This window comes from Adiantum capillus-veneris, chromosome 22, assembly GCF_014529385.1.
Source record: "Adiantum capillus-veneris isolate H3 chromosome 22, ASM1452938v2, whole genome shotgun sequence".
NCBI lineage: Eukaryota > Viridiplantae > Streptophyta > Polypodiopsida > Polypodiales > Pteridaceae > Adiantum > Adiantum capillus-veneris.
The window spans coordinates 22196247-22268335 of NC_140952.1; the positions used below are offsets into that span (position 1 = coordinate 22196247).

Below are 72089 nucleotides of genomic sequence, written 5' to 3' on the forward strand. Positions count from 1 at the left end.
GAGTCAACATTGTATGGGGAATTGCACAAGTTATCTAAAGGCTTGAGAATCAACTTGCAACACACAAATATGACTTGGTGGCAATGTTGAAGTTTTTTACTATAAGGTTTGAAATTAGCTACGATCCTTCAAAAACGCAAGCCACTGAGACTAAGGGTGCTAGAGGGTGGTGCCTTCTATTGTATGTACGGGGACCCATTTCTTTGCACCCTCTAAAAAAGGAACCCTACTATGATATTTGACACGAGAAATGTTAGGTTGAAGGAAAATAATTTGGTATACCATTTACTCCTACGAACGGATTAGCCAAAAATCTAGATTGTATTGAACACGAAGAGATTAAAACCCTATCTTATTACTTATATTGAAGAGAAGCTCTTGGATTAGTCAGGAAAGACAAGCCCATTAATTTCTACTCCATGTTGTACTCATGTGAATGTAAGAAAAAAACATCTTTCTCTCTTTGATGTTGGGATTCTCTAGGGTAATACTCCTCAAGTTGCTATATGAACAAGGATTGTGGAATGAAAACTTTGGTGGCAAACCTGAAGTCAATTACATGGCCTCCCACAACGAAGGCAAGTCAATGCAGGGCTTGGAAAAATTAACTTCCTACTCGGTTTAAATTGAGAAGTTAATATCTATCCAAATTTGACATTATAACTATAATATATCTGACTCAGGTCAATGCAAAGCTTGGAAAAATTAGCTTCCTACTCAGTTTAAAATATTTCTCATTGTGATTTGAGAAGTTAATATCTATCCAAATTTAAAATTATAACTTTGATATGTAGAGTGATGTAGCTCTCTTTGAAACAATTGTATGCTATTTCAAAGGTAAAGTCCTCCAGAGGAGGAGAGCAAGGGACATATAACCCACATGTGAAGCATCCAAGCTAATATATGAGAGCCCTATTCCAATGCAAATTGTCTAAGTTTTTCCACATGAGTACAATGCTCCTGTTAACTTGTGACCATACACTAAGTCTTAAGATCGTGTTTGTGAGTCCAAGCTAATCTATTTTGGAACATAATTCGCTTGACCTACACCTCTCACACATATATACACTAGCACAAACATGCATGGCTACACATGGGTATCACACCCACCATAATCTATACGGTTAATTAGGGGAGGTAAATCCTAGATCCATATCCTTTCACATGGTATCGAGACAAGTTTTCTCCATTTGGATTTGTTATCTTAAAGTGTTCTGAGTAGGTAGAGAGTTGCGAGGTCCCTTCCTGTTAGTAGAGATTCTTGTTGTGTGTATCTACTAATTTTGTGTGCTTTATAGAGTGTTTATTCTTTGTTTGTGACTTGGATGTGTAAAAAGACTATTTGTTCATAAAAAGAGTCCTTCAAGATCTTAAGGAGTAGTCTACATGTGCAACTTAGGAAGAAGAAAAAACATTTTTATTAGCCTCTTCTAAAGTAGTAACTATTTGCAAGATCAAGCAAGGAGGATGCTCACAAGAAGTTTTGGACAGATTCTCACAAAAATTCCCACATTGTGACTTACCTCAACATCATGAAATTCTGTAAGGAGGCACAGCATACCTAGCTAGGTACGGCCACCGGCCCACTATTTGCAAGATTAAGCAAGGAGGATGCTAGTGGAGAAAAGGTTGTGGCAGAGAAAGTGAGCACAAAGCGACGTTGGGCTAAAAATTAAGAGTCAAGTAGCACACTGTGTTCATTTCCTTGCCATCTCTGCAGCCTCAAACCGTCCCTAATACCTGCCCATAATTGGCTCTGTCACCTTCATTGCGGATAACATCGCTCGCCCTTGCTGTTCAATAATGCCTACACTTACCTTCTACAAGCAGCATTGGATTCTAGCTGCCGACCGCATCGTTCGCCCATACTGCCTTAGTATCCTGCCACCGTCAGAGGCCGGCGAGAAAGGAATTAAGCCGTACACAACATCTTCTGCTACTGCTGAGTACGTAGAGTGGCATTCATATGCTCATGGCTACTGCTACAGCATATTCTTCTGCCATTGCACCTGCTACTGGTCGTGGTTGCTCCCAGCTCGTCTCTACCCGCCCGTTGCAGCAGCGCTATCGGTAACCGCCACAAGCTGCCCATCGATCGAGGCCACCTCAGCACTGTGGCACGTTAATATTGAAGTGTGCACGCACACCCTCAGGACTTAAGCTTTCAATAACTAAGGCCGGCTTCAGACGAGCCCGGCGGAAATGGAAGATGCTTTTTGCTGCCCCCGCGTGCCTTGTTCACACATGGTGGAGGTAGTACTCTTTTTTTTTTTAAATGACGCGAATGCACAGCCACTTACGAGCAGTAGATTGCTGGTTTCGCTATTGGCTGCACGGGCTGCGTTTGGAGCTCGAGCTTCGCTGCCCGCGTTTCTCGCTGCTAAAGGTAGCAGTAGTTTACCTCTTCCCGGGGGGGGTAGGGGGTCGCCCGACTTTGAAGTTTGGGTGTCCGAAAATGAATTATCTTTTTGTTGCCCAATGTGCGCACGCCAGCGGGGACCCTCGAACCTGCCCCTCTCTTTTCCACTGCCCCGTATGAATCCAACGTAACAAGGCCTACACTACCGCATAGAAGGCGGCCGCCGACACTGCCTATTGTGTGTGTGTGTGTGTGAGAGAGAGAGAGAGAGAGAGAGAGAGAGAGAGAGAGAGAGAGAGAGAGCTCTTGACTCCTTTGATATGCATAGAAGATGAGAGAGAGAGAGAGAGAGAGAGAGAAGAAGAAGAAGAAGAGGATTTTAAAGTCGTAGGAGACTATCCCAAGAGACCTTAAAGATCTATCAGACGAGAGTTGAACTCAAGACTTGTTATTCAAGAGGGAAATGGCATAACCAATCTACCACACTTGGGTAACAGAGAGCTCTTGACTGCTTTGAATAGCAACACAGAAGATAAGCAATTTTTATTACTAATGAAGGAGTACGAGCGGAAGTGCGACGCGAGAGAGAGTGCGAGAAGAAGAGCACGACGATATGGTGAACTCGCTCTACTGTAATGTGTAGAGCATAGTGAGTTCTTATTAGGTTTTTTACAAAAGAATATGTGTACATACCTGGCGGCCCGCCCACTTACCTGGGCGACCACATTGGGCTTTATACCCCTACGAGCGAAAGTGCGACGCGAGAGAGAGTGCGAGAAGAAGAGCATGACGATATGGTGAACTCGCTCTACTGTAATGTGTAGAGCATAGTGAGTTCTTATTAGGTTTTTACAAAAGAATATGTGTACATACCTGGCGGCCCGCCCACTTACCTGGGCGACCACATTGGGCTTTATACCCCAACAACCTTCCACTTAAAGTCCAATGTGGTACTTTAAGTGTGAGAGAAGCTACTATACAAGCCAATATACAAGAGATGTAGAGAAGTGATGTACTACCCTACACCTAACTGCTTGCGAAAATGCGCAAAGCTCTCTGAGGGAAGTCCTTTTGTAAGTAGATCAGCAGGATTTTCTGTGGTGTGAACTTTGACAAGCTGAAGTTGCTTATCCTCAAGCATTTCCCTGATGAAATGATACTTCACATCCACATGCTTTGTCTTTGAGTGATAAACTGGATTGCGAGCCAATTGTATAGCACTTTGACTATCACAATATAACACAGGCATCTCTTCTTTGATTCCCAAATCTGTTACTAGTCGATTAAGCCAAATTGATTCTTTGCATGCCTCTGATGCTGCAACATATTCAGCCTCTGTAGTAGACCGAGTAACACAATCTTGTAATCTAGAACACCATGATACTGCTCCACCAACCAATGTAAAGACATACCCTGACGTAGACCTTCGGTTGTCTAAGTCACCTGCATAATCTGAGTCTGTAAAACCCTTTACACTTAGCTCCTGACTCCCATAGCATATACGCATACTCTTTGTAGCTTTCAGGTATCTCAATATTCCTTTCACTGCCTTCCAATGTTTCTTGCCTGGGTTTGACATGTATCGACTTACTACTCCCACTGCAAATGCAATGTCTGGGCGAGTAGCAATCATTGCATACATTAAACTACCCACTGCAGACGCATATGGAATCTTATCCATTTCAGCCTGTTCTTCCTCAGACACAGGACAATCTTGTTTGCTAAGTTTCACATATGGTGGCAATGGAACACTCAATGCCTTTCCCTTCTCCATATTGAAACGTTGCAAAACCTTGTCAATATACTCTGTTTGAGATAACCAAATCAACTTCTTTGATCTGTCTCTCTCAATGCGCATACCAAGTATATGACTTGCCTTACCCATGTCTTTCATGTCAAACGATTTTGCCATCTTTGAATTCAAAGCTGAAATTTCTTCCAAGTGCTTGCCAGCAATCAACATGTCATCCACATACAAAATAAGGATCAACCAACTACCATCCTTAGCCTTCTTTGTATATAGACAGTGATCGAACTCACTACGTTTGTAGCCTTGAGAAAGCATAAACTTGTGGAATTTATGGTACCATGCCCTCTGTGATTGTTTTAAGCCATAAAGACTCTTTAACAACTGGCATACCCAATCTTCCTTGCCTTTCTCAACAAACCCTTCTGGCTGTTGCATGTAAATTTCCACATCTAAATCACCATGCAAGAACGCTGTCTTGACATCCATTTGGTGCAACACCAAATCTAATATGGCAACCAATGCAAGAAAACATCTCAATGTAGTCATCTTGACCACCGGAGAGAAGACTTCATCAAAGTCAATGCCTTGTTCTTGCTTAAAGCCCTTGGCAACAAGCCTTGCTTTGTACTTTGGCTGACTATCATGAGCGGTGATCTTATACCTGTAAACCCATTTACAAGGTAGAGCCTTTTTGCCCTGTGGTAATTTAACTAGCTTCCATGTCTTGTTTTTATGCAGAGCTGTCATCTCTGACTGCATGGCCAATTGCCAATTCCCGGAGTCCTTCATTTGCAATGCTTCCTTGTAACATGAAGGCTCATTGCAATCAGTCAACATGACATAGTTCATAGATGGAACAAACCTATCAGGAGGTCGCGTGACACGTCCAGATCTACGCACAATAGGTGGCTCAGGCTCAGCCACAACCTGTGGTTCCACTCTATCCTGTCCTTGCTCCTCTTGAGCCCTGACATTTTGTCTTGCACGTGCAGGTCCATCTTCTTGGAAGACAACTCTTCTAATCTCCTCAACCCTCTCTGGTTTAGAATGATATTTGGATTCATTAAAGTGAACATCATTGCTGCGGACAACCTTTCTGGATTCGGGATCCCAAAGTCTGTACCCCATCTCACCAGAATTACCATAGCCTAGAAAGATGCACTTTCTACTCTTTGGCTCAAGTTTGTTCCTAAATTCCTTTGGAACGTGAGTATATGCCTCACAGCCAAAGACTTTGAGATGCTTGTATGAGGGCATTTTGCCTGACCATACCATCTCTAGCACTGAATCCTTCTGCAAAACCTTGCTAGGAGATCTATTTACAAGATGAACAGTTGTTGATACAGCTTCAACCCAAAACCCATTTGGCAGCTGTGCATTAGACAACATACTTCTGACCTTCTCTTGTATGGTCCTATTCATCCTCTCAACAACACCATTTTGAGGAGGATTGTAAGGAGCAGTAAGTTCACGTTTTATACCTTTTGACTCACAAAAGTCCTGAAAGGCCTTTGAAACATACTCTCCACCATTGTCAGTGCGTAAGAATTTAAGCTTCTTGCCACTCTGATTCTCCACAAGTGTCACAAACGTTTTGAAAACACTAAACGCTTCATCCTTGTGCTTGAGAAAGTAAACCCATACTTTCCTCGAGTAATCATCTATAAATGTCATAAAGTAAGAAGCTCCCCCTAGAGATAGGTTAGGCATAGGTCCACACAAATCACTATGAACAAGTGCCAACTGTGTATCTCTTCTACTGCTTCTATGCTTATGTGGCTGCTGTGTTTGCTTACCATACAGACAATGTTCACAGAATTCAAAATCATTAAATGAAAAGCCAGGCAAATAACCAGAACGAGACAAGATTTCCATTCCCTTCTTGGACATATGTCCTAACCGGCTATGCCACAAAGAAACGTTCGGCTGCTCGGTTACATTGATTACTTTTTTAGAGACATTTGATACATAAATCATGTAAAGTCCTCCAGACTTTACTCCATGTGCTACTGTCATAGAACCCTTGGATATCTTCCACATGTTTTGTCCAAAAGTGGTGACGTAGCCAGCATCATCAAGTAAACCTGTGCTGATCAAGCTCTTTGTAATTGCGGGAACATGTCTCACATTCTTCAGCGTGAAAGAAGAGCCATTCTGAAACTTCAATTGAACATCTCCAACACCTAAGATCTCACATGTCTGCCCATTGCCTAGCCGAACATGATCTTTAGTGGTCACATAAGAGGTAAACCACTCCTTGTGTGGAGACACATGAAGTGATGCCCCTGAGTCTATAATCCAGTCACTCAGTGCATTTCCATCAGATGCTGTAAGAAGAGCTGAGTCCATTGTATTCTTCAAGAAGTAGATGTCTCCTGACACTAGACTGTCATCCTCTGCAACAGTGTTTGTCACATTTATTTCTTGAATCATCACTGAGGACTTGTTCTTCTCACCATGGTCTTCAGCTTTCTCTTTGCCTTTTTCTGCTTTCCATTCTCTGCAGTCTCTTTTCATGTGACCCTTCTTGCCACAATGGTAGCATTCTATGTCACTCCTGCCTTTAGCACTGCGGGACTTGCTACGAGACTGATTCCTCTTTCCACCTTTGTACTTTTCTTTGGTCCTTCCCATGACAACTAAGGCTGTTCCTTTGCCTTTGTCCATTGTCTTTCTATTGGTTTCTTCAGTAAGCAGACTTCCTTCTACACCTGCTATGTTCAAACCATCTGGAGGTGCAGAATTACTCAAAGCTGTGCGAAAAGTGTCCCAACTTTCCGGCAATGTGATCAACAGGAACATAGCTCTAACAGGTTCATCAAACTTGACACCTTGAGCTGACAACTGACTGTAGATGGTGTTGAATTCATTCAGATGATTGGACATAGGTGTCCCTTCTTTCATCTTCAAGTCAACAAGCTTCTTAAGCCAGTATACCTGTGAAGCTGCACTTTGCTTCTCATAAAGATCACTCAGCTTTAACCATGCTTGATAAGCCGACATCTCGTTTGCTACATTGAAGTAAACGCTTTTTGCCAAAGTCAGCATAATGGTAGAAAGTGCCAATTCATCCATTTCGCTCCATTCATCTTTATCCATATCTTCTGGTTTTATCCCCTTGAGCTTTATAGGTTTTATCTGCTTCTTTTGTACCAACACGTGCCAAATCTGCTTCTTCCACAATGGGAAATTGGTTCCATCCAGCTTCTTGATATTGTAAAGAGCAGTGTCCTGTGATCCAGCCATAGCTACGCTTCACAGTAGTTTACTTTCCTGGGAAAAATTCGGCAGAGTTTCCCCTGTAAACTGACCTCTGAACCAATATCAACCTGTCAAATGAACCAAGAAAGCTTCAGATTCTGTATAAATTTCGGTAGAGTTTCCTTTGTAAAATGGCTATGGTGTACTCAAAAACAGACCAAAAAACAACTCAAAAAACCACTGTCTCTCTAACACTATAAGCTGTGGGTAAACCTGTCCTGCACCTATACTGTCTCTCACTGTCCTATCACTGTCCTGTAAGCATAGACTGCGACAATGCCTCAACGGCAATAAAGCAAAGATGCAATCCCAACCGTCTAACTCACAGTCAATACATCCTAGCTGCCTATCTAAGGGTGCTCGAGGGATCGCTCCAAGATCTGTATCACTGAAAGGATCTCAACATTCGAGAATCCCCCAGCTCAATAAAACCTCACTCGACCCTCAACAAAGGCTGCAGTAAATCTGACAATACATAGACTTCCCACAAAGTCATACATCCACAAATTTCCCACTATATGCTGTAACCGCTGCGGCGGTTGTTTGCTGCGTGACTCACAGCCAGCAAACCCTCAACAGACATACATCATCTCTGACAATACATCCCATGTGGAAGTACCTGTAATGTCAGGATGAAATCTGGAATATCAAGCAGCAAACACAAGCTACCTGATGAACTAGTGGATGTCGCCTACAGTCTGTGTGTAGATGCGCCTGTGTCGCATGTGACATGCCTCCAAGAACTATGAGCCGTCCTTCGATGTGTAGACAGCCACAAATCAACACTCTGGGAGTGCCGATATCCTTAGCACCTGCAGTGGTAGGCCGAAACTCCAAATTTGCAGAGTCGAATCTGCACCCGCCGAGACCACGTAGTCGAAAATGGACTGCGCAGAACTTTGTCGAAGCCGAACGGTGGCCGAGATGACCTCAGAATGAAATTCTGAGAACACCGAGCCCTTCGGGCTCACCCACAGGATTTGGGGCCGTGTCTTCACCTGTCGAATTTCACTCCAATCTGAGCAGGTGACTCTGGCTACCTGCAAATGCTGCCCCGAGCTCGATCTGAGCTCTGATACCAGTTGAAGGAGTACGAGCGGAAGTGCGATGCGAGAGAGAGTGCGAGAAGAAGAGCACGACGATATGGTGAACTCGCTCTACTGTAATGTGTAGAGCATAGTGAGTTCTTATTAGGTTTTTACAAAAGAATATGTGTACATACCTGGCAGCCCGCCCACTTACCTGGGCAACCACATTGGGCTTTATACCCCAACAACTAAGCCTAAAAATAAATTATTCAAAAGTAAAACAATATAAATATGTTACTTTCCAGTTACCAATCATCAAGCTAACCCTCCAATTAAAATGTTGAAGCCAACACTTATGCATAGCAATTACAATCTGTCAACATGTTTTTCAAGTTTTCAGTGAGGTTCAATACTCATGTAGTGTAGACAAGATCCACGAAACAATTATTGCCCAGATCGGTTTTTCATAAGTATGCAGCAATAGGCCAATTTTCAAAAATTTGCCATTATCTGTTTGCATTTGCTACTTTTTGAAAAATCCCAGCATTTGCCATCTCTTCCGAGACCCTCATAGGAGGTAAATGGCATCAAAAAAAGAAACCCAATTAGCTTCAATTAATCTACATTATGTCAAAAAGTATAATGTACTTGTTGTTTTAATTTTTTACAATAAATAACCCTGCACTTGTTACCATTACCAATTCAACATTCCTCTGAGTAACTATTGAAATTTTTCTTGCCAAGAACAACCAGCAAAACCAATATGTCTAAGATTTAATATTCGAACCTGCAAAACCTGTGAAAGCCATCGTGTATATGTCTATGTACAAGGGTACATTATGCCAAAAAACCAAATCAAACACTAAGCAACCTTCATAGCCAAAGAAGTACTGAGTACGTGCAGTTGCACCTACTTGGAATGTGGTATTCTCCAATGTATCAGACGTGTGGGATGAATCGAAGATCCTTGTTTTCCACCATAGTATAGCTGCGTATTCCATCATTGCGCATGTGAAGTATGCGTACACAGTATTTCCCGCGAGAAGAGCCATAGAAGTTTGTGATTATGCTGGCAGTTGTGTTTGTGTGAGAGTGTGTGTGTGTGTGTGCGCACGTATGTGTGCTTTCTCCCACTTCGCCTTGCCATCCATTGACATGGCTTCCTTATAGTAGCAGGAAGGCTCTCTACAATCTGTTAACATAATGTAGTCCAATGAGGGAGTAAATCTGTCATAATAACTAATATCTAATTCTCCTAAATGATTTTATCATGTTATATTGATCATTTAATATGGGGAAGTGCCAGGGGAGAAAAAGCTAGAATATTGGTTAAGCTGGCAGACTGGCCACAATAGGGATCCAAAAGAGGGGCCAATTGCAAAAAATCTATGTGCAACAATGGGCTCCAAAGACCTTAGGGTTCAGACCATTAAGACTTCCAAAATTCAAAGGTTGTGTCCAATGGTCAAAAGCTTAGGAAATTGGATGCTTTGTGTGTGTCCCAAAAAGTCTTTGCAAAGTCCTACAAAGGAGGGGGCGAGCCCAAGAAGTAGGGGATGAGAGAGAAACTCTCTCTCTCTCTCTCTCTCTCTCTCACACACACACACGCACACACACACACACACAAGCTCCCTTTACACAAAGGGAATGAGGGACACATGTCAGCTCCCTAGGCCAGATGCCCACAAGGTGTACTCAAATCCTATTGGATGGCCATGGAGGTGGACCAATGAGAATTAGGATAGAGTAAATCTAGTTTAATTCATTTAAAAACACTTAATAAAAGAACCAATAAGAATTAAGCTCTCTAGAAGACTATTGGACAGTCTCCCAAGGGGTCCAATGAGCATTCAGTAGCCCAATGGCTTGCCTGATTCCTCTTGGCCAGAAGACAAAGGGGTCCAATGAGAGTTTAGTTACATTAATTAATTACCTAAAGCTCTCACAAAAGGGGAAAGGGGACACATGTCACAAGACTATGACTTATGCTTCTTAAATCCTATTGGCTAAGCCTGGAGGGGTCCAATGGGAAGCCAGCAAGAGGATTTAGCAAGAGACCAAGAGAGAGAGAGAGAGAGAGAGAGAGAGAGAGAGAGAGAGAGAGAGAGAGAGAGGGCTGATTTTTCAAAGGCATTATTCCACACACACTCACACAAGCTCATGTATGAAGCAAGAAGACTCTGTCTCTCCCTCTTCAAGCTTTAATGGAAAGCTTATCACCTACTCCAAGCTTGTGAGAAGGGAGGCCTACCACAACAACTCTTGGCTTTGTGATGCAAATCCAACCAAGAGCCAAGCTTCAGTGCATGCTCATTTCCTCTACCATGCTAATTACTATGCTAATATGAGTGATTATGTGAGGAAATGTACATCTTTCTTGTAAGACTACTCCTTCTTCCTCTCAATCTACTCTCATACCCCGCTAGCTCTCACCATCTTTGAAGGTGTGTGAGGTCTTGGGTCTGAGACCATGAGGGAATTGATGTTGTGTTTCATAAGTGTTTTGCTTAGTGCTTGAAGTTTCCATCTTCATTGCACTAGCTAGTATTGAAGGAGGACAAAGGATTGTATTGTAAAATGTCTCTCTTGATGGGAGAAACCATAATACAAAGCCTTTTGGAGTGGGGACTGGCTCCATGAAAATTCGGTCCTCAACTGTTGTCAATTGCTTAATTTCTCTCTCTTTTGAAGTATTGTTCATGCTATCTAACTAGGTGTTATACTTTTTGTTGCTCTCTCCACCCAAGCACTCTTGTTATTCTCATTAGGAATCTATTCTAATAAAATGCTCACTATGTTCATGCTATTTTCCACTACACACAAGTTACTAGACCATTAAATGTTACATTCGTATCAGAGCACAAGGTTTCTCATTTCTTGCTCAAGAAGGGAGGTCCTCAAGCTAGCTATAAATGGTTGGTATTATTAATTGCATGTGAGTAAGTAGGATATGGATTTTTCAGCCTTGCAGTGCACCTGCCTTTATGCAGTTAACGAGGCATCACCGTCGAGAGCTATGGTCTTAATAGTGGAGTCCTACGAGGCTTGCCTACGCTTAACCACTATTGAGCTATTAGAAGCTTGGCAGGGGCCGCTGCTATTTTGATGTTGAACGACCCTCTCTTCTATTCCTTGCAATTAATGATATTTGAGCCACGGGTACAGTAGCTTGAGTGCTTTTTCTAAAGGGGTAAAGAGGAGGAGCAACTAGGGCTTGAAGTGCCAAAGTACACCTAAAAAGTTGTTAGAATGGCTAACAATAGTAAAGAGAGTGAAATTAATATTGATAACTTTGATTTTGCTAATGAGCAGGCTACTAATGATGCTCTGATGCTTGTTAACTATCTTGTTTCTAGGCTTCAACAAGCCATGGGCAATCCATCCCTCCAAAGTGAAGTGCAACGGCAGCTTCGTGCTCATGGGATTGTCCAAGCTCCCCACCATGACGAGAGAGCACCTAGGAAGCCTCTTTGCGAGACTTCCAAAAGAGGTATCTCTCCGATTTGGGAAGAAGAAGAGGATCCATATGGAGGGCTCAAAAAATTGCTCCTTGATGGTGCATCTCCTTCTCAAAGGAGAATTCAAGAGCCCCACCGAAGGAACGAGAAAGAAGTGAGTCTCCTGCCACCTCGGCGTAGATGGCTCCACGAAGACGGCGGGCTAAACGCTCTCCATTACCTCCAAAACGGAGAAGACCATCGCATGCTTCTCCACACCATAATTCAAAGAGGGATGACAAAATCAAGAGAAGAAAAAGGCGAGAAAGAGGACACCCTCTTCTCCATCTTCTTCATCCTCTTCCTCTTATGAAAGTGATGGTGAAGACAAAGAAGATCAAGGCAAGAAAAAGGCGAGAAAGAGGTCACCCTCTTCTCCATCTTCCTCAAATTCTTCACCTTCTGAAGAAAGTGATGGTGCAACCTTTGAACCATCAAAAAGAAGAGGCCATAGGAAATTCTATGCCGCATGGAAGAGGTCGTTCAAACTCAAGAAGTTCAAAGAGGGAGGGAAGAGCACCTCTTCCACAAAGCTAAGGAGGAGGGAGTTTACAAAAGTAAAAACAAACTCTCTCCTGAAGAGCTTGAGCGTTATCGCAAGGATAACCGTTGTTTCAAATGCGGCGAGCAAGGGCATGCGTACCACGCTTGATCCTAAAAGAACACCCGCCAGGAGCCTCCTAGAGCTACCATCGTCGAAATCCCAGAGGAGGAAACTCACCACAAAGGATCTCCTCTATGCCATGCTTGGGGAAAGGTAAGAGAACGTGATGCTTTTATTCTCTTTGACCCTGGTTCTACTCACAATTTCATATCCACATAGCTGGCCACCAAGCTAGGCATACAAGCTTACGAGATGGGAGATGTCCTGCCCGCCGCAGACGATGCTTTCAAGGGGCAAGAAGCTTCAATCACTCCCTTAATCGGGAAATTGAGGGTCCTTGTCCAAAGCTATGTGGACAAAGAGGACTTCTTTATCTCTCCTCTCAAGCATGAGGATGTAATCCTAGGGGCACCATGGTTTGATCGCATGGCTGCCAATGTTAAATTCCCTGAAAGGAGAACCTCCTTTAGGTTCAGGGAGAAAGATATGTAAATAGATGCTAAGGAAATGGGTAACACCATACCCATTGTACATATGCAAGCTTTCAATAAGTCAATAAAGAGCTCTATTTCCGTGTACAGGATTTTTGTTAAAGACTCTCAAAATGAACTAATGTTTTGACAAAAGAAAATATACACAATCAAAAGGAATTAGAGTTATCCAATTTTGTCAAGGGGTTTCAAGATGTCTTTATTGACGACATCCCTTGTGAGCTACCTCCTAAACGAGGCAATGATGACCATGCAATTGAACTTCTTCCAGGAAGTTCACCGCCTAACAAAACTCCTTATAGAGTTTCTCAAGCTCAACAAGAGGAGATTATGCGGCAAGTGCATGAGTTAGTTGAGAAGGTCATGGTTAGGCCTAGCTCATCTCCATTTTGTTCTCCTTTGTGCTATTAGTGCAAAAGAAATATGGCACATATCGTATGTGTGTCGACTATAGAGCACTAAATAGGATCACTATCAAGAATAGGTTTCCCGTTCCACGGGTAGAAGACCTATTTGATAAGCTACAAGGGTCCACCTACTTCAGTAGGATTGACCTAAAAAGTGGCTATCATCAAATAAGGATAGTTGATCAAGACATTGTAAAGACCGCATTTCGCACTATGTTTGGTCTTTACGAATACATTGTCATGCCTTTGGGCTTGACCAATGCACCAACCACATTCAACCGCTTGATGGAGAAGCTATTCAGGCCTCACCGAACCTTTATTGGAGTGTTCTTTGATGATATCATCATCTACTCTAATTCATTAGACGAACACAAGCAACACCTCCATGTAATATTTCAAGGTTTAAGAGAGAATAAACTTTATGTTAATCGAAAGAAAAGTGAATTTTTCTTACAAGAGATTCAGTATTTAGGTCACATTATCTCTCAAGATGACATCCAAATGGATCCATCAAAGTTAGAGGTAATAAAAGGATGGCCTAAACCAAGGAATCTTCATGAACTAAGAAGCTTTATAGGTATGTGTGCATACTATAGAAGCTTCATAGAAAAGTTCTCACTACTAGCAGGACCATTACATGGCCTAACAAAGAAAAACGTTAGGTACACATGGTCTGCCAAGGAGAACAATGCTTTCCAAAAGCTTAAAGAAAAGCTTATCTCTCAACCTGTGCTTACACTACCGGATCTCTCAAAGCCATTTGAGGTCCAATGTGATGCTTGTGGTGATTGCCTTGGAGCTATTTTGCTCCAAGAAGGGCACGCCATAGGCTATGAAAGTTAAAGGCTCGACCTTGTTGAGAAAGATCTAGGCATATATGAAAAGGAACTCCTTGCAGTTCTACATGCCTTAGACTCATGGAAGCACTATTTATTGGGGACTCCTTTCATTTTGCGAACGGATCACCAAAGTCTTAAGTACTTCATGACGCAGACCAAGCTCTCTGACAAACAAAAGAGGTGGGAAAATTTCCTTTCACAATTTCATTTTCATATTGCTCACATTGCTGAGGGAACAAGCAAAATCAGGTAGCCGATGCACTCTCAAGACGGCCGAGAGTGAATGCGGTTTCCATAGCAACTCACAATTATCTATCTTCTATGATAGATGAGTATGCTATTGATCCCGATTTTAGAGATGTGATTTCAACCCTTGCACTAGGGAAGAAAGAGGAACCATTTACTTTACAAGATGGTTATCTTCTCTATGGCAATAGACTATGTGTTACTAACTCACTCGGTGAGAAAGTAATGTATGAATCTCATGCTCCTCCTTATGCGGGGCATAGAGGGATTCAGTCTACCCTAAAGGGGATTGAAACATATTTCTATTGGCCTACCATGAAAGCAAACATACAAGAGTATGTAACATACAAGAGTATGTTTCTAAATGTGTGGTATGCCAAAAGACGAAGTTTGATAGAGGGAAGCAACCTGGATTGCTTTAACCTTTAACAATCCCTAATTCACCATGGGAGAGCATATCCATGGATTTTATCTTTGGATTGCCTAAGTCTATCCATGGGAATACGGGAATATGGACGATAGTAGACAGGTTCAATAAACAAGCTCATTTTATACCTGTCAAAAAGACTATCAAATGGCAACCCTCTTCATTTCACAAATCTTCAAGTACCATGGCTTGCCAATGTCCATAGTGTCGGACAGAGATCTTAGAATGACCAGTAATTTCTGGAAGGGTCTCTTTGAGAATTTAAGAACAAGGGTAAACTTCTCTTCGGCCTATCACCCGCAAACAGATGACCAAAGTGAAATAGCTAACCTAACAATTCTCGATCTACTAAAAGCCTATGTAACGGAAGTAGATCAAAGATCCCAATAGGAGAAGTACTTACCCTTAGTGGAGTATGCCTACAATAACATTGTACATACTTCCAAGGGAAAAGCACCTTTCGAGCTAATTGAGGGAAGATAAAAAAGTCCCGTGCTACTTAAGGTACACGGGAAGATCTTGGCTACAGATGAGTATAGCCGAGACCTTCAAGAATCTTTCCAAAAGATTAAGGATGCTATCTCTATCTCACAACAAAGACAAAAGGCTGTTGTTGACAAGCACAGAAGAGCCCAAACCTTTAAAGAAAATGATTGGGTCTTACTCAAATTTTCCAAGGCTCGATTAAGGCACACGAAATGCAAGAATCCTACGGGACACCAAAAGTACTATGCTAAGTTAGCAACCCACCGGAGATTGAGGACCAAGAAGAGGTGTTGCAGCTCGAGTCCATCCTCCGACATGAAGACAAGGTACTAAGAGGCGGTAAGACTATCCGACGATATCTTATTAAGAATTATCCTTTTGAAGATGCTAGATGGATGCAAGGCATACAATCAAAGGATAACCTAAACCGTGTCAATGCTTACAATGGTTCTTAAGAGTAAGCAAAGGTACAAATGTTAAAAATGAACAAAGTTTTTGTCTTATAAGACTCTCTTTTTCTTTATTGTGCACAAATATGAAGTAGTATGCATGCTTAGATCAAGTTTGCAGAGACGACGTCTCCCAAACACCAAGTAGATCTTGTCACTCTACTATGGAAGATTGATAGGACTAATGTGCAGACATGCTTGCGGCAGCTTAGGCTCTCAAGCGCCACATGGACTAGTCATCCATTCTGGAACGATGTCGTAGGGTAACATAGGGATCCTCTACCCGCTAGAAAAAGGACTAATGAATATGCTTTATCTTCTCTACCCCATAGTCGAGGACGACTATGATTTCAAGAGAGAGGTAATGTTAACTAATATCTAATTCTCCTAAATGATTTTCTCATGTTAAACTGATCATTTAATATGGGAAAGTGCCAGGGGAGAAAAAGCTAGAATATTGGTTAAGCTAGCAGACCGGCCACAACAGGGATCCAAAAGAGGGGCCATCTACAAAAGAGCTATGTGCAACAATGGGCTCCAAAGACCTTAGGGTTCAGCCCATTAAGACTTTCAAAATTCAAAGGTTGTGTCCAATGGTCAAAAGCTTAGGAAATTGGATGCTTTGTGTGTGTCCCAAAAAGTCTTCCCAAAGTCCTACAAAGGAGGGGGTGAGCCCAAGAAGTAGGGGATGAGAGAGAAACTCACACACACACAAGCTCCCTTTACACAAAGGGAACGAGGGACACATGTCAGCTCCCTAGGTCAGATGACCACAAGGTGTACTCAAATCCTATTGGATGGCCATGGAGGTGGACCAATGAGAATTAGGCTAGAGTAAATCTAGTTTATTTAATAAAAACACTTAATAAAAGAACCAATAGGAATTAAGCTCTCTAGAAGACTATTGGATAGTCTCCCAAGGGGTCCAATGAGCATTCATCAGCCCAATGGCTTGCCTGATTCCTATTGGCCAGGAGGCAAAGAGGTCCAGTGAGAGTTTAGTTGAATTAATTAATTACTTAAAGCTCTCACAAAAGGGGAAAGGGGGACACATGTCAGAAGACTATCACTTATGTTACTTAACTTTCATTGGCTAAGCTGGGAGAGGTCCAATGAGGTGCTAGCAACAACAAATAGAAAGAGGGGTCGACCAAGAGAGAGAGGGGGCTGATTTTTCAAAGGCAATTATCCACACACACTCACACAAGCTCATGTGTAGAGTAAGAAGACTCTCTCTCTCTCTTCTCAAGCTTTAATGGAAAGCTTATCACCTACTCCAAGCTTGTGAGAAGGGAGGCCTACACCAACAACTCTTGGCTTTGTGATGCAAATCCAACCAAGAGCCAAGCTTTAATGCATACTCATATCCTCTACCATGCTAATTACTAAGCTAAGCTATGCTAATATGAGTGATTATGTGAGGAGATGTACATCTTTCTCGTAAGACTACTCCATCTTCCTCTCAATCTACTCTCATATCCCGCTAGCTCTCACCATCTTCAAAGGTGTGAGTGTTTTGCTTAATGCTTAAAGTTTCCATCTTCATTGCACTAGCTAGTATTGAAGGAACACAAAGAATTGTATTGTAAAATGTCTCTCTTGATGGGAGAAACCATAATACAAAGCCTTTTGGAGGGGGGACCGGCTCCATGCAAATCCGGTCCTCAAATGTTGTCAGTTGCTTAATTTCTCTCTCTTTTGAAGTATTGTTCATGCTATCTAACTAGGTGTCATACTTTTTGTTGCTCTCTCCACCCAATATTCTCATTAGGAATCTATTCTAATGAAATGCTCACTATGTTCATGCTATTTTCTGCTACACACAAGTTACTAGACCATTAAATGTTACAAAATCTATCAGGAGGCCTTGAAACTCTTATAGACCTTCTGATAACTGCTTGAGCCGGTTGTCCCTCAGCAACACCTTGTACTACAGGAGGATTCTGTCCTTGTTGTCTAACATTAGGCACTTCATCCCTATTGTGGACAATTGCATCTTCTTGGAAGATAATTGTCTTGACCTCCACTGTATGCACATGCTTCTTATGCATGTGCATCTTTTCTTCGTTGAAGTACGTCATTGCTGCGAACTATCTTTTTAGCTTCAGGATCCCATAATCGAAATCCCATCTCGCGAGGATTGCCATAGCCAAGAAATATGCATTTCTTTGACTTAGGAGCCAACTTGCTTCGAAACTCCTTTGGAACTTGGAAATACACTTTATAGCCAAAGACTCTAAGATGCTTGTAAGAAGGTGGCTTCCCAGACCCAAGCTCTTCAGGTACCTTCTCATCTAAATAAGATGGACAACAGTTGCTAACGCTTCCGCCCAAAATCCATTAGGCAACTCTGCATTAGACAACATGCTACGTAACTTCTCTTGTATGGTACGGTTCATCCTCTCAACAACACCATTTTGTGGAGGGTTATATGGAGCAGTCAACTCTCTTTTGATGCCTTTGGAATCACGAAAAGTCTGAAAGGCTTTAGTGACATACCCACCACCATTATCTGATCTTTCTTGCCAAACTGATTCTCCATTAATGCCACAAAATTCTGATTTTTTGAAAGAACTTCATCCTTCTTCCGGAGAGGATATACCCACACTTTTCTTGAGAAGTCGTCAATGAATGTAACAAAGTACAATGAACCTCCCATGGATACGTTAGGCATAGGTCCACACACATCACTATGCACTAACTCTAATGGCTCACTTTTTCGAGTGCTTCCTCTTTTGTGTGGTGACTGTGTTTGTTTACCATAAAGACAATGCTCACAAACTGAAAAGTCTAAGAAATTGAAGCCATGCACATAACCAAAACGAGACAAGATTTTCATTCCCTTTTGAGACATATGTCCTAACCAGCGATGCCACAAAGAAACACTTGGCTGCTCGATTACGTAAATTATATGGTTTTTAACATTGGATACATGTAGCATGTACAAAGTCCTAGACTTTGAACCATGTGCTATCACTAAAGAACCTTTGGTGATCTTCCACGAACTATCACCAAATGTGCAGTAATATCCTGCGTCATCCAATTGTCCTGTACTAATCAAGCTTTTGGTAAGCTTCGGCACATGTCTCACATTCTTGAGCATGAATGAAGAACCATTTTGAAATTTCAGCTACACATCGTCGACACCAACTATGTCGCAAGCAAAATCATTGCCAAGGCGAACACGACCTTTACGGGCTGCATCATATGTACTGAACCACTCTCTGTGAGGAGTCACATGAAACGATGCACTTGAGTCAATAACCCAATCCTGTAAAGCATAGTCATCCGTGGCAACCAAAAATGTTGAATCCATGGCAGATGTAAGATAAATATCTCCATCAGAATCTTCAACAAAAACATTGTTGATCTCTTCAATCTTTATACTGCCTTCCTTAGTCTTGCCTTCTTTTTGCTTCTTGTCTTTACTTGCATGTGTGTGTGTGCAGCAATGGAGAAGAGATGAAACACAGGTTTGGGTGGAATCCAAACACAATAGTGTTAGGGTTATGAGTCCTTATTCTTTTATGTAGAAATGGTTAGTGTTAGTTCCCGATTCTCCGGCCGCCCAACACTTAGGCGCGACACATTGGGCTTTACCACCCCAACAGGGGGTGGGTTGGTGGTGGTGGGGACATTACAGGCAAAGGTGCTAGTGCACCACATATTGTAGTCTTTTTGATGCACTCTGGCAACAACTGTAACTCCTTGCTTGAGAGCTTGAGCAACGGGGTGCCCATGCTAGGTCCTCTCTGCAATAGTGGACCAACTCAAGCACATTGTGTAAAATTGTAAGGTGGATCCACCTCTTCTCCCTCTGTTCGACCCCCATGTGTAAGCCTTTGTGAGGGCCACCATGAGGAGCAGCAAAGGCGACCTGCCACCATGTCATTGCTAGAAAAGCTATCACCCATATCGGGTGACACACGATAGGCAACATCACGGGGGCAATGACTATGATACCAAGGTGGCCTTTTCAAACATAAATATGTACAAAGTGTGACAAAAAAACATTAAAAATATCCTATGGGGTCTGAACAGCTAACATAATAGTAAAAAACCCCTCCCGATAAATTTCTTCCGATTGGGGAAAAACCAGGCTAAATCTGACTCGAGCATGATCGAGACCTAGGAGTGACCACCATGCACAGTAAATAGCGCGATGGGAATTTGAACAGACAATGGCGAGAAGGCTATTTCATGCCATATCTCACCAGTCCATCGGTTGGCTAGCTACTCGCGGGACGCAAGTGCCTTCTCCAGTCTCCCATCTCTGCGATCCTGTAAGCAAGCACCCATGGATGCTTACGACCGTTCAGCATTATGCGAAACGGCGCAGCAAGTTTGCCAAAGGTCGGTTCAGCTCTGGCATTTGTCATTTTTCTTGCCTCGAAGTCATCATAGACACAGATAGTGAGTGAGTTATGTTAACGTCCTGTTGAGGCCGAACTCGACCTATAGGTGTGATCAGATACATCATTGTTAGTACATTTAACTTTGAGAGAGAGAGAGAGAGAGAGAGAGAGAGAGAGAGAGAGAGAGAGAGAGAGAGAGAGAGAATCTCATTGCAGATTGGGAACTTCAATAATGTAGAGACATCTGGGGATTGGCAGTGTGTTGAAACCCCTGCTCTATCTTCTATTGCGAGATCAAAGCGTGATGCATGGGATCGATTATTGTTTACACTTTCTGCGGAGGATATGTGGCATGTTTCTTCCTTTGGCCGCACCTCCCAGTCCTTAAACTTTACTTGGGGTTTTCGGAGGCAGGTTGGTAGTTTCAGACATCGTCAGGGCCTCGCAAGGGAGCGCGTATTACCGATACTGTATTGCAAGATACTTCGCTGACCCACTCGCTATAGTTGATTTGGTTTGCAGATGTTCCTATTGCTTGTGGTCCGGCTCGGCAGCTTGCTTCTTGCGTTGCTGCATCATCTGATGTCTGTAGACATGTTGCAGGCGAGAGACGTAGAGATTTGTTTCGACGTGAGCGGCAGCTCCAGGAAAGGCTTGCTTGTATACGGTGTTTGCTTGAGATTATCCAGGCGATGCATTCCTGGGAGATAGAGAGACATACACTACAGAGACACTCACTCAGCTTCAGTTCGAAAAGCCTGACTTCACCTATCATGCCTCAGTATCCTTTTGGATTTTTAAAGTTGATAGGATGAACAAAGACTTTTTCGCATATTTTCGAGAGCGGCCGCTTGGGACATCCTTACGGGCATTGCGGGATACCCGGCTTACTCTACATATAGACCCAGATGTAGTGCTCGCTTTGGCTTCAGACTATTATGAGCATTTGTTTATCGCGGAGCCGATTACGCCTACCATCCTAGAGGCTAGAGAGGTGGTTGGTCTCATGTGCATCATGTAGTTACAACGGATATGAGCGTGATTCTATTAGCTCCATTCTCACTGGAGGAGATGCTTGATGTAGTGCGTGGCATTGATGGTGCCTCTTGTCTAGGGGATGAACGAGATTTATTGGATCAGGAGTACGCAGATGATACCTTGGTTTGCTCTCAATATGCACCTCATTTGTTGGATAGATTGTGGGATGCTTTTACTGTTTTTTGCGTTGCTAGTGGAGCTCTTATCAATTGGAATAAATCGTTTGGTTTTCTAATTGGTGTTGATGAAACTCCACAATGGGATGTGCAGAATGGGTTTACTTGGTTAGCTCTTGGACAATCATAGCGTTACTTAGGCTTTCAGGTTGGCATTGATGTATCGTCGAACAATTTGAGCCAGTTCTACAGTCAATTAGGAGGAAGCTTTGTCATTGATCGTCTATGCATCTCCCTCTTGCAGGCAGAGCCTTGATTGTGAACCAGGTTCTCCTGGCAACTGTTTGGTACACCGCTTCTTGCTCGACTATGCATTCTGGGGTATTCATTCGGCTTCGGCGTTTGGTGCGCAACTATTTGTGGGGAGGTTCGGATGGCATGCACGACACCCGTCCCAGAGTTAGCTGGCGTACCATTATATTGCCTCGCGACGAGGGAGTTGGGCATCATCGATCCAGAGATGCAGAGTGGTGCTATGCTGTCCAAACTTATAGTTCGAGGCTTATTTCTTGGGGTCGAGCCTTTGAAACAATTTTTGTATCATGCTTTGTCCCATGCAGTGCCACGTTTGGATCATTAGATGCAGAGGGGCCTTGGCACACGACTATCCGTTTCATCTTCATTGATGCTCCTTTGGATTATCTTCTTTTATGAGATCATTTTTACGAATTTGGCTGATTATACGTCATGGTTTGATTCGCCGAAGACCGCAATGCATTGAAAAGATTGAGAGACAAGCCCTTGGTTTGGAATGCATACGTTTGTGATCATGAGGGACGTCAGTTAGGGGAGCGGACTCATATTGTCTGGGCAGATGGGATGATGGGCCAACAACTTTTGTACGGATTTGGTTAGAGGCAGGTTTGCTTGATGCGGATTTCATTAGCATTGAGTTTGGTATACGTAGGGGAGTTGCCACCCGAATGCTAGAGTTTGAGGATGCTCTTCCTCCGGATTGGCGGGAGGCTATCCTGGGCGACTCGGATCTACCCATGCATGAGGGTTGGTGGGTTTTTTTTGATAATGACAGGCATCCACGCTTTATACGCAGAGGCACTCTTGTCTTCTCGCTTGCAGATCACGAACATAGTAGAGGGCACATGCGCCTGACATTTCAGGGCTCTTCTCCTTTGGATGAGAAGCCTAATTTGCATTATGAGCCAGTTCAAGTGGTAGGTGCATTTGGCAAGCGCTTATGTGTAGACCCTGTGCTTTCTTCAGAGGAGGCAACGTTATGGAGGTTGTGGGTTTGGGAAGGTTTACCACTGGCACAACTTGTTTTGAATCCGAGAGAGTGGATGTGGTCACGACATATTGCAGAGGAGACGGTTTCATTTTTTGAGTACAACGCGCGCATTGGCAGAGATATCATTCTTTGCCACCAGACTGTCCGTCATTAGCCACGCCAGCTACAACATTGGTTGGAGTAGAAGCTCTCTCATGCATTCATGTATCAGTATTGGTCCTGCATTTGGAGCCTTTATGTCAGCCGTCATATTTTGTATTTTCTCTTGATGCTAGCGCATGCAGGTCTCCCGGTTGGAACGTGGGTTGCTCGGGCAGGACATGATCCTGCTTGTCAGTGTTGTTCGACACAGGTGGACGAGATGCTTCACCATTGTTTCTGGATCTGCCCACATGCACATTATGTATGGTGTGTTGTTTGTTGCCTTTTTGGTAGACTTGGGATTCAAGAGGGTTTTGTGACGTGGGGGGCTGTCACCTAGCTTTTGCGACATCCGAGCTCACATACCATGTATGAGGGATCTTCCACAGATTCAGTATTTTTGTTGACAGCCTTGGGATACAGACGGGGCACACTGGACATGGTGCCTGCTTTAGTACATGAGTTTGACATACAACCTCGTGATATTCTATTTGCTACGATATGCAGCATAGTATTGTTGATTATATGGAAGGCTCGCTGTAGTCAGGTTCTGGGTGGCCGTCCTTCCCATGTGACCACTACTTTGGGTGCAGTTTGGTCTGAACTTTTGCATACCTTGCGCAGCCAATGGGATTAACATGCCTCTCTAGGGCAGGAGAGAGGAGACGACATCAGTTTCTTTGACTCTGGGCGCGTACTACAGTTCTTTTCAGTATGAATAGAGGCATGATCACGTGGCATTATGCCCCTCCACGGTGGTTTATTCATCATTCTTCTCAGAGGATTCACAATGCTTTTCATGTGAGTCTCCTGAAGCCTTTTAAAGGCGATGTGCCCAATCATGGGGAGCCTGATGAGCAACCTGAAGTGGAGGAAAACGAGGAGATACTCGTTCCAGAACAGATTTTGGCACATAAAGAAAGAAAGGTAAAAGGTAAAATGATAAGGCAGTTCTTGGTTAAATTCAAGGACTATCCCGCATTGGATGCGGAGTGGATGGAACAGGAGGACCTGGCAGATACTCCTCAGATTGTGAACCTTTACCTTGAAGCATTTGGTTTAGCATAGTCTATTCCAAATTGAACCCCGAACTCAGTTGGGCGGAATTTCGTGCAGTGGGTATGCACAAGAGGGGAGTGACTCCGCTCCTTTGTCAACAAATTGCCCCGATTTTTGATACTAAAGTCACTGATGTCTCTTTTGAGTTTCAAGGATACTGTGAGTTGATAGTATTCTGCTGTTTGACTTTATAAATTGGAATTCCCGATACTGATTTATACTTGACTTGTTTAAGTGCAGGAACTGATAGACGAAATGACTAGCATTTCTGTCTGAAAGATCTCGATAGACGTGATTGCAATATGGATTAGTTAATCGGGCATCTATGAGGTCCCGAGTGGATCTAGATGCGATCGCTAAATACGTTGCCGATTAATCATGGTCTGAGATCCGAATGAATTTTCAATGTGATTTGTCATGTGATGTCAAGTGATGTCTTGTGATGTCCTGTGATGTGACTGTCGATTGGTACATGTGCTTGATGTGTGTTCCTAGTGCGTCGGTACTAACAATCAGTGTCTGCTAAGACAGTTTATGGCCTCTGTCTCTTTTGCAGGTGTAATCGAGGGCGATTACAATGCTTTCAAGGGGGGGGTGGGGGAGGGGGTATGTCACAAACTGGTGATGTGGCAACACACTTCCAGAGCAGGGCAGCAGGAAAACAGGCCGGAAATTACACTGCAAGGTTGACGTGGCAGTGTACGGCAGATTACGAAAATTCCGCCGCAAAACACGTTGGATTGCTGACGTGGCTGAGCGTACGGAATTCCGCTTTTTGCACTGATCTTGTACGGAAAAGCATGGTAAATATTGCAAGTTTTTTGTGGAAGAGCTTTTGGGCTTCACTTTATTTTAAGCCTATTTTAAAAGAGAGCCTTTGATTTTGGCAGCCTTTGGGGCTTTGCTTTTGGCATCCCTTGTAATCAATAAATAGATTGGCAGGTCTCCCACTCTTTAGAGCATCTGGACGTAGAGTCTGAGAGAGAACCCTCCCACTCGTACTTTGAACACAGATTAATACAAAAAGAAATACCGAGAGGGGCGCTAGTCTTTGGGGCCAATATCTCTAGGCACGGAACTCTGTCGGGCCGTGTCGAATCAATTGTGAACTGTGAATTGTTTTGAAGTGAATCTCTGCTGTGTCGGTTGTAGAATCTTGACTTGGAGTGTCCAAGTTTGTTACACTCAATGTTTCTTTCAAGGTGTATAAAGCGAGTTGCCTCACGTCCCGAAGATCACATGATTGATTCCTGGTAGTACACCACCGAACCGGCCACCTTACTGAGTTAGCCGAGGCCAGAATAAAGAAACTACGAACCAAAATAGATTTTCACATTACGAGGATCGATGATATACTCGATAGACTTCAGAATTCTACTTGTCGAATTGATCTGAACAGTGATTATCATTAGATCTGTATTGCTCCTGGAGACGTCTACAAGACAGCTTTGAGGACGACTTTTTCGATTTTTAGAGAGTATCGATCTCTTGTGGGCACTTTCTTTGATGGTATTATAGTCTTCTCCAAGGATGAAGCAGAACATTGACACCATCTGCTACAGGTCTTTCAGGCATTGCGTGATCACAAATTGGTTATCAATGCCAAAAAGAGCTAGTTTTTCTTGCCGGAGATACACTTTTTGGGACACATCGTCTCAGCAGCAGCAGGAGTACAGATGGACCTGGCCAAGATTTAGACTATCTGCGATTGGCGAGACTTGAAGAATGTTCATGAAGTTATAAGCTTCTAAGGCTTGTGTTCTTACTACCGGCAGTTCATTCGAAAGTTTGCAGAGGTAGCTTCCCCTTTGCACATATTGACTCTAAAAGGAGTCCCTTTCTCGTGGGGACCGACAGAGGTGACTGCTTTTCAGCCACTTAAGGAAAACTTGACTACTAGACCAGTGTTGCACAAGCTAGACTTGCACAAGTCCCTTTCTCGTGGGGACCGACAGAGGTGACTGCTTTTCAGCCACTTAAGGAAAACTTGACTACTAGACCAGTGTTGGCTTTGCTAGACTTGCACAAGCCATTCGAAGTTTTTGCTTGTGGTCGTAGTCTGGGAGCGGTCTTGATGCAAGAAGGCCATGTGATTGCTCATGAAAGCAGAATGTTTTCAAGGCTAGAATTGGTAGCACAGATTTATGAGAGAGAGCTATGGACAGTGATCCATGCTCTTAGTCAGTGGCGACATTACCTACTTGGAGTTGATTTCATGGTCTTTATTGATCATCAGAGTTTACGCTACTTCTTGTCACAGAAGCAGCTTTCGGGGGGGGGGGGGGAGGGAGCAGATGCTGTGGGCTAACATCTTGTCACTGTTTCACTTCCAGATTGTCCATGTCTAGGGACAGAAAAACTTAGTGGCAGATGCATTATCTCGAAAGCCCCTAGTTTTGGCTATTTCCGCGGTTCATCATAGAAGCTTCGAGGATATGGTTGATCAATACGCCACCGATCCAGATAATTCCAATGTGTTTACTTGGATACAGAATGGGGAGATAGTAGCAGGGTATTCCATACGGGATGGCTACTTGATGAAGAAAACAATGTTGTGTTACACAGCCGTTGAGGGAAAAGGTTTTGGCTGAGTGCCATTGTCCACCTTTTACAGGTCACCGTGGCATTGATACCACCTTGAAAGGTGTGGAGTGTTATTTTCTTTAGACCGAGACTCAAGAAGAATGTGGACGACTTTGTTTGCAATTATTTCGTATGCCAGAAGGTTAACTTTGACATGCATAAGGCACAAGGATTACTACAGCCTTTACCCATTCCCACCCGCCCCTTGCGATGGATTTCATCTTTGATCTCCCCAAGACTCAAAGTGGACATGATGGCATATGGACGGTCATCGACAGATTCAGTAAACTGCTCTACTTGATTTCGGTAAAGAAGACAGTTAAGCCGATCATTTGGCCAAACTGTTTCTCACAGATTTTCCGAATATATGGCATGCCTGAGTCCATTGCTTTGAACAAAGATCCCCGGTTTACTAGGTTGTTTTGGAGGGCAATTAGGAAGAACATTGGCACGTGGTTGTAGTGCTCGTCCTCATTATAACAGACTTGGACACTCCAAGTCAAGAATCAATCACAACAACACCAAATAATCACTTCAAAACAATTCACAGTTCACAATAGATTTGCACTGGCCCGGCGGAGTTCCGTGCCTAGAGATATTGGCCCCAAAGACTGGCGCCCCTTTCGGTATTTCTTTATGTATTAATCAATGTCAAAGTACAAGAGAGCGGTTAGGGTTTCACTCTCAGACTCTGCGTCCAGATGCTCTGCAGAGTGAGCCCCTCACCGCTAATTTAAAGATTACAAGGGATGCCCAAAAGCAGAGCCCCAAAAAGCTTCAGATCAAAAGCAAACTTGTTCTCTCTCACAAGCTCTCTCTCTGGCTTTTGTAAAATAAAGCAGAGTATTCCCTCCCCTCCCCTCTCTCTCTCTCTCTCTCTCTCTCTCTCTCTCTCTCTCTCTCTCTCTCCAATGCGTAGAGAAAAGCATCAAATTTGCGTCGCTAGAAAGCTGATTTTCAGCTCCGTGAAATCCACCGCAATTTCCGGAAATCCGTATTGCTTGCCACGTGGCATTTCAGCCGCCAAAATTAGGGTTTCCACCACATTTAGGGTTTCAGCCAGCAGTTAGGGTTAGGGTTTCCAGAAATTAGGGTTTCTGCAAATTAGGGTTTCTGGCAGAAATTAGGGTTTGCAGGAATTAGGGTTTCTGGCAGTTTTTGCTCTCGGTAGCCACGTCATCACTTTGTGACATACCCCCCTCTTGAAAGCATTGTAATCGCCCTCGATTACATCTGCAAAACAGACAGAAGCCATAAACCGTCTTAGCAGACACTGACTGTTAGTACCTACATACTAGGAACACACATCTAGCACATGTACCAATCGACAGTCACATCACAAGACATCACAGGACATCACTCGACATCACAGGACATCTCTTTACATTCAACATTCATTCGGATCTTAGACCATGATTTATCGGCAATGTAGCTAGCAGTCGCATCTAGGTCCAATCGGGACCTCATCGATGTCCGATTGACTAACCCCTATTGCAACCATGTCTATTCGAGATCAATCAGACCAAAATGCTGCAGTCATTTCGTCTATCAGTTCCTGCACTCAAAAGAAGTCCAGAACAAATCAGTATCATAATCAGGAATTCCATTTCATAAAGTCATCCAGCAGAATACTGTCAACTCTCAGTATCCCTGAAGCTCAAAGAGACATCAATGACTTTAGTATCAATATCGAGGCATCTGTTGACAAAGGAGCGGAGTGACTCCCTTCTTGTGCATCCCACTTCACAAGATCCCCGGCCAAGCTGAATTCTGGGTTCCATTTGGAGTAGACTATGCTAAACCAAAAGCATCGAGGTAAAGTTTCACAATCGGAGGAGTATTTGCTAGGTCCTCCTCCTCCTCCATCCACTTCGCATCAAATGCAGGGTGGTTCTTGAACTTAACTAAGAACCGCCTTCGGACTTTACCTTTCTTCGTCGTATCCTTATGTGCCAAAATCTGTTCAGGAACAAGGATCTCCTCGTTTTCTTCCACTTCGGGTTGCTCATCAGGCTCCCCATCATCATGCACATCACCTTTAAAAGGTTTCAAGAGACTCACATGAAATACATTGTGAATCCTTCAAGTATCAGACAGTTTCAGTTGGAAGGAGACATCATTTATCTTTTCAGTGATCTAGAAAGGGCCGTAGTATCGCATACTAAGCTTTGAAAAAAGCCTCTCCTTTCCCTTTTTCTTTCTCAGGTGTGTCTTCTCAAAACGTAACAGCGCCCAATAATCCTCCTTCAATTTCAAGTCACGACGATGGCGATCCGCTACCTTTTTCTGTCGTTCTTGAGACTTCTGCAAAGTCTCGCGAACCTTGGCAAAAGCCGTATCTAAGTCTCGCGTATATTCATACGCTTCAAAAAATCTTATCTTTCGTGCTTAGGAAGGGTGGAACCTTTGCAGCACCTTCAACAATCTCAAATGGCGCCTTCCCCGTCGAAGAGTGTATCGTGTTATTGTAGGCAAATTCCACCAAAGGTAAGTACTTTTCCCATTGAGTCTTCTGATCCGAGATACAAGACTTCAATAAATCTAAAACCACTGAATTGGCAATCTCAGATTGCCCATCCGTCTGTTGCAGGTGGAACAATGACGAGAACTGCAACTGCGTGCCAATGTTCTCCCAACTTGCCTTCCAAAACAAACTCGTAAATCTGGGGTCTCTGTCGGAGACAATCGTCTCAGGCATGCCATGTGATATGAAAATCATCGTGACCATTCTGTGTTCTCGGGAGATCAAAAATGAAATCCATTGCAATACTTTCCCAGGGGCGGGTGGTATTGGTAAAGGCTGTAACAATCCCTGTGCCTTATGCCTGTCAAACTCGGCCTTCTGGCATACTAAGCAACTGCGCACAAACTCTTCCACATCCTTTTTGAGTCTCGGCCAAAAGAAGTATCTCTCTATCCCTTTCATGGTGGTAGCAATGCCGCCGTGACCCGTAAAAGGTGGACAGTGGCATTCAGTCATAACCTTTTCCCTCAACGGCTGTGTAATGCACAACATGGTTTTTCTCATCAAGTAGCCTTCCCGAATGGAGTATCCTGCTACTGTCTCCCCATCCCGTATCCGTGTGAAAACGTCTGCAAAATCTGTATCTGTGGCATATTGGTCGACCATATTCTCGAAGCTCCTATGATGTATCGCGAAAATAGTCAAAACCAACGGGTTCCGAGACAAAGCATCTGCCACCACATTCTTCTATCCCTGCACATGGACAATCTGGAAGTGAAACTGTGACTAGATGTTCGCCCACCGCATCGGCTTTTCCGAAAGCTGCTTCTGTGACAAGCAGTAGCGTAAACTCTAATGGTCTGTAAAGACAGTAAAATCCGCTCCGAGTAGGTAATGCTGCCACTGAGTAAGAGCATGGATAACTATCAAAAGCTCTTTCTCATAAATCTGTGCTGTCATCTCCGGCCTTGAGAACAATCGGCTCTCGTAAGCAATGACATGGCCTTCTTGCATTAAGACCGCACCTAGACTACGACCACAAGCATCACAATATACTTCAAATGACTTTTGCAAGTCCGGCAAAGTCAAAACTGGTCCCGTAGTCAATTTCTCTTTCAATGTCTGAAAGGCAGTCACCTCTGTGGATCCCACGAGAAAGGGACTCCTTTCTGGGTCAAGATATGCAAATGAGAAGCAACCTCTGCAAACTTTCGAATGAACCGCCTGTAGTACGAACACAGTCCCAAGAAGCTTCTAACTTCATGGACATTCTTCAAATCGGGCCAATCACGTATAGTCTCTATCTTGGCCGGATCCATTTGCACTCCTGGTGCTGAGACAATGTGTTGTCGCAGGAGCATTGGTTAAGCCAAAAGGCATCACCAAAAACTCAAATAACCCAAAAGTCGTCCGAAAAGCTGTCTTGTAGACGTCTCCCGACGCGATCCTGATCTGATGATATCCTCTCTTCAGATCAATCCTGCTAAAGCACGAGGATCCCTGTAATCTGTTGAGTATATCATCGATCCTAGGAATTGAAAATCTGTTCTTGATGGTGATTTTGTTGAGAGCTCTATAATCGATGCACATTCTCCAAGATCTGTCTTTCTTCAAAACCAACAACACTGGAGAGCAATACGGTGAAGTACTAGGCTGGACAAGACTCTTTTCCAAAAGGTCTTTCACTTGGTTCATAATCTCTTCATTCTGTGCTCGGCTCACACGGTAAGGTGGCTGGTTTGGGTGGCGTGCTTCCAGGTATTAGATCAATGGTATGATCTTCAGGCCCTCTAAAAAGCAATCGGCATGAGCGTGGAGAAAAATCTTGGCGTTGTTTTGTTCAGGTCAAAACATATTCGACGTTTATCCATCGTTCAGTTCTCTCCCAAAAGAATGAGTAAAGAAACTGAAGTTCATCAAGTACAATCTCTGAGCCTTTCATTTGTCAAAGTCGCTTTCTCGGCCCGGTAGTCAACCACGGTGTAGTTCTTGTGGTACCAAGGGATTCCGAGTAGAACGTCACTTGCGTGCCTGAACACCCCTGTCATTGCAAACGAAGTTTGCCAATGCTCGGTGTAGGGGCAACATCCCGTATCCGGGTGCCAGTCGAACTACCTCCTCCTGTGGCGTCAGTCTGTCGGGCGTAAATTCAAATCGAGCCGCCAATTCTAGGTGAAAAGAAGTTGGCCTTGGCTCCTTCAAAAGAGCTTCCTGATCCTTCACTTTGCCCTAAAAGCGGCAAAGTTTGTACTTTCATTCGTTTGATTCGGTTCAGGTCCCACGCCATGTGGTACCAATTCTGCTTTTTATCTGCCTTTTTTGCCACGTCTCTCAGCTGCTTTTGAACTTTCTGGCCTTTCTTCATCTTGTTCATTCGGTGCCTTGTTAGGACACTTCGCGGAGATATGTCCATGTTCCCCGCATCCGAAGCACTTCCCCTCCCTGATGAAGCGAGCTCTCTCCTCAGGAGTAAGCTTGGGTTGTGCATCCTTCTTTTCTGGGTTGCTCTTTCTCTTTCTACTTTCATTGTTGAAGTCTGTTCGGCTCGTTGTGTCATGGTCTCATCTGTGGGGTAGGTCAAACTGCCAGAGTGAATGGCAAAGCCCCGCTTCGCATGACTCATCAACTCCTGAATAGAAGCTGACTTCTATTCCAAGCAGTGATCTCGGATCTTTGTAGGTAGACCCAAGGTGAACCGCTCAATCTGTTCTCTGATCGAGATCTTCTTGAATGAAGAGGCGTGTAGAAAAGAGCTCCAAAATCTCTCACAGTAAGCATTTATTGTATCTTTCTTGGTCATCCGAAGATGGCTCTAAGCAGCTCGTATATCGCGTTCATACTCTTGCATCAACCAAGAAGAAATAAAAAGCTTCTTAAATTTCAGCCATTTAACTGGCGCAGTCTTGTTTAAAAGAAGCGTGGACCACCAAGTGCGAGCATTCCCCTTAAAGTAAGAGGCAGCTCTCTGAATCTTGGAGTGCTCTGAGTAGCGTCCTCCCGCGAAAGCGATGTCAAACTGCTGTATAGAAGACAAAGCCTTCGAAGCATTTGAGTATCCTGAAAAAGTGTCAAATTTGATCGACTGTCCACCTTCCTTAAACTCTCGGACTTTCTTGCTTTTATCTTCCAGAAAGTCATATTGGTTGGCTTTATAAAAATTCTTCTTGTTCGCATAAAAGTTTCCGTCATCAGAGTCTGAACTGTCTGTAGACGAGTCCTTTGTAGAACTGTCAGTCACTGGGCGAGATTTAGACCTCTTTGCCTTTTTCTTGCCCTTTTCGAAGCATTGTTTCTTGCTTCGCTTTTTGCCTTTTCTGTCTTCTTCGCTCGAATCTGAAGAGCTAGAAGAACTGTCAGAAGAAGAAGAACTGGGTACTCCTTCAAAGTGAACACGCTTCTTCTGTTTCTTTGCTTTGTCAAATGTCGACTGATGACCCAAATAACCCGGGAAGTCAGTGCCTTTCTTCTGCTTTTTGCCGTGCTTTTTAGCTTTCTTCTGCGCGTCAAAAAGCTGAGCAATCCGTGCATCAACCACCTCTTCTAGTTCCTTCTCTGAATATTGCTTGTGATCAGAAGGTTTCTTGAGAGCGGGTTTCGGGGGTGGTGTAGTGGTTTTTTGCTACTGTGCATGCACTTCTTGAAAAGAAGTCTCGCTCATATATTTTGCCAATTTCGGATCCTTCGCAAAACTGAGCATCATCTTTGTTGCATCGCTGATCAATTGACGACGCTTTATCTCTCTTTGCTCCGCCTGAGTAGGTCGAGGCGGGCCATACTCTCTGCTGGAATCTTCGTTGCGATCCCTGCCCGCATCTTCGGATGCAGAGGGAGTCGACCGATCCTTGCGTGAAGCCATAGGTGCCGTGGAAAAAAAAATTGGGGATTGAATTTCTTGTAGAAGAGAAATCGACCGTGCTCTGATACCACTGTAACAGACTTGGACACTCCAAGTCAAGAATCAATCACAACAGCACCAAATAACCACTTCAAAACAATTCACAGATCACAATAGATTTGCACTGGCCCGGCGGAGTTCCGTGCCTAGAGATATTGGCCCCAAAGATTGGCGCCCCTTTCGGTATTTCTTTATGTATTAATCAATGTCAAAGTACAAGAGAGCGGTTAGGGTTTCACTCTCAGCCTCTGCGTCCAGATGTTCTGCAGAGAGAGCCCCTCACCACTTATTTAAAGATTACAAGGGATGCCCAAAAGCAGAGCCCCAAAAAGCTTCAGATCAAAAGCAAACTTGTTCTCTCTCACAAGCTCTCTCTCTGGCTTTTGTAAAATAAAGCAGAGTATTCCCTCCCCCCCCCCCCCTCTCTCTCTCTCTCTCTCTCTCTCTCTCTCTCTTAATCCAATGCATAGAGAAAAGCATCAAATTTGCGTCGCTAGAAAGCTGATTTTAAGCTCCGTAAAATCCGCCGCAATTTCCGGAAATCCGTATTGCTTGCCACGTGGCATTTCAGCCGCCAAAATCAGGGTTTCCACCACATTTAGGGTTTCAGCAAGCAGTTAGGGTTAGGGTTTCCAGAAATTAGTGTTTCTGCAAATTAGGGTTTCTGGCAGAAATTAGGGTTTGCAGGAATTAGCGTTTCCGGCAGTTTCTGCTCTCGGTAGCCACGTCATCACTTTGTGACACTCGTTCCATCCGCAGACAGATGGGCAATGTGAGACAACCAATTAAATGGTTTTGGATTGGTTGGAGTCTTATATTTCGGATCAGAAGACTTAATGGAAAAAGTATTTACCCTTGGTGCAGTTTGCCTACTACAACACACGGAAGGCGCCATTTGAAGTGTTAGAAGGTGCTAATAAGGTTCCTAAATTTCTAAGCACCAAAGACAAGATTTGCTTGAAGCAGATTTTTGAAAAAGTCTAGAAGGCATGGAAGGCCATCCAGCAGTTCAGAGGAGGAGAGCTCGTCCTCTTTTTGACAATGACCAGATCAATTCAAAAACCAAGGAGTTCAAGGAAGGGAGTCGGGACGTCAGGTTTCAGACATTTTTTTTTTCAGGCTACCGAGCACCCATCGAGCCCTTGAGTTTGTACAACAGTTTGACGTCTTCTTCTCTGGAGAGCGATTCTCAAAACATTCTAGGGGTGACATGTGGCATCTTACTTGAACAGAATGGTGCAAGCATGGTGATCTACTCTGTTGTTACTCAGAGAAACACCTGTGAGGTGGTTAAAATTCTTTTTTTTCACGTCAACTTGGATATTAGATGAATATGCAAGAGATGTCATCACGCCTTGACATCACTTGAAAATGACTGAGAAAGATACATTGGATGACTACTGCCAGAGGTTTTTGGATACTTGTGGAAGATTCTTTTGAAAGACCAGATTGAGCGGTTTTGCTATGATTTGCTAAAGAGATTCAAGACTATGCTTTAAACCAGAAGTCTCACTCCATTCAGAGACTTATGGGACATGACTAAGCCTCAATTTGGAATGCATGTCGGCTCATTGACTTATGCGACAAGCAGGATAGTATCCACCTCAAAAAGGCAAGAGTCTGCCAGTGAATAGAATGCATCAAGGGAACCAGATGACAGCTCATCACAGGATTCTGGAGGGTTCCGACGAACTAAGGGAACCAGATGCAAGTTCATCAAAGGATTACAAAGAAAGAGGAATCAGATGATAGTGCGTCTTAGGGTTCCGATGATTGACACTACGGAACCGGCCCGTAGGGCGGTAGACTTTGGCTTTCACCCGAAACTTTACCTTAAGTTGTAACACACAGAGAAACCTTGCAGAAGGAACCTGTAACAGGAATTAACACTTCAAAGCACACACAACTCGGAAGCTACAATGCTCTGAGCAGACGCCGACAACATGTAGGCCCCAAAAACTGGCGCCCCTTTCGGTATTTCTTTATTCCTTTAGAGGGTAAAGTTACAAAACTAGAGTTCTAGGGATCTTCACCTGTATCCAACTAGATCACACCTGTTCTGGCAAAATTTTGGTAGCATAACGGCCCCAAAACTCGCCATGAACAAATCCCCCTGCTGGAACTCACTTCCAAGGACATAAACCCTCTGTTCTCAGCCCAAAAACAGCAATTACAGCTCACTGTATTTATTGGTTTTTACCCTGTTCTCAGCCCTAAACAGTTCGGAACTGTCCTCTAATAGTGGGGCACTGTTCCCGATGCTTCTGGCATTCATACGGCTGCAAAACAGTCCAAAAACAGCGCATAACCATCGCTAAAAATGCACCTGTAAGGTGAGGTTATCACCCTCACCGGTGCCTGCTTTTGGAGTAGCAGTTAGCTACTCCTGTTCCTGCTCAAAGAGGCTCTTGCCTTGGCTCAGAAGCATAAGACCACACAACTGTACATAGGTCAAATGAAGAGCCCTCTTGTGGGGCATCACATAACTGCACGGAGGGGGAGAGAGAGAGGAGTGATTGATGTGCAAGGCTTTAGTTCTTGCACTTCATTGTACATAGAGGGTAGGCAAGCACACAGTAGCTTTGGTACCTTCACCAATTCACCATACGGCTGAAAAATGCAGCCCCGACATTTATTTCACCGCTTGCGCAATTTGCGGCATCCGTACAGCTGGATAGCGCGCTATTTTTTAAAGGTTTATGTCCCTAGGCCCTCGCCTCGACCAATGTCCATAAGTTGGAACAAGTTGGAACAACTTACAAGCTGCAAAACCCTTTAATTTAATGTCCTTGGCCATGCCACGTCATCAAGTCGTGACATACCCCCCTCTTGAAAGAATTGTCATCGCCCTCGATTACGCTTACAAAACAGACAAAGGCCATAAACCATTTCAACAGACACTGGCTTTAAGTACCGACACACTAGACACAACACATCTAGCACTTGTACAAAGACGGCAATCACTCTCTGCACATGGCATCACAGGACATCACATGACAAATCAATCACAGAAAGATTCATTCCAAATCTCAGACCATAACTGCCAGCAACGTATTTAGTAGCCGCATCTAGATCCATCTTGGACCTCACTGATGTCAGATTAATTAATTCTTGTTGCGATCTTGTCTATAGAGATTTTTAAGATTGAAATGTTGCAGTCATTTCGTCTTTCAGTTCCTGCACACAAACGAGTCAGATGAGAGAGTACAAATCATTCATGTTCAATTTCGGGAATTCCATTTCATAAAGTCATACATCAAAATACTGTCAGCAAAGTAGTATCCCTGAAACCCAAAGGGATATCAGTGACTCTATTCAGTCCAGGTAATCTGTGACGAAGGAGCGGAGTGACTCCCTTCTTGTGCAATTCCTCTACACAAGATTCAACCCTGTTGATCTGCGAGATCTCTCAGAGTAGACGCAGCTAAACCGAATGCTTCAAGGTAAAGTTCCAAAATCTGAGGAGTATCTGCTAGGTCCTCCTCCTCTATCCACTTCGCATCTAATGCCAGATAGTTCTTGAATTTAACTAAGAACCGCCGAATCACTTTACCTTTCACTTTTCTTTCCTTGTGTGCCAAAATCTGTTTCGGAACGAGTATCTCCTCGCTCTCTTCCACTTCGGGTTGCTCATCTGGCTCCCCATCAACGGGCACCTCACCTTTAAAAGGTTTCAAGAGACTCACATGGAATGCATTGTGAATCTTCCAAGTATCTGGCAGCTTGAATTTAATGTAGAAGTCATTTATCTTTTCTTTAATCTGGAAAGGGCCATAGTACCCCATGTTAAGCTTTGGAAAAAGCCGCTCCTTTCCCTTTCGTTTTCTTAGGCGTACCTTTTTAAAACGTACGAGCACCCAATCGTCTTTCTTTAATTTCAAGTCGCGTTGATGTCTCCGCTCCTTTGTCAATTGATTACCTCGATTGAATAAGGTCATTGATGTTCCCTTTGGGTTTCAGGGATACTGATGGGCTGAGAGTATTCTGCTGTATGACTTTATGAAACGGAATTACCGAAATTGAATATGATTGATTTGTACTCTCTCATTTGACTTGTTCGAGTGCGGGAACTGAAAGACGAAATGATTGCAGCATTTGTTGCTAATTGGACTATTTTCTTATTTTTAATGATTAAATCTCTTTTTTAGGATATTTTATGATGTGCACTAAGAACTGTTAAAAGATTGTAGCTACAGGAACTGCCATCAAGAACGGACAAACTCTGATGTGTCATTTGATGGGTGACGGTAAACATCGCGAAGGAGTTTCCGTAAGTTCGGTGGAAAGGGCCGGGTTACGAGTGCCTCTGATGCATCACATGATGGGTGACGGGTGCATCAGTAAGGGGGCATCCCGTAGGCTAAGGAGGAAATCCGAACTGAGTAAGAAAATACGCGTAAGAACGCAAGCACAAGAATAAAGATGGGTTCAATGAAGCTTTTTACGAAAAGCAGGAACAGTCGCGGGAGGACAGATGTTTTCCCGCGAGGAGTCTGTGTCTGCATTGCATCTGTGTCGTGTCTTGCACCCAGGGACGCCTGGAATGTGTCCGTGTAGCATTATTTTAACTAATTGAGTGAGTTTTTAAAGTTTGAACAGGTTCGCACTTTATTTTATAAAGTGGCCGGTCACTTTAAAGCGACCAGCCCTTTTATTAATAAAATAAAGCAAGCAAGGCCCTTATAAAAAAAGCCAGCGCTAAAACCAAGGCAGGGGGCTGATTTGCGATCTCTCTCTCTCTCTCTCTCTCTCTCTCTCTCTCTCTCTCCTCTCTCTAGAAAACGCGATTTTCTCTCTCCTGTCTCTAGGAGCGCCCGGCTTTGCTTTTGGACCCCTATTCCTACCGGGTGTCAGACCCTATAAAAGGGTAGCCAGAGTTTCAGTTTAGAAGAGCCGGAAGCAGCAGAAATGCACCAGCGTTGGGATTCTGGAGTAGAGCCTGGCGACAGAATTTGCAAGTGTTTGCGTGACGATTGCGTACGGAGGTTGATTCTCCGAGTAAGAAGCGAGAGGTATAAGGTGTTGGTACGCTTTGAGAATTATTGCTTTGTGTGGTTTGTTTTGCAGGAATCTCCCGTCTTACGGGAAGGCCCTTACGGGAAAGTACGGCTTCGCGCCTAAGTCCCTTACGGGAAGGAACGGCCTTGTGCCCAAGCCCTTTATGGGAAAGCACGACCTTCGGGTCTAAGATTACAGAACGGAGGGGTTTCCTCGGGTTCTCGTGCTTGTATAAGAATTCTCCCTGAATAAAAGAATACTCTTAACGGGGGGGACCAGCCCATCTTCTGGTCCCCAATACTGTGTCGATCTTCTCCCTTCTCTCATGTTTTCGAAGAATTATAATTTTCAGATTTTCTAAGTGCTCGTGTACGCTCCCGTTTTGTGACAGTGGTATCAGAGCTCGGACTCCTCTCTTTCTCTGCAAAGAAGGACGATTCCGGGAAGAACAGGAAGAACCATATCGAGCCAAGGGAGAAGCGTTGAAGAGGAGCTTCAACAAGTGCAAGCTCAGCTTGCGGAGTTGCAACAAATCTTACTGTTGCCAGATGTCCAAAAGCTTTTGGGCGGAATGAAGAAAACGAATGGAACTGATGTAGCCGAGCATCCAGACAACACAGTTGGCGTGAGACCACAGGAGGCAAGAGAAGAAGAACGTGCCGAGGTGCACAAAGGATCTTCGGATCGGAATGAACGGCCTACTTCAAGGAAAGGCTAGGAAAAAGCGCTCTCTTTGCTAGACGAGAGCAAGGACATCTCTATCTCATCTCCATCTTACTCTCCTGATTATACTTCTACTTCTCGATCATCTCGTCAGAAGAAGGAAGTAGCTACTATTGCCACTACCCTACATCAACCTAAAGATAAGCCTCGATTCAAGAAGCAAGGTCGCAAGTCTCAACATCGCATGAGAGTCTTCAAATCAGGCGACAAGGACATCAAGTTGGAAACCTACAATGGACGGAGAGACATCTCCAAAGCACTGTCCTTCATCAGACAGTTTGAAGTCGCCTTTACCAATGGGCACTTCACAGGAAAATCCAAATTACGCCATGTGGGGATGCACCTCAAGGAAACGGCAAGTAATTGGTGGCTAGCCAAGATTCTGGAAGGTTCTCAGGCCAGAACTTGGGAGAGCTTCAAATCTGAATTTTATGAACAATTTCTTCCGCCTGACTTCGAGCAGGACATACGGAAGGAATGGGATTGGCTTGCCCAGAAGGAACATGAAAGAGTAACGACTTATGTGGACAAGTATTGGTCGGTTCTTCTGAAGGTCACTCCCTTCATGAAGATTGCCGACGAGGAAAAGAAAATAAAGTTCGAAGCGGGTCTCCAATCGCAGCTTTGAAAGAGTATGAAGGTGTATCCGCATGATACTCTTCAAAGGATGATGGAGTCAGCAATCATCGCTGAGGATTTGCACTCTACTGGGACACCCAGAAAGATGGAGCATAGCACTTACCGTGCAAGACAAAGAGGGGTCTACGATGACCAAGGGGGCCAAGGAAGAAAACGTCCTCCATCTAGAGACGATGATCATTCTAAGAAGCCAGAGGGCACTTGCAAGCGAACTAAGTATCTTTCTCCTACTCAACTTCAAACTTTCAGAGAGGAAGGAAGATGCTTCTACTGTGGCGAGAAAGGACATATGAAACCGGATTGCAAGCTGAAGCAGCAACGGTAAGAACAAGCCTCTACGAGGCAAGAGAAAGCAAGGAAGGAACCCGCACCACCAAGCTCGAACTCAATTCCAGATGTTCAAGGAAACACAGAAACAGAGAAAGGGAAGCGTCAACTTCTGAAGGGCTGGGGGGTCTTTGAACAACCAGCGAGTATTGATTCTTTATGATCTAGGATCCACGGATAACTTCATCTCCCTGGATACTGCAGAACGTTTGTGCCTTACACCGGCTCAGCTTGGCACACCGGCTACATCCGGATCGACATTCGAGGGGTTGACAACCAATGCAACTCGTGTGCAAGGACAGCTCAATCTTCGGATTGGCGAGTACAAGGACCGTGAATCATTTTTGATGGCACCCATCAAGGGATGTGATATCATCTTGGGTATGCCATGGCACTTTCACATGACACCTATTCCCGATTATGTGGAAAAGACCCTCACTTTTGATCATGAGGGTAAGAAAATAAAGATTCAAGCTGATGCGGGAGATTGGCAGTTCCCAATTGTAAGCCATATCTCCATTAAGAAAGAAATGAAGAAGTGTGTTTTTGCTTACTTGATTTTTGCAAAGGATAAAACTAGTAGGGACTCTCTCTCTAGTCTGGAAATTAAGCGTCTGCAATTTATTGAAAAGTACAAAGATTGTTTCACAGAAACACTTCTTGATGAACTCCCTCCGGTACGCCCGGAAGATCACCACATAGATCTCATACCGGGTAGCTCGCCTCCCAATCAACCCCCTTATCGGGTAAGTCTTGCTCAGCAAGAGGAAATTCTGAAGCAAGTCAACGAGCTTCTAGAGAAAGGGTTAGTACGGCCCAATGCTTCACCCTACTGCTGTCCAGTTCTACTGGTGCAGAAGAAAGATGGCACGTTTCGAATGTGCATAGACTACCGGTCTTTAAACAAGATCACAATCAAGAATCGCTTTCTGAGCCCTCGGATTGATGATATACTTGATAAGTTGCAGGGTGCAAGTGTCTTTAGTCGCATAGACTTAAAGAGTGGGTATCATCAGATACGGATCGCCCCTGAGGATGTCCATAAGACTGCTTTCCGCACGACCTTTGGACTATATGAATTTTTGGTAATGCCTTTCGGCTTGACCAACGCTCCTGCGACGTTCAATCACATGATGGACCGCATTTTCAGCCCGTATCGAGCTTTTACGGGAGTATTCTTTGACGACATACTCATCTTCTCTAAGTCAGAAGAGGAACATCGGAAGCACTTGGACTTAGTGTTTCAAGAATTGCGAAAGCATGAGTTGCATGTGAATGCAAAGAAGAGCGAGTTCTTTCTCTCAGAGATACACTATCTCGGCCATATAGTCTCTCACAATCAAGTGAGTATGGATCCTGCCAAGATCCGAGTGGTAGAAGATTGACCCATTCCCACTACGGTACATGATGTACGTAGCTTCCTGGGATTATGTTCATATTATCGAAGGTTTGTCCGAGGATTTGCTCATGTAGCAGGACCACTTCATGACTTAACAAAGAAGAAGATTCCTTTCAGATGGGGATCGAGACAACAAGGAGCTTTTGATCGGCTCAAGTACTTGCTAAGCCATGGACCTATTTTGATAGTGCCTGACTTAAGGAAACCATTTGAGGTTCACTGCGATGCTTCAGGCGATTGCATCGGAGCAGTGTTGAACCTGGAAGGCCATGCAGTGGCCTACGAAAGCAGACGGCTTAAGGATGCAGAGTTGCATGCATCAATCTACGAAAAGGAACTCACGGCTGTGATTCACGCCTTATCCAACTGGAAGCACTATCTTCTAGGAGCGGATTTTGTGATCAAGAATCACCGGAGTTTGCGGTATTTTCTTACGCAAAGGAAACTATTTGAGAAGCAGATGAGGTGGGCAAACTTTTTGTCTATGTTTCACTTCCGGATCCTTCACATGGCTGGGAGTAAGAATGTAGTCGCAGACGCATTGTCTAGGCGCCCAAGGGTGAACGCTATCACTTCGGTGTATCACCAAGAATTAGAAGCACTACCGGATTTATATCCGAATGATCCAGACTTCTCCACCATTTGGGGAAAGCTACATCGTGGAGAGAATGAGTTTCCCTATTCCATTCGGGACGGTTATCTCTACCACCATCAGGCCATATGTGTGGCGGAACCATTAAGAAAGAAGATCATGGATGAAGCACACGCTTCGCCTTATGCGGGTCATCGGGGTATTCTCCCTACGACCTTAGCAATGGAAAGATATTTCTTTTGGCCTAGCCTTAAAGCAGACATTGATAAGTATGTCAGGGAATGCTTGGTTTGCCGAAAAGTGAAGTATGATTGGCATAAGACGCCTGGGTTGCTACAACCTTTGCGTGTGCCTAATGAACCTTGGGAAAGTATTGCCATGGACTTCATCATGGACCTCCCTAGAACTCAGACTGGAAATGACGCGATCTGGACCATTGTGGACAGGTTTAGCAAGCAAGCACACTTTATAGTATATACCAATCAAGAAAACGATCAAAGCAGATCATATGGCTAGGGTCTTTCTAGCACAGATCTTTAAGCATCATGGAATGCCTAAGTCTATTGTGAGCGATCGAGATCCTCGTATGACAAGAAATTTTTGGCGTGCCTTGATGGATAATCTTGGTACAAAGCTGAATTTCTCATCTGCCTACCATCCTCAAACGGACGGGCAAAGTGAGATAGCCAATTCCACAGTATTGGATATGTTAAAAGCTTATGTGTCAGACCGGCAATTTGACTGGGAGAAATATTTGCCTCTTGTTGAGTATGCGTATAACAATACCATACACTCATCGACGGGGAAAGCACCTTTTGAGATTCTCTATGGTAAGCCTTTGCTTCCACCCATCCTTTTAACTAAGGATAAGATCTTTGCAGCAGATGAATTCGTTCGGGACTTGGACACAGCCTATGGGCAAGTTAGGAGAGCTATTCTACGCTCTCAGGAAATCATAAGAAAGCTGTAGACAAGCACAAAAGGAATCTAGACTTAACAGTCGGACAGTTAGTCTTACTCAAGTTTGAGAAGGCAAGACTTAAGAAACAAGCGTCTCATAAGGGAAAAGTGGTAAAACTTTCTACCCGTTATTATGGGCCGTTTAAGATCACTGAGCGAGTGAATGATGTCGCTTTCCGATTAGAGCTACCGCCTAATTGGAAGATCCATAATGCTTTCCATGTTAGTTTACTCCGGTCGTATGTGGGACCGCCTCCAAGCCAGCCTAGTGCTGAGGAACCTCCTGAGGTTGAGGAAACAGAAGAAATACTCCAACCGGAGCAGATAGTAAGTCATCAGGAGCGGTCTCTCAAATCCGGAAAGATAACACGGAAGTATTTGGTTAAGTTTAAGAACTATTCGAATCTAGATGCTCAGTGGATGACGCAGGAGGAATTAGCAGCTTATCCCGAGATACTGAAGGTATATGTCCAAGCACCACAGTTGAGGTCAACTGTTTAGAAGCCAGAGGGATGTTGCTAATTGGACTATTTTCTTATTTTTAATGATTAAATCTCTTTCTTAGGATATTTTATGATGTGCACTAAGAACTCTTAAAAGATTGTAGCTACAGGAACTGCCATCAAGAACGGACAAACTCTGATGTGTCATTTGATGGGTGACTGTAAACATTGCGAAGGAGTTTCCGTAAGTTCGGTGGAAAGGGCCGGGTTACGAGTGCCTCTGATGCGTCACATGATGGGTGACGGGTGCATCAGTAAGGGGGCATCCCGTAGGCTAAGGAGGAAATCCGAACTGAGTAAGAAAATACGCGTAAGAACGCAAGCACAAGAATAAAGATGGGTTCAATGAAGCCTTTTACGAAAAGCAGGAACAGTCGCGGGAGGACAGATGTTTTCCCGCGAGGAGTCTGTGTCTGCATTGCATCTGTGTCGTGTCTTGCACCCGGGGACGCCTGGAATGTGTCCGTGTAGCATTATTTTAACTAACTGAGTGAGTTTTTAAAGTTTGAACAGGTTCACACTTTATTTTATAAAGTGGCCGGTCACTTTAAAGTGACCAGCCCTTTTATTAATAAAATAAAGCAAGCAAGGCCCTTATAGAAAAAGCCAGTGCTAAAACCAAGGCAAGGGGCTGATTTGCGATCTCTCTCTCTCTCTCTCTCTCTCTCTCTCTCTCTCTCTCTCCTCTCTCTAGAAAACGCGATTTTCTCTCTCCTGTCTCTAGGAGCGCCCAGCTCTGCTTTTGGACCCCTATTCTTGTCAAGTGTCAGACCCTATAAAAGGGTAGCCAACGTTTCAGTTTAGGAGAGCCGGAAGCAGCAGAAAAGCACCAGCGCTGGGATTCTGGAGTAGAGCCTTGCGACAGAATTTGCAAGTGTTCGCGTGACGATTGCGTACGGAGGTTGATTCTCCGAGTAAGAAGCGACAGGTATAAGGTGTTGGTACGCTTTGAGAATTATTGCTTTGTGTGGTTTGTTTTGCAGGAATCTCCCGTCTTACGGGAAGGCCCTTACGGGAAAGTACGGCTTCGCGCCTAAGTCCCTTACGAGAAGGAACGGCCTTGTGTCCAAGCCCTTTACGGGAAAGCACGACCTTCGGGTCTAAGATTACAGAACGGAGGGGTTTCCTCGGGTTCTCGTGCTTGTATAAGAATTCTCCCTGAATAAAAGAATACTCTTAACGGGGGGACCATCCCATCTTCTGGTCCCCAATACTGTGTCGATCTTCTCCCTTCTCTCATGTTTTCGAAGAATTATAATTTTCAGATTTTCTAAGTGCTCGTGTACGCTCCCGTTTTGTGACAGCATTTCGCTCTCATAAATCTCTATAGACATGATCTCCATAAGGATTAGTTAATCGGGCATCAGTGAGGTCCGGGATGGATCTAGATGCGACTACTAAATATGTTACTGGCAGTCATGGTCTGAGATTTAGAATGATTTTTTCTGTGATTTGTCTTGTGATGTGGAGTGATGTCCTATGATGTGACTGTCGTCTTTGTACAAGTGCTAGATGTGTCGTGTCTAGCATTGGTACTTAAGATTCAATGTCTATTGAGTTGGTTTATGGCTTTTGTGGGTTTTGCAGGCGTAATCGAGGGTGATTACAATTCTTTCAAGAGGGGGGTATGTCACAAACTGATGACATGGCAGCATCGGTGGACAAGCCGTGCTGACATGGACTGCACTGCACGGACAGTGACGTGGCAGACATGCTGACGTAGCAGGTAATCCGTACGGATGTTGAAAAACGCGTTGACTGGCTAACGTGGCAGCGTACGGATTTTTGGCGTTTTACGTTGGTTGCTGACGTGGCTTGGGTTGTACGTGTTTCCACAATCAAGGCTGTTGCTTTTTGTGACAGATTTTAGTTAAGTTGCTTTTGGGAAACATTGCTTTTGAGTTTTAATGCTTTTGGGGCTCTGCTTTTAGCAACCCTTTTAATCTTTATAAGTGACCCAAGGGGGCTCACTTCTCAGAGCATCTAGACGTAGAGTGTGAGAGCGAGCACCCGCATGAAGTGTACTTTACTCAAAGATTAATATAAAAGAAATACTGAAACGGGTGCCAATCTTTGGGTCCAATATCTCTTGGGACAGAACTACACCAGGCCGTGTTGATTCTTAAATTTGAAGTGTTTTGAAGTGTTAGTACCTAGTTCTACACTCACTATTGGGCACTGACGACGTTAGTGGGGATGTGGTATTTAGTCAATACTATGCATGATGGAGTTGATGGTTATATTGTCTGGTGGGTGACTACCATGGGTCTATACCTTGATTTTCTTTAAGTGTGAATCTGGGCTTATCCTGGATTCATCTAGGTATATGTTTTGAAGTGAATCTCTGTTGTGTTGCGACAGAATCTTGACTTGGGGTATCCAAGTTTATTACACAAAGTCCCGTCTACCTCAACAAATTGAAGTCGGTGAGAGCGTCTGTCGTACCGACATCACGTGGAAAATATGAAGTCATCGCATCTCGCAAGGTCTCCAACAGCCACTTCGGTAACTTGTCTGACTTGCTCCATGGGGAAGGAGCTACTGGTACATCTGGCTCTATTTTTGCACTACGGTGAGACGCATTGCCATCCGCATCATTTGCAACAGGTGCTTCCTCCTTCGTAGTAGCCTGAGGGACAAGAATAGGAGAAGAGGGTTCATCAACCTCAAGAGGAAAATCATAATTTGGATCTCCAAGTATCAACAAATGTAGGGCCGTCATGGAAGACTTGGGAGTGGAAGCCCCTCTGAAGGAAGAAACTCGTTGAAGATGACATCACGATTGAGTACAATATCCTTCTTGATTGGATCAAAAAGTAGATATCCTTCGGAAAGAGTATTGTAGTCGACAAAAAGCATTCTCCTAGACTTGGGGTCAAACTTCGCCATGCGCTCCTTCGGTACATAGATGTATGCATCCCTCCCAAATATTCGAAAATGAGAGACATCGGGCTTTCTACCAAACTAAGGCTCGAATGGGGTCGTCGCTTTGATTGAAGAGGTTGGAGATCGGTTTATGGTTGAACTGCCGTCGCAATTGCATCCGCCCATAAAGACTTTGTCAGGTCTCGATGCTGAAGCATAGTCCGTGTCATCTCAACCAATGTCCTATTTCTCCGCTCCACAACTCCATTCTTTGAAGGTGATTTGGTATTTGTAAGCTCTCGCTTGATGCCATGGTCCGCACAAAATTGAATGAATGCTTTGGAGGTAAACTTCCCACCTTTGTTCGATAAAATTGTCTTCCAACACTTTATTGCTCTTCTTCTCCACGAGTGCGCCAATTCGTGAAGAGGCCAAATGCTTCAGACTTGTGTATGCCCAAGTAAAGCGGTTGAAATTGTCCACCAGCAACATGAAATAGAGAGCTTTGCCAAGGGAAGGAGTCTGCTTAGGTCCACGAAGGTCGGTGTGAACCAACTCCAAAGCAGCAATAGCTCAGCTTGTAGCATGCCTCTGAGTAGCGTCTCGATGTTGCTTCCCATGAATGCAAGTAATGCATTTCCCATGCTTACTCCCAACATGTGGTAAGTCTGTAAGCATGTGCTCACGAAAAGCAAGCCGAAGAGCATCATTGTTCAAATGACCAAATCTTAATGCCAAAGATCACCTGTAGGTATCCTGATTGCTGAAGAAAGAGCATGGAGCCTATAGAGTCCATTCTCCATCAAGCCTCCTCTGACCTCTTTGCCGGAGTCACAATCTCGAATGGACACCGCATCCTCTGTAAAAATCACTTTCATGCCCAGCTTGTACACCTCATGCACATACATAAGATGATATCCTAGCTTCGGAGCATAAAGTACTTTGGAGGTATGCATACCCTCTTTGCCGACTGGAATCAACTCCAAAAATCCCTTGCTATGAATATGGATTACAGATTTGTCGTCAATGAAAATAGTACCAATGTTGCTGCATGCTAGACAAAAGATCCTTCGAAGATGTCATGTGCTGTGTGGCATCACTATCCAGAATCCGATCACGACCATCCTGAACCGCAATAAGTCGCAACCTCCGATGTCCTTGACGAGTCTTCAGAGGGTAGAATCTCCAAATGAACAAAGGTTGGTGTATGCTCATGTGTGTGCACGTGTGGTGTGTGTTGTGTTGGGGAGCATATGTTGGTACCTAGTTCTACACCCACTATTGGGCACTGACGACGTTAGTGGGGATGTCGTGGTATCTAGTCAATACTATGCATGATGGAGCTGATGGTTATATTGCCTTGTGGGTGACTACCATGGGGCTATACCTTGCACTTTCCTTCAAGGGTGAATCTGGGCTTATCTTGGATTCATCTAGGTATATTCTTTAGTCGTATTGCGGACATGCAGACTTCCCATTGTGAAGTTTTCATCCGAGTTACGACCAGTTGATATTGTGCTAATTCTTTCTATCTTTTGTGGTGCGTATGCCCTATCAACTACCTCATTTTTGTGCTAATTTTTCGGATTTAATGCTTCTTTTAGTGCTAGGCTTCATTATGGCTGAGTCTGCCCTTGATCTCGGGAGTCATGACAGCACTCTGAACTTTGTGTTGATGTATGCTCATGTGTGTGTGCGTGTGGTGTGTGTTGTGTTGGGGAGCATATGTTAGTACCTAGTTCTACACCCACTATTGGGCAATGACGACGTTAGTGGGGATGTCGTGGTATTTAGTCAATACTATGCATGATGGAGCTGATGGTTATATTGTCTTGTGGGTGACTACCATGGGGCTATACCTTGCACTTTCCTTCAAGGGTGAATCTGGGCTTATCCTGAATTCATCTAGGTATATAAAGGTTGGTGTCTGCACCACCATTGCGAAGATGTCGAAGCATCTCCAACTCGCTTTGGACACTTCCGCCAATAATGGCCTTTTGTCCCAATGCCGATCCGCCTTCAAGGCTTCCTTTTCAATATCACTCTTCTTTTCTTTGTTGTGGCTTTTCTTCTTACCCTTCTGCTTGTTGTTGCTGGAAGAACTGGTCAAGGCTTTGGAGCCTTACTTCTTCCCCGTATTGAACCGCTCCTCCTAGTCCAACACGATTGGAACAATCTGGTCCCAAGAAATAATATTGAGTTGGCCACTAGTAATCAAGGAAGAATAGAAGTTGGTATGCCGAGGAGGTAATTGGATCAAAAGTTGGATGTCACGTGCACATCTAACCCTATGTGCATGTGGACAAGCTACTTCAGGTCTAGGGTTCAGGTCAGCTTAGGAAGTGTCCTGGCTCCTTTGTGAGCCTGTGCGCAGGCCGTGCATGTCGAGGCACTTATAGTAGTTGCATATCCTCTGGTTGCACACAACATAATCATCAACGTGACATTTAGTACCCATCATGAGCATTTTAGAGTGCATAGAATCCATTTTCCCAATTTATCCATTTTTCACTTATTATTTAATAAGTTACTTTTGTTGGAAAACTGGGCAGGGCAAATTTGTTAAGTCACTATATAAGAAACCCAGCGCTAGCACTTTCAGCAGAAGTTCCAGTAACTTGCAGTGCACCTTCTCAGCAAGACCGGCAGGAGACCTAGCGTTTTCAGCCAACAGAAGCAAAACATCCTAGCATTTTCATCAATAGATTCAGCCTAGCGTTTTTGCTACAGATCAGCCTTGCATTTTCTAGCTAGCAGATTCAGCCTGGCGTTTTCAGTTTGCAGCACTTAGCCTAGCGTTCGCAATTTCCGGCGTCAGATCAGCCCAACACATCAGCGTTTTCAGTTTTCAGCACTTAGACACCGCAGATTCAGCCATTAGCCTTGCAGATCTCACCTACCCGCAACAGATCCTCACCGTACCGTCAGATCAGCCAGCGTTTTCAGATTCAGCCCGCTGTCCGCAGATTTCAGCATCAGCGTTTTCAGTGCATCGTCATCGCGTCGTCGCCATCGCCGTCCTCGTCGACACAATGTCAGAGATCAGTAGAAAGCGAGGGTTTTGCAGATTTCAGCAGTTTAGCGTTTTCAGATTTCAGCCCGTCCTCGTCGTTGTCATCATTGTTGTCGACATCGTTGGCAAGTCCATTGCATCTAGACCATTGTACCAGATTTGTGCAATCAATAGCATAGACCTCTCTCACCATAGAGAGGGGGGCCCTTGGAGGATGGTTCGAGAACCGTCTGGTGTCGTATCTCTCTCTCTGTAAAAGGAACCCTTGAGCACAGTTCGGAGCACTCATCTTGAGCAAAGTCAACATTCACATCTGCTGCACCTTACATTGGATGGCCATGTCCTTTGAACTGCTAAGCTTTCCCATATGAAGTATCTTTTGCTGAAGCTCCTGCATCTTGTTGATGTGATCCCTCATGGATGAGTTCTTCACATGCGAGGTCCTCAACTGCACTTCTAAGGCTATCCGTTTCATTGGAGAAACTTGATCATATGGTGAAGAAAGTCAATCCCAAATCAACTTCGTGTCCTTCATCAATCGGATGTGAGTGATGATTGATGGTGTACTGTTGAGGATTATGAAAGACGGGATTCGAGTATTGACACGCTCCCATAACTTCAGTCTCGCAAGATCCTTTGTCTTTTGAAAGTTGCTCGTAACAAAGCTTCCAAGCTCGTAAGAGTCGAAGACCGCCATCATGGTCGCTTTCCGAATAGCATAGTTGTCGCCATTCAATTTCCGATCCGAGGGAAAGGTAGGGAGGGTAGGTATCTTGATTGGTTGATTACCTACGCTAGAGTAAAACTGGGACCAATCTCCCCACTCTTCGTTGACGGGTGGTTTTGCACCATTTCCGGTAGCTACCTCAGGATGTACTACTTCATCACAGATTGAATTTATGTCGGAATCATCACTCCTCTCCATCGTGTGGGAGAACTTGGGCATGTGACGAGGCTAGGTCGAGGTAGAAGAAGAGAAATTTTCAAATCTGCCCACTACATCCAAAATCAGCCCAAATGAGTGAAAAATGCAGAAAAAATAGCAAACCATCTCTTTCTGTCGTGGAACTGCAGCATCAAAAAACTCGTAGAGATCACCAATCCGATTCGAGAGTACGCCGTGGATCTAATACCATGTCAAAGGTCCAACGGAAAAGGGTGAATCGGGTGATGATCTCGTATGCAGCAGCGAGCAAAACTCCTTTCGGGAATGGGCAGCCAATGGATCTCCGATCTATCGCAACAGATTGCCTGGTTGACGAACTCCTATCGCGTACCACCCTTTGAACGGGCACGGGTAGCAATCTGCAAGTGCATGTGTGCATGTAGGGGCTCACAACGGAGGAGAAGTAGAGCACTAGAGAAAGGGGGTGAGATGGCAAGCAATAATGCTTGGGGGGAGAGAGATTGATGGTGCACAAAAAAATGCTAGAGAGAGAGAGAGAGAGAGAGAGAGAGAGAGAGAGAGAGAGAGAGAGGCCGCACACACAAACGCTAGAGGGATAAAACGCTAGAGAGAGGGTGTGCCCAAACGTTGGAAGCTCTGCTTATGGATACAACATGCCAAATGTACAAGGGGGGCTTGCATATATAGGGCAATAGGAAAATTGCCCTACCTTGCATAAAAACCCCACGATCTCAATAAATGGCCAAAATGCTAATAAATGTGTAAACCCACTGAAAGTGACCCGCAACACACATTTAGTAGCAGAAATGCAGAAACAATGGGGACTCTGACCCCCGGGTAACCCTAGGAACAGGGGTCCCGCCTCATGCCAACCTACCGGTTGGGCAACACCGTGGAGTGGATTGCCGAGAAAACCTCAGATACGGCCGGGCACAACCACAAAACAGCCCACACTCTCTAATCTACTCCTGGGAGATACTCGAGCCATCACTGGCTGAACTCTAACAGGTTGCACTTATAGATTTTTGCAATGCATACACATGTCCATATGAGTGGTGCCTTTTTTTTCTCTAAAATTTACTACATGCCTGCGCCTTCTCTTGAGCTCGAAAAAATTGTCAATTAACTTCCCACCTTTTATTTCTTTGGAGAAGTGTTTTGTATGTATGTAGATGCTTTTGCTAGTCTATCTTATCGTTGTGAGCATCTAAACTTATCAAGTTTTTTCATGCTTCTTTACATTCCATATCAAATAAATGTGTCTTTGAGAGAGAGACGTGTCATGAGAGAGAGAGAGAGAGAGAGTTTTTGTGAATATGGCAGATCCTTATGCGTGGATTAAAGTGGGAAAAGATGAGGAGTGCCCATCTTCACAGCCTAACAAAGGCAGTGTGAAGAACAGAAATCAAAAGAAGCGCATGGCTCAGAAAGCTGCTTTTATCAAGGTGTTAACAGTGTTACTCTATGTCGATCTGCCAAACTTTATGAAAAGCAATTTTTTCTTTTCAAATTCTTGGTGATTTGATGTTTGACATTTCTTCAGGCAGAGGCTCAGAAACGTATTGCACAATGCAAAGCAGCTGATGCCAAGAGACTAGAAGCGCGAAAAAAGCGGTGGAAAGAGGGCGCAGCTCGGGCTCGAGCTTGGAAAGAAAAGAAGCTAGCAGAAGCAAAGGAAGCTGAAGCTCAGCAAGCTCAAGAACTGGCTGCAGCCTGAAGCCTTTAAGTTGGCTCTCTAAAGGAATGTTTTTCAGAAAATCATACATCTTTGTTGCTTTGATGATGGGTGCCCGGACACCAAGGAATAGAAGACGTGGTTGATGGTCTGCCTATATTCTAGTGTCTGGATGATCACGTTAGAAGACGTGGTTGATGGTCTGCCTATATTCTAGTGTCTGGATGATCGCGTTAGTACTCTAATAGTTGTTAGAATGTTTATAATCTTATCGATGCTAGGGCTATTTTTGTTGTTTTTCTCATCGTGGGCTATCGTTGCCTAACCTGGCTTATATAATTTATGAACTTTCTTGTAGCATGCAAAAGTCAAAGCTCGGATGTTCTTTGCTGCTGTTTTTTTTTTTTGGGGGGGGGTGTGGGGGAGCATTTCCTAGATTAATTCTCCATTGTGGAAGTGAATTTTGGCTTGAAGGCTTTCTTTCCGCAATGGGAAAAACTGGTTCAATGGGTTTTTTGCTGCTGAACGTTATCCCTCTTTAGCTTGTTAGTTTGATTTTGAGAAAGAGTTGAGAGAAACCAACTGATGGGCTTGAGACTGATATCCCCAGTATGTGTGGATGGTTTCCAATTTAACATGGAGTATGATCCCTATTTTGTTACTTTCTAGGGCTGCTTTGCACATATGGGCTTGCCATTTCTGCAATTCTTGACATAGTGAGACTTTTAAGATCCTTGTAGAGGACTCTTGGGTTACATTTGATTGACATTTTGAGGGGAATGTGCATAGGTGCTGCAAAGGCGTGGCAATGCCTCTAAAGGGTCTTTGCCAGGTGACACAGTAAAACTTCAGAAGGAATTGAATGTCAGCCCTGTTGCAAAATTGATGCGAACCCTCTTTTTCAACTTGTCCCTCTTTTAGAGCTGGATGCCAACATTGGCATCATCGACCTTGCCCATGAGAGTGAGAAGTAGCAAACGTTTCCGAAAGCCTCAAAGAGAACGACGCTGAGGTTCGTGAGTACCTCGTCAAGAGTTTCTCTAGCGTTAGTCACATGCTTTGCTTGACTTTGGTGGCAACGACTATATCTTGCCTCGCATGGATAGATACAATGGATATGCCGACGGTGACGATGATGATGATTGCAAAGACCAGAGTAGGAGGGATCGGGATGATAGAAGCCCTAGTTCTTCACGAGGAGATCAACCATAGGAACTTGATCTATTGAATGTTTACCGAGGTAGGATTTTAGGTGCCATGGATCATGGTTGTGTTGTCCATCTTGGGGGCCTTTTGTGATTGAAAGGAAGAGATTGTGTGTGTTATATAATTGCCACACGTATTACTGCTAATTCAAAGATGCTGTGAAGAGATTAAGAGGTATGGGCTAATTTTATTTCCATGAATGGGAATACAATCAACCTTTTCTTGAGGCATGTGGTGGTGATGATGACGATGACTACAACGACCACGTAGAAAAAGATCAATCTTAAAGACAAAGAGACCATGACAAAGAGGATGAATATAGAAGGGATCGTAGCTACAACCCGGATGGAAGCCCAATGAGCTAACCACAGAGGCACATGTGGCTTGTTGAAACCATTTTGAGTTCACATTGTTATAAAGTTCACTCCCCCCAAATTCCTTGTTTACTTTTCGTGTACCTCTGGTTTTGTGCCCGAGCTTTTCCATTGTTGATCCCACCGCTTTAGCTTCATTTACTATCCCATGTCATAAAGTGTTGGAGCGATTATTTTATTAGGTGGTGCGAATAAATAAAGACTGATTATTCTAACGTTGTTTGAACAAATTGGCATTCAAGCACTGAAAATTTGTCTGTATTGGAAAATAAATGGTGATTGGCTTAGTGGGTAATGGGGAGGAGCCATTTGTGGAGTTGAGACCACAATAAGAGTTTGATATTTAGGAGGAGCCCGCGTAATCCCCCCCCCCTTCCCCCCCCCCCCCCCCCCCCCCCCCCCCCCCCCCCCCCAAGTTCTCCATTGTATACAATTGACCTATTGAAAGTTGGTTCATACTAGAGAGATTTAATTCCTCATCCAAAGATCAGCTAATTTTATTCTGAGTCATGGAAACAACCTTAGCTCATCTCTCTTCACAACATCTTTTGTATTAGCAATCATAAGTGTGGACACATGCACAATCCCTTCCTTTTGATCACGATTCATGAAACGTGAAACTACCTTGGTAAACATTGAACAACTCAAGTTCCTGTGGTTGATGCCCTTTTGAAGTGCTAGGGTATCTACTCTGGTCTCTACATTCATCATCGGCATCACTATCAACATATTCGTTGTATCAATCCCTGCAATCATCATGCTCTTTGTGAGTCATTCGCTCATTGTATCCAAGTGATCATTGTCCTATCATTGACTTTTTTCCAAGCCTTTCACCTCAAGATTCTCGCGCTTCAACCCCCACCCCTTGGGGGTCATTAAGACTTCGTGGTCCCGGGGGGGGGGGGGGGGGGGGGGGGGGGGGGGGGGGGGGGGGGCGGGGGAGATACCCACCGGCTAACGATCACTAGGCTGTTCGAATTTTAGACTGACCAGATAGAAGGCGGTGCCATGAGCTAAAGATATAGGGAGAAGAAGGTGCAATTGCTTGCACATGGAGCGCAAGGTGCACAACATGTGTGAGATTATGCTCCCTCTTCTCTATAAAGGTCACCTACAGCCAGTGAAACTTACCAATCCTGCAAGACATCATCTATCTGACGAGTCCTGAACTCAAGATCCATAAATTAGAATGTGTCTTGAGACGAGAAGTTAAAGATCAAAATTCAAAGGTCATGGTTTACTTGAAGATGGGCATCTTTTTACTGATTAAAAAAACTTTTTGGAAAAAAAAAAACGAGCTTCTTTGTATCATGTGCAATGGAGGCACCTCGTATGGTTGTGGTATCAGTGTTGTGTGGGAGCATAACAACCCGAGTTAAATTCTTCGAGGCATATTATGTAAGAATACTCATGCACAATATATTTTCTAGAATCAAAAGCATTAAATAAGGACACTGAATAATATATCAAATTTGTGGAAATTACCATAGTTTCATCACAGGGGTTCTATAATTTTTTGACAAGTATCACTTTACGAGGATATTTTTTTATCAGAGTAAGTTGGTCAATGTTCTTATAAAAAAACCAATTAATTTTCTCGGTGGTTTTCTTAAAAATTAGCAATGACAAATATACTATCAAGCCAACTTATACCAGCAATGATATGTATTCAAAACCAGGTGACCAAGGAGAATTTGAGCAATCACAAAATACCATTGTATCGTATATGAGGCCTCTCAAAGTAGCCCATGCTATGTCAAGAGGTTTAATTATAAAATTTCAATGATTAAGGAGAGTGCAATGGGACCATAGGCTCAAGAATTTCTTCACAAAGTACTATCCTTCACGAAAGAGTTTAGGCTTTGATGTGATTTACTCGATTTTTTCTTTGCTCGAACAATCGCTCGATATTTGTAAAACTCAAAATATTCATTCCAATCAATGTTCTAAGCTTCATTGTTGCCTACAGAAGCTATTGGGGGCCAAGAGCCTAGAGGCTACAAGCCTAAGGGTTAGGATCTATCCTAAGAGGACAGAGGTTAGCTAACATAGGAGGTGCACACATGGAAAGGGCTCATATATACAGGGACAGAGTTTGGCTATATAGGGAGTTGGTTGGGTGAAGCTTCAATGTGCATGTTCACCTCTCTCTTTATGCAAAGGTCTTTCCTTTTGCATGACCATGGTATCAATGCAGGTTGAGATCCTTGCAAGTGATTGCAATTTTTATGTGATTTTTTGCAAAGCAGGTTGTAGAAGCATGCTTGGTGTGCCCAAAGTATTCCCACAAGGTGACCTCAGGTTTTATTGCCATTTCAAAGTCGTTCGTGCCCTTAGAGTTCGGCTATGAGCACTATAGAGTAAGTTACTCTATAGAGGCCTTCAAAATTAACAAGGTGTGATTTTCTTCACATGTACCATACAAGTAACCGCTTCTCAAATAATCTTTTGTTTTGCATTGATACGAATTTCATGTGTTTTTTGTTGCTAACATTATTTTGAGATTGATCTTCTATGCTATGATGTGCTTGTATGTGAAACATACCTACATCTTTCCATAGACATTTTCTTCCACATTTTTGTGAGATGAATCATGAGTTTGATCTTGATTGTTGCTCTTTACCGTTCAACTGCTACAATTTCATTTATATTGCTTCGAGATGATACTGTCTTTACACCATGGTTACGGTGCTATGGAGCTTACTTGGAAACTTGTCAAATCAAAACATGCAAGGCATGGCTACGTTGATGTTTGATTAAGATTTGGACGATTTTTTATATCTCGAGGATTCTGGGGTCTATTCTCAAATGATGATTCAAGTAATCATCCCAGTGACTATTTAAAGTCTACTCTAAGAAATAGGCCGGTGGATCCAACTCCACAATGTTTGGATGCGGCTCTACTAGAGATGTTGCCTTCAGGGAACGCTCTACCTCATCTACAAGTCTCTTCTCTCGCTCTTGTATCTCTCTTAGTTGACGGGCTTGCATCTCCAAAACACTGCGTAATTTGGTGGATAAGCCTCGTTTCTCTCAAATATTGTCATCATACGACCCATCTAGCAAAGCCAATGCACCGCAATCACCCTCGTACTGAATGACAACGTCGTTCTCATTAGTGTACTCTGCAAGCAACTGCCAAAGGAGCCAATGCCTACATTCCATATCCCCGCACAACAATTAAATGTCAAAGAATATAGAAAAAGGTTACATAAAAACTCTATTTAGAGATGGTGGCTGACGAATTGTACCTTGCATAGGTGTCCCATCCTCCTCTTGACTCTAATCATCCTCCTGGAGTGAATCAAACCAAGCGTCGTATGAAGGTATGTCAATGGCCTCTGATTCCCAAGTGTGTTCTTTTCTCATTGCGAACACCAGCATTGTGCACACATTTATCCTTTCGTCTTGCACACATGTGTCTTACATACAACCACGCTCAGGCCTTCCTTGTGCCCTCCATAGATGTGGATATGTGTGTGCGATAGAAAGAGAAAGAGAGAGAGAGAGAGAGAGGATGACAATCTCTATCTCTAGGAGCATCTATTTCTCTTTATCTCTCATTGAGCAAAAAAAACCATTACTACCATCGAATCTTCTCTCTCTCTCTCTCTCTCTCTCTCTCTCTCTCTCTCTCTCTCTCTCTAGGTTGAACTCCCTCCTAGGGCTAGCACCCAAATTTTAGAGTGTTAACAATCAAACCATTGAATCTTATCTCTCCCTCTCTCTTTATCTCTCCTTGTCTCTAGACTGTGCTCCCTCCAAGTGCTAGCGCCCATATTTCATATAGTTAAGGGTCATACCTCCAAGCGTTAGCGTTCATTCTGTGCTTGACCGCATCCCTTGCGTTTGTGTGTGTGCGCAAGATCGAGAGAGAGACTCACTTGTGGCACTTGTCAATCCAACCTCCAAAATTGAATTAAAAAACGCAATCCATTCTATTTATATAGGCCTTGGGACTAGACTTTTTCTGCCAAACATTGGACTCTCCCTCTCTTTCTTCTTCTTCCTCTCTCTCTCTCTCTCTCTCTCCACTAATTGCTAGGCACTAGCGGTCAACATTGGGCAACGTTTACTTCTACCACAAGCAATAACCTTATCTTTCTCTCCATCTCTCTCTCTCTCTCTCTCTCTCTCTCTCTCTCTCTCTCTCTCTGTGCTTTTTCCAATACCAAGTGCTAGCGCCCAATACTCTGGATTCTCTTTCTCTCTATGTCTCCCTATCGCGATCTCTCTCTCTCTCTCTCTCTCTCTCTCTCTCTCTCTCTCTCTCTCTCTCTCTCTCTCTCTCTCTCTCTCTCTCTCTCTCTCTGTGCTTTTTGCAATACCAAGCACTGCGCCCAATAATCTGAATGTTATGCCACACTTCGCTAAAAAAACAGGTCATAAATCAAATAAAAATAATCAACTTCCCTTCTCTTTATATAGGCAATGTCCTTATCTAGCTCTCCTTCTCTTTCCATAAGCAATGTCCTTATCTATCTCTCCTTCTCTCTATTCCCCTTCCAAGCGCTACCACCTATACTGCATAACCGCAAGGCTCAATTTGCGTTCGTGTGTGTACGCAAGAGCAGGAGAGAAACTTAGCTGCTGCATTTGTCAAACCAATTCTCCAAAATTGATTTAAAAAAATGGCACGCCCTTCTCTTTATATAGACCACCCTAGTAGGCTTTTTGCCAATCTCTTTACTTTTACTCTCTATAACACTCCTCCAATAATGGCCAAGCTTTAGCATTCAACATTGACCAATCGTGAGATTGCGATCTCTCTCTCTCTCTCTCTCTCTCTCTCTCTCTCTCTCTCTGTGGACCAAGCGCTTGCGCTCAACTCACTAGTGACAATAGTCTTCTTATGAAAAGCTATAATTTTTTAATCGCACAACTAGGGGTATTTTTGGAATTTTGAAAAATTTGAAGGTCATCTTGCTCAACTATGTCTAAAAATAATAAAGCAAGTCATCTAAGAAGGTTTGCACAACCAACTCAAATTTTAGTTTTAGTATCTTGTACTGATAGACAATACTCTTCTTATGAAAAGTTACAACTTTTTAATCTTTGGAGAAATTTAATCGCACAGCTAGGGGTATTTTGGGAATTTATGACAAAATATGGGGGGTATTTTGTGAATGGGCGTTAGCGCTCAATTATGTCTAAAAATTATGAAGCAATTCGTCTCCAAAGGTTTGCACAACCAACTCAAATTCTAGTTTAGTATCTTGTATTGATAGGACAATAGTCTTCTTATGAAAAGTTACAAATGTTTTGAGCTTTGGAGAAATTTAATCGCACAACTAGGGGTAGTTTGGGAATTTTGGAAAATTTGAAGGCCATTTTGGAAATTTATGACAAAATATGGGCTGCATTTTGTGAATGGGCTCTAGCGCTCAATTATGTCTAAAAATAATGAAGTTATTCATCTCCAAAGATTTGCACGACCAACTCCAATTCTAGTTTTAGTATCTTGTATTGATAGGCAATAGTCTTCTTATGAAAAGTTACATTTTTTAATCTTTGGAAAATTTAATCACACAACTAGGGATATTTTGGCAAATTTGGAAAATTTGAAGGGCATTTTGGGAATTTCTAACAAAATATGGGGGTATTTTGTGAATGGGCGCTAGCACTCAATTATGTCTAAAAATAATGAAGCAATTCATCAAGGTTTGCAGGACCAACTCAAATTCTAGTTTTAGTATCTTGTATTCATAGACAATAGTCTTTTTATGAAAAGCTACAAATCTTTTTACTGGAAAGTCCCAAAAACATAAGCCTCTTCTAGCTACGTGATTAATCCTTTCCACAAAAACAAAGGTGAACCTAAATCCCATTGTACAAAAAGGACTTGTTAATCTTTCATAACATGAACATTTTTCCACCTACACAAGCATGACCACTCCTAGGAATGTTGCATTTTCTTGTCTTACACTATCACTCATAAAAGGGTCATGGTCATGCATAAACACTCATCATCTCTTGCATAATTTATCAAAGAAAGTTTAAAATTATTTGCCTCAAGAATTGAAGTCTTGCATCCAAAGTCAAGTATCGACAACTCAAGAAAGGGTCAATGTAGAAAGCATATGTATTGGTCATCTAAAGTTTGTTTACTTTCAAGTTTGCTTTGCAATTGGAAAGGGGGAGAGTAAAAGGATAAAATTCACGAAAGTGATGACCTTGTTGCTTGAACATAAAACTCGCATGGCTTCCATGGAGATGCTCCATGGACTACAAATGATGCAAACAAAACCAATGTGACTCGTTCAAGATGGAGTCAACTTGAAACTTACGTCGAGACAAAAACTCTAACTCCCAAGAGACTCGTTGTCTTTTTCATGTCATGTTTGAATAAACATGTTTGGTAATTTTCCCTTATAAAACGCATCTCCCACTATCAATAAAATCTCTCTCCCTCTCTCTCTCTCTCTCTCTCTCCTCCAACTAATCGAAGCACCACTGCTCAATTATGTCTAAAAATAAGGGGACGGTTAAGGAGTGAGCTCAGCGAAGCGAGCTTTTTCTTTTTTCATCCCACCACCACTACCTCCCATTGCCGCCCCTTAGCAACCATCACCACCCACCACCCTAGCCCACTGCTGGTGGTTAGTGGTGCTAATTTACTACCACCATGTGCCGCCCCTACTCCTACCAGCACCGCCAATTGCCGCCCCTCTCTCCAGTGGAGTATCGAAGGACCTCCTCTCTCTCTCTCTCTCTCTCTCTCTCTCCCTCTCTCCCTCTCTCCTGTTGTCTTCCCTCTGTGCATGTGTCTCTCTCTTGCCCGCCACCCCTCTCTCTTGTTGTCTCCCCGTCCCACCCCCTCCCACCCCCCTTCTCTCTCTCTCTCTCTCTCTCTCTCTCTCTCTCTCTCTCTCTCCCCCCCCCCCCCCCCCCCCCCCTCTTCCCTCTCTCTCTCTCCCTCCCTCCCCCCCCCGCCCTCTTCCCCTCTCTCCCCTCTCTCCCCCTTACCTTTCCTCCCTTCATGGAGTGAGCTCCACCCCCTCTCTCTCTCTCTCTCTCTCTCTCTCTCTCTATATATATATATATATATATATATATATATATATATATATATATATATATATACTTTTCTATAACGTTAAAATTCTCCTCTCTTTCTCTCTGTCTCTCTAAAAAAACCTAAAACATTAGCGATTTTGCTAGTGCCTTTGGTTTTTTTTTTAAAAAATCAGACCCTCTCACCGCTCCCCTTCTCGCCCTCTCATGATCCCTCCAACCCATTCCCCTCTCTCTCTCTCTCTCTCTCTCTCCAACCCACCTTTTCCTCTCTCTGGCCCCACCTCTTGCTCTACGTCCGCCCTCTTCCCTAGCTCCGATCCTTCCCCCCCTTCTCTCTCTCTCTCTCTCTCTCTCTCTCTATATATTATATATAATATATATGTGTGTGGTGTGTGTGTGTGTGTGTGTATATATGTCCTCCTATATTGGTCTCCCTATCCCTCTCTCTCTTTGCCCCCCTCCACTTGCCACCTCTCTCCCCACCCCCTATTCCTTTTCTCTCTCTTTACTCCCACCACCCCCCCCCCCCTTGAGTCCTCCAACCCTAGAGAGAAATGAAACGAAATGCTGTATTAAGGATTTTCATAAGGTAAAAATGACATATGAGACCAAACTGATACAGTCTTGGTGGATATAATACAATGCATGGGTACAAAGGAAAATGAGAGAGAAAGAGGAGAGAGAGAGAGAGAGAGAGAGAGAGAGAGAGAGAGAGAGAGAGAGAGAGAGAGAGAGGGGGGGAAGGGAGGGGCGAGCGGGGGAGGGAGAGGTAGATAGATAGATTTGTTTATCGTATGACATATGGGACCAAAGTTACATGGGACATATGGGATATGACATATGGGACCAAAGCTACATGTGATGTAGTATTTGTGTCGCTGATGAGTGATTCTTGATGGTCCAAAATTGTGGTGATGAGAGTCGCAATGGAGAGCCCACACTATGGCTGGGATTTTGTCTCCGGCTCCATTCCGCATAACTTGCAAATTCTGCTCTCAGGTGGGATTCCTCTAAATCTGCCAAATTCAATTTCCAATTGGTGTGAGGATGTACGAATCTGACCAATAGCACATCTCAAACCATGAGATAGGTGGGTATCCATGTAGCTCGAGCGAATCACAAATCCATCTTCAGATAGCTGTAGGAAGTTTTCTTTGTAGTCGGCCATCTTCGTGCCCAATTCTTGTGTAGGGTCTACCCATGTCCTCTTAGTATCCAGCTGTATAAGATCCTGACGGATGATTTTATTAATCTCCGTTCGTGTAATTGCCAGTGATGGAGCCGCAAGAGAGTATTGGAAGAGAGAGAGAGAGAGAGAGAGAGAGAGAGAGAAGGGGGGATTGTGAGAGGAGAGAGTGGAGTGTAGGTTTTTTTTTTTTAATAAAGGGAAAGAAAGGGAGAGAGAGGAGTGCTTAGGCCCCCCCAAAAAATAAAAAAAAACCATGCTTTGCGTGGTTTTTTTTATTTTTTTGGGGGCCTAAGCACTCCTCTCTCTCTCTCTCTCTCTCTCTCTCTCTCTCCCTTACAAAAAAAAAAAAACTACACTCCACTCTCCCCTCTCACAATCCCCCCCCTGTGTGCCCAAACCTTGCCTTCCCTTGCGGACCCCTCTCCCCCCTTCTCTCTCTCTCTCTCTCTCTCTCTCTCTCTCTCTCTCTTCCAATACTCTCGTACGGCTCCATCACTGGAAATTACACGAACGGAGATTAATAAAATCATCCGTCAAGATCTTATACAGCTAGATGTTGGGGTATAAAGCCCAATGTGGTCGCCCAGGTAAGTGGGCGGGCCGCCAGGTATGTACACATATTCTTTTGTAAAAACCTAATAAGAACTCACTATGCTCTACACATTACAGTAGAGCGAGTTCACCATATCGTCGTGCTCTTCTTCTCGCACTCTCTCTCGCGTCGCACTTCCGCTCGTACTCCTTCACTAGATACTAAGAGGACATGGGTAGACCCTACACAAGAATTGGGCACGAAGATGGCCGACTACAAAGAAAACTTCCTACAGCTATCTGAAGATGGATTTGTGATTTGCCCGAGCTACATGGATACCCACCTGTCTCATGGTTTGAAATGTGCTATTGGTCAGATTCGTACATCCTCACACCAACTAGAAATTGAATTTGGCAGATTTAGGGGAATCCCACCTGAGAGCAGAATTTTCAAGTTATGCGGAACGGAGCCGAAGACAGAATTACACTACATATGCCATTGCACCATATACTATGAGATACATGGGCGTTTCCATTGCCTATTTAAATAAGGCTTTGGACCTCTAGATAGAGTCATGCAATACCAAGATCAAAGATGCTTAGGCTTGTACCTACTAGAACTACATCGGCACAGGGATAATCTAATGAGAAGACAAAGAGCACTACAGCCTCAGAGGCAGATCACAGATTTCTTCGGATCGAGAGAAGCAGGAGTGGAAGGAGAAGCAAGAGGCCAGCAGCCAGCACAAAGGAGTACCCACATTCATACCAAAGACAGGGTGGCACTCCAAAAAAAAAAAAAACTCACTCCAAAACTCGCTCCGTTGAGCTCGCTCGAAGACCTAACTCTAAAAATAATGAAGCAATTCATCCCTAAAGCTTATATAACCAACTCAACTTCTAGTTTTAGTATCTTGTATTGATAGGCAATAGTCCTCCCTCCTATGAGGGATATTTTGAGAATTTATAACAAAATATGGGTGGTATTTTGGGAATTGGCACTAGGGTTCAATTATGTCTAAAAATAATGAAGCAATTCATCTCCAAAGCCTACATAACCAACTCAAATTCTAGTTTTAGTATCTTGTATTGATACACAATAGTCTTCTTATAAAAAGTTACAAATTTTTAAATCTTTAGAGAAATTTAATCGCACAACTAGTGGTACTTTGGGAAATTTGGAAAATTTGAAGCGCATTTTAGGAATTTATGACAAAACATGGGGAGTATTTTGGGAATTTTTGAAATATGAGGGACATTTTTGAAATTTTCACAAATTATAGGGGTTCTTTGGTAATTTTCCCTTATTAAAAGCATCTCTCACTAGAAATAAAATCTCTCTCTCTCTCTCTCTCTCTTTCTCTCTCTCTCTCTCTCTCTCTCTCTCTCTCTCTCTTTGCTCCAACTAAGCAATAGGGCTTGATCTCTAGTAATGGCGAAGCGCTAGTGCTCATTATTGGTCAAGCAATGGGGTTACTCCGTGCCGCACCTTAGTTGTTTGGAAAATAAAGGGAGATTGATTAGAGATAGATGAAGGGGAAATAACAATAGAGAGAGCTAGAGAGAAATGTGGGGAATTTAGGGAGATAGCTAGAGAACAAGATAGAGAGAGAGGTGAGGGGAATAATGTGAGGGTAGAGAAAAAGGGAGTTAAAAAGTGAATTGAAGAAGATAAATAGAGAAATATTTAGATTGATAGTGGTGTAGGGAATAGAGGAGGAATTGAATAGTCTTTATCTTGACCAGCTAGAGTAACATTGATAGAGCTTCAATGTATGTATTCTATTGTGTCGAATGCCTATAAATATAGGGTTGGGTGATGGCTTACATATATCTAGACAACCAATAAGCTTTGAAGAATTCAACAAATGATGGCTTTCCTTTGTCAAGCAAGGTTAGTCTGCTCTTGAACACTGCTAGTGGTGAACTTTTCTTGCTTGATTGCCAACAAGGTTTGCCATGGTGAATCCTAGTGATTATGGGGGTGGTAGTAACAATGAAATGTTTGCTATCAACTGCACTTCGGATGGCGAGATTTAGACTAAGGTGGAAGATGGTGTGACATTGGGTCATCAATTTCAATTTGTGTTCGATACATCCCTGTCTGCAAAGTTTCTGTTTGCTGTGAACAAGGGAGTGGATATGTCCTCAAAATCAAGTGTGGCGATAGTTGAGTTGTCTGATAGCTCCACTGATGAAAAAGAAGGCATTTTTAATGTTGACTCCCAACAAGTAACGGATGATGATTGGCAAGGAGAAGAAAAGAAAAATAAAAAAATATCCTCGGGATCAAACAAGGTAGAAAAGACACCGAGTACTTTGGAGTTCATTACGCACCATCCTTTTGGGGTGTTCGGACATGGGAAAGAGGGGATGATAATGCACATGGTACTAGTTCAAAGGCATAATTCATGTGGTTTTGAAATGACAGAGCGGATCACACATGGCCGATCTGTAACACAATCACACAAAGTCGTGCAAAGGTTCCCAATATATGGCCAGTGGAAAAAGGAACAAACATGTCCGCTTCAGAGTTGTTGGTATTAGAGATAGGAGGCTTCGCAATGAAGAAGACTGCAATTATGAAAACAAGCAATATCGGCCATGAGTATTAATTCAAGATTCCAAGAGAACTGAATCGGAAATAACTATGGAAGCCCGGATTGTGCACCACACTATCGTGAAGACACGCATGCATGAAAAATTCATGGTAGAGACATCTTATTCACAAGTCCGGGGGGGAGAGGTATGAAGTCCATATTGCAAGTAGCCCGATGTGTACATGTGGAGACTTTGTAGAACGAGTGGCACAAAGCAAACCATACATAGCTTGCAAGCATATTTACTTCATCTTTGTTCGCTACCTTGGCCTGGATTTAAACCACAATATGTTTGTCCATCAGACCAAGGTGAAGAATGAAGTTTTTCTTTGGGTTTTCAACTATCGTCTTACGACATCAAAAGAAAACATACTTGAAATGTTTCGATCACATCTCCTAGTGCAAAACTGTAATTGTAATTGCAGATTTAATACAGTAATTCTTTTTGGGAGAATTCATAATTAGAGAGATTGTGATACTGAATTTAGATTGTAAGTCTATTTGGAGAATTTCGTAACTTAACAGGGTGCCTTGTCTCTTCTTCTACTTCCCTTGTGTTCAAAGAATTATAATTTCTGGTGTACATGTACTATAGTATCAAGGTTCAAATGGAGTGGGAAATAAAAAAGAACGCTCCCTCCAAGAAGCTCTCTCCACATAGGACGTATAAGGCTTAGAAGAAGCTCCCTCCAAAAGCTCTCTCAATTCCCATCCCCGTAATCGTAAAACAAACGATGAAGTGACTGATTTGACATGATTGCCATCACGTACACACACAAGGGAAGGGGGGGGGGGGGGGGGGGGGGGGGGTAACTCGAAACACTTACCCCCCTCTTATGTGGGAGTACCCTTATTTTGATCACAACATACATTGGATGGTCATGAACAACACAATCTTGACTCGTGGGACAAGCTTGTGTTCCATTTTTTTTACTATGCATAAAGTTTTGTTGTCTTCTGACAAGTTTACAGTAGGGGAGATACTATTCATGGGGCTTGATGGGATTCATGTCACAACACATATGTGTTGTTTGATTGTTCTTTTCCATAGATGAGAATCCAATAGATTTTATAGTGGTCTTTTGCACATAGCCTCATGTTGTGACTTATTTTTAGTCAGCTCCTATCACTCGAGAGTTTTGCCTTTTTGTATCCCTCGGATACCCAATAACTGTGTGCATGTCATCAAAGTAAGATGCCAACTAAGGGTTTGGCTTGGAGTCATTTATTTATAGTGACACCCAAATGGATGCCTTCATGTGGTTTTGTTCGCCATAGTTGGATATTCTTGATGATCCTAGTGTTGGAGATGGTGTGAAGACAGGGGTGATGGAGGAGATCATGAGCTAGGAAAGAGAGACCCGACAAAGACAAAAATTCAACATGCAAACAAAAGTTCTCCCTATTAATATAGGGCACATTCAACATCCACTCTCCAGTGGCCCGCTCTTGGTAAATCGATCGGGCTCTACCACCACTATTAACACTCCACAAGCACATTTATAGGCTACACCATATATATATGAAATTGTTGAGCTGTATCAGTCATCATAATCATTGAGAAAGCATAAAAATGCATTTTGAAAAAAATGAAGACATTGCAAGACAAAATCAGTCCCAATCATGCATTAAGCGGCACATAAATTGCATCACATTTGGCAACAAAATCTACCCACAACTTAAACATGCCCACAAGGTTGTGGATAAGCCTACTTCTTAGTATCCACTAATAAGACACATGAGTAGCACCACATAATCATAAGATTCCAGTACATATAGACCAGCCTCTGCACAAAGCATACAAAATGCAATTTATATATGCTTGGTTACACTACTAGCAACAATCAATAGGCATTAGTGCAAAAATTACTCTATAGGTCCTACATCATGGAGGATAGTCATGCCACTAAACCCTTATCTCTCTGAACCTTCTCGACAGCATGTTCATGTGTTCCATATACATAGCAATAATTAAGCCCTTGAATGTGTGCTGGTCTAACTAATCCATTGCACTTTCAAATTATCATTTTGTAATTGGGCAAAAAAGATAGATCTTACAAAGGAGAGTCCCGTATATAGCGGTTAAAAAAGAAATTTTGGTGCACGCAAAGTGCTATCTCCCTTGTTCTACTATTGAATCCCCTAGGACTTGTTGGTATGTAATAATGAATGTGAGAGAGAGAGAGAGAGAGAGGTCCCAAGATTGGGATGGCAAGATTATGAAAATTTTCCTACATTTATTATTGAGTATGGCTAGTCAAAGTGAAGACGAGAAGAGGTTCCACAATGAACAGTGACACCAATAAAGATATATGAGTATAGAAACAAGTCAAGAAGAGTGGACAACTTACATATATAATAAAATCAGTTAACAATAGGTCACTTATAGACTCATCATGGGATAGCTTCACCATTGAGTCATAGCCTTGTCATTGTTGATCCCAAGTAGGGTAAAGGAGCCAATTTAAAGACAATTTTTTTTGAGCCCCAAGTGAGGAACGGACCCACCTCCAATTTAGAGACAAAAAATTTGGCGGAATCTTGTTTATTTGTCTTGTTGTGGTTTGTTAAAAAGTGTACCAAAACTAGGCCTTGGGTGTTTCTAATGCATCAAAAAACCTCTCAAAGTTCAATCTTAAGCCAGTGGGAATAGCTTTGAAGCTGTTTCACCATTCCTTTTTTAGAAATCTGCATGCAAAGTAGTGTGGTTAGTTTTAGCCTATATATAATGTAAAAGCTTATTAAACAAAGCATAGCGTGGGTTTTTTTGTTGTGGATCGCTCTCTTGCTCTGCTTGTCTACTCTCTATCTCTTAGGGATTGCCTTCATTTGCACTCGCACTTGCCATATAGCCAATTTTCTCAACACTGGTGGCACATGTGCCGCCCCCATTGATGTCATTTGCTGCCACCTTAGACGTTCACATCTCACGCTCTTGCGACCTACTACGCAAGTGCTGCTACCACTCGTTCTTACATTGCCCAGTTTCTAGGTCTCAGAGGGTATCTTATGAGATACCCACTAATTAAACTAGTTTCTAAAGTTCAATCAATTAACCCTCAAGACACCCATCGGATCTACCGCTTCTGAAGCAAAATAGTCCCTCGTGTACCTCTCTCTCTCTCTCTCTCTCTCTCTCTCTCTCTCTCTCTCTCTCTCTCCCCGCTAGACCAAAAAAGCCCCTCTCTCTCCCACTTGGCGATGTAACAATGGCCATGCAGACAAAAAACCTCTCTCTCTCAGATTATCCTAACGCACGGTGTTTCTCTTTCCTCGGTTGTCTAACACACACCAATTTTTTCTATGTCTCTCCCTAGGGGATGCAACATCATTTAGATGCTTTGCGCACATTTTCTCGTGGCAGTGGATTATCTGTCAACCTTGGGAAAACCAAAGTTATACCACATAACAGTGGGCCAGGAGGTCAGCACCCACATTTACGTATGGCCAGGAGACTATGGAGTACACAGATGCAGACACCTATCTTGGGGTAGTCTTCAGTGGACCGGTGTTTTCACTGAGGAGAGCATCGGAGACTAGACTTACAAAAGCCTATGCAGCCTTGGGAGGATTGGAGAGGATGTGTTCACAGATTCAGTTTCAGCAACCACAAACAAAGCTCTGGCCTTTTGACACTCTAGTGACTTCAGCTATGCTCTACGGAGTTCAAGTATGGGGACCCTTAGTAGACCGTCGCATGGAGATTCGGCAACACAAATGGATGGAGATATATGGAGAGGCCTCTGGTCTCTATGATCGCTCGGATGATTTGGGCTAAGGTCTCAGTGCCGCATGAGATTATCCGAGCCGAGCTAGCCCCCCCCCCCCACCCCCATGTCTAGGCATTGACTAGATCAATATCCTTTATACACAATCTATGGGACCTCCCAAGAGACAGATATGCTCGGCTTGCCCTGGAGTCATCTCGACAACTAGCACTACAAGGCGATACAGCATGTTGGTATGGACAGATGACAACGTGGTTTCAATCACATGGTTTCAGCATGGTAGATTGCCTCCATTGTACTCCCTGGATGCACCCTCCCTATCCCTCACACGGACAAAGATCACTAGACTCATACGTGAGGATCTAATTCAGCTAGATACCAGGAGCACATGGATATAGCCGACACATGATTTGGGCACGAAGATGGCCTTCTAGAGAGAGCATCTTCTCCAACTCAAGGAGGACGGTTTTGTGACTAGGCCTGGATACACACTTATCTCATGGGATATGATGCGCTATTGGACAAATACGCACATCCTCACATCAGCTCCAGATTGAGACTCGCCGATTTCGAGGAGTATCAGCAGGGGCTAGGATATGTCACTTATGTCGCTTAGAGCCAGAGATAGAGCTGCACTACACATGTCATTTTCTGACATACTATGAGATACAAGGCCGCTTCCACCGTCGTTCAGAGAGAGTTTTGGACCATTTTCTAGAGTCATGAGCTACAAGAATCAGAGACGTCTCGGATTGTTTCTACTAGAGCTGCGCAGACTTAGGGAGAGCCTGCTGGACATCAGGGGAGAGACAATCTCAGAGACGAATCATAGATTTCTTTACACCATCCAGGGGAGAACCAGAGGAGCAATCATCACAACAGATCTCAGAGCCCACCCACACTAGAGGTACGTTGATTGATCGAGCCATTGAGCTTGGCAGATCGAGACGTCCACGACCTTGGGGGATCTCCCACCATCGACGAAGGCATCAACAAAAGATCCAGATCACTCTAGCTCGACATGCAAGACGCCTAGTTAGAGTACTGACCATGGAGGATATTGATGAGATTCAACAGCGACCAATGAATGATTTCATTTGAACCCACCACCCCCTTCCCTCTATCTCATTTCAATTCCGGATCAACTTCAGTCAGATTCATTTTCTTAGTGTTTTAGTGTGTTAGTTTTAGTTCTTTGTACTTTTCGTACTCAGCCATGGTTTAAGATTTACCAATTGTAACTTTTTGGTCTCATAGGTCATTTTGGCCTTTTTAAGATGTTAATATAACATTTCATTTCATTCTCTCTCTCTCTCTCTCTCTCTCTCTCTCTCTCTCTCTCTCTCTCTCTCTCTCGCGTCCATTGGTCGTTGCGATGCTTAAATCGACAGAGCTCTTATACTCGACTAGTGTGAACACCAAGTTCTTTGTGTGCTCGTTTGCGGCCCTGGTATCACAAAAATAATCTCTTTTTCTTTGCATCTTCCCCCACAATGTACACACGTGGCCTCTGCACGCACCGTCTTTAGCTCCACCTGCAACACAAAGAAGATCCAAAATTTCTCTCTATTTACGTCCACACGTCTTGACATATGGACTTTGTTTCTCTCTATCTCCTTCTCTCTCTCCCCTCCACGTGCCATGTGCCCTCCTTCCCCCCACCAAAAACATTAACACTAGTTTGGTACCAAAAAGAACACTTTAATGTCCTTTTTTTGCGAATTTAAATAAAATGGTACATGAAATCTAGAACTCATCTCAATAAATTCTTTTGAAAACTTATAAAATGTTGTTCAAAGTACTCATAGAAATTATAATCCCTCACTTTTGATCATAACCTCAATAGTAACTATACTCATGAAAAGAACCTATGCAAAACAACACTCAATGTTTCATTAAAACTCGTACTTTAGTCTAATAAAAAAATGAGCAGGGTGAAAACTACTTATATATGTGTTTGATATTTTTGCAATTTTCATGTGAGAAAAAAATCCTTTGTGACTAGAATTAAATATAGAAAGTCGTGTGGGTCAAATATGCAACGTTCACAAATTCAATTAACGATCACACAAAACGTTTAGTTCATCAAAATTTACAATGGCTTATGATGCATATACTAGATCTATGATTCCATTACATAAGGTGATAATTTTTTATGGTTATGCAAGCCACATTTGGTGATTTATGGCATATCCAAAAAGTTGCGTATGTTGTAATTATGATTTTTTATTTATCAAAGATAAGCCTTAAAATAAGGTCCACTTTTGGATTTTTTCATTCATCTCACTTATTTGTATACAAATACGTCATATGGACACAATTGGGGGATTTATATACACACTTTCATTAGTTTTTCATAGTAATGTTTTTTTGCAAGAAATTACGCACTAATTTTTTTTTAAATGAGCTTAAATTACAAAATGCCTATGAGTTTGAAACCTTGAAAAATGCTTAGTTGATGGGTATTGATCTATAGATACATTATAGACCTTAGGTTTTTGTCACATAACCTCATCATGGTAATGAAAAAGGCCTTGAAAGACCATAATTTTCCTCTTTGTCAGCGTTTTCAAGATTTTGGTCTTTTGATTATAACAAAAATCTAGTCCCATTACTAGGTTATGAAGCTCAATTTCTTGCTATGATACACCTTGAAATTTATGCAGAATATTATTTCGATGAGAAGTTATATTCAATTTATGAAAATTTTGTTAAAACTGCACTAAATTTCTATGATTTTTTCATCTTAAAACTTATCATCATAATCTTAATTGGTATTAATTTTGGCAAAAGTAAAATTTGGCTATGTTCTTGACCTCATAACTGACCTAAGATATGAACGTGACCTATGATTTTTTTTTCTAGATTTACCAAACAATTATGACAAGTTGCTAGAAAAATAGGACACTTTAGTGTCTCAAGACATTCGAGTGTCTCATTACAGAACTAGTGTTAAAGAATTCATTCTCTCTCCTCCACATGGCACCTCCCCGCGGGGCCGAACCCCGCCTTTTCACCTGAAATAGCATGAGAGAATCTGGGTAAACTCTCATTAATGAAGCAGCTAAAAAAAGATTGAGCAGTCCTACCCCTCCTTCATGTGATGATAATGCCATTGCGTTCAACACATTTCCTCTAGTTGTGCTCAGGTTGGTCTTGCTACCTCTTGCACCCGAGTGACAAAGAGTAAGAGAGAGACAAACGCAAAAGCAATGCTAGCCCTGCAACATCCCACCTCCTCAGTTCCCTCTCCTACCCTCCATTTTACCCCCGCCCCTGTCTCATGCCTCTTTCGTCTGCCTTGTACCATGCGTACGCTTCCCACTTGGCTCTTTTTACAACTTATTAGCAGGAAGCCCTTCAGATTCCCTTGCCAAGCATCAACCCCTCTCCCTATTGTCATGAGCCATCACCTGCTTGCAAGCTCTAATTCCCTATCCTGCTATGCGATAGAGTGTCCCATCCACTCTGTCCTGCTCACATCTCAATGCGTTCCTGGTGTAACGTCTAGACTCTGCATTCAAGGCAATACCTTTTTGAGGTTCTTGCAAACACATGCTCTTCGTAGACTGCCAGTCATGTATCATGGAAAAAAATCTCTATCTCGCTCTCTCTTCGTGCATGCTCTTCCTTCAACACCCCCCCCCACCCCCCCCCCCCCCCCCCCCCCCCCCCACCAAAAAAAAAAACCCCCAAAACTTATTCTAGTTTTCACCCAAACTTTTAAACAAGCATCTTCCTAGATTCTTTGTAAAAGAATTGAATCCAAAATTATAGCCACAGAGGAGGTGGCCAAAACGTTCTTTTTAGCAATCTCATTAATTAGGTAAAGGAGGGAAGAAAAGAAAAGGGAAGGGAGAGGGGAAAGAAAGGAAAAGGAAGGGGGGGTGAGGGTGTGTGTGTGTGTGTGGGGGGGTGGTTTGGGGTTTAAGGGGTAGGGTGCTGTCTTTATTTGTTGCTTATCTTTCAAAACTTAAAAGTTCCTCCCGTAATCAAATAAAGCCAATGATTAATACTTTTATTGCTTTTTTTTTCCCTGAGA

The 72089-nt window shown here is 43.3% G+C and overlaps 1 protein-coding gene across 1 annotated transcript; it reads left to right on the top strand.

The window, feature by feature from the left end:
• The first annotated feature begins 19920 nt into the window (after nt 1–19920).
• LOC147429020 (protein translocase subunit) lies at nt 19921–51769 on the top strand. The gene is made up of 3 exons (XM_086495489.1): nt 19921–20197; nt 51051–51172; nt 51271–51769. The coding sequence occupies exons 1-3, from the start codon at nt 20026–20028 to the stop codon at nt 51442–51444; spliced, it is 468 nt and encodes a 155-aa protein (XP_086351615.1). The 5' UTR covers nt 19921–20025; the 3' UTR covers nt 51445–51769.
• The last annotated feature ends 20320 nt before the right edge of the window (nt 51770–72089 follow it).

Coding starts and splice junctions, on each gene's coding strand:
- LOC147429020 (XM_086495489.1), top strand. CDS start 20,026: ATGGCGAGAAGGCTATTTCATGCCATATCTCACCAGTCCATCGGTTGG. Junction 20,198..51,050: donor GCGCAGCAAGTTTGCCAAAG/GTCGGTTCAGCT, acceptor TGAATATGGCAG/ATCCTTATGCGTGGATTAAA. Junction 51,173..51,270: donor AGAAAGCTGCTTTTATCAAG/GTGTTAACAGTG, acceptor ACATTTCTTCAG/GCAGAGGCTCAGAAACGTAT.